Source organism: Castanea sativa, chromosome 8 (genome assembly GCF_040712315.1).
Source record: "Castanea sativa cultivar Marrone di Chiusa Pesio chromosome 8, ASM4071231v1".
Taxonomy (NCBI): Eukaryota; Viridiplantae; Streptophyta; class Magnoliopsida; order Fagales; family Fagaceae; genus Castanea; species Castanea sativa.
Window position 1 is genome coordinate 33,608,930 of NC_134020.1, and position 72,089 is coordinate 33,681,018.

Consider the following 72,089-nt stretch of genomic DNA (forward strand, 5'->3'; position numbering starts at 1 on the left):
ACCCCAGATCTCTTATTCAACCATCAGAGATTTTAACAATTTAGCTAGCTGGAACCCACTGAGAAGTGAATAAGTTAATTTAAGTAGTTCATAAACAAGTTCGAGCTTGTTTGATAAAATAAAAAGTAGAGAACATATAATTTTGGCTCTTATAGTTTAGGATTATTTTCATTTTTGTCTTTTAAGTTTCACAATTTTCTTTTTAACCACTTATGTTTGATTTTGTTTTCATGTTGGACATATTGCTCATTTTCATTAGTTATCTAATCGTCTATAATATGTTTTTTGCTTACAATAATGAAATTCATGTATTCCCACAACATTTTAGAGCTACTATTTCATGAAATAGTTAAACATAGAGGGCACTTAACAATCATATTACTAATGAGAATGAATTGCCAATTATAGGAAAAAAATACTAACGAAAATGAACTGCAAGACAAATAAGAAAACAAAATGAAACATAAAAAGGGAAAAATGAAGATTTTGAAATGTAAAAGGCCGAAATGGAAATTGTAGGGGCGGGTTTTGGATCCTAGGCCCAAAAGATAAATGGATTAAGGCCCAAAGAGCCCAATATAATGAATTTGTAGAGAGTGGGCTAAAAACTAGGCTTCAATGAACTATACAATACTCACAAGGAATTGAAGATGGTAGGAAAGCCAAGGAAAACAGGTTTTATGCAAAGAAAGTTTTCCTCAGCTAAGTTCGAGGAGAGTAGCTCTTGATTATATTATTCTTAGTACGTGTTTGGATTTCGTCTACAAAGGAGCGTCTTGTGTCTGGCGTTTCCTTTTTTTTTTTTTTAAGCGTTTTGTAGTTGTGGTGGCTTTTCTAATGGGTCTCATGCATTGTTTACGGGATCCACAAACTTCTTTTTTTTAACAAAACTTTCATTAAAAATGGTCCCATGACACTATTCACACATTTAAAATTTATTTTGCTACAGTGTTTTCAGTTTTCAGATTTCAGCAAAATAAGCGGTATCCAAACACACTCTTAGACTTGGATACAATTTTAGTTCTCAATGCTACAACGTTTCCTTCACAAATTCTTCGATCCCCTCTACAATGGATTTTTCTTCCTTATATTACCCTTCTTCACTCCATCTTAGTCATCCACGTGTTGATCAGATGTCTAGCTTTTACCCCTTCCTATCAGCACATTCTTGAAGTTTTTAGAGATAGCTGTAAGGCTGAATATCACTGTTCAAGTATCACTTCCACATTAAAGCGGCTAGAGAGTTAGCTACAGAGCATTCAATGCGGTGGTGGCAGTAGCTTTCCCTCAGATATTTCTTCCTTTCCCATTGTCTTATCTCTTCCTGATGCTTATCCTTGCCAGTAGAATTGCCCAGAATGTTGCTCTTAATGGCAGGTCCACCCTTCTGACCTCTGCTCTATGAAGCCGAGGTGGCATTTGTCCTCAGACTTCCTTCTTGGAACCTTATGACCAAACCCTTTTCTTCATTCAATGTGCATTTCCACGATAATGTTTACCCGTCTTCGGACTATTAAGTGTACTTGGATAGGGCCCACAGCCCAATATACATTTTTTGGGTTTGTCATCCCTACAATTATTATTATCATTATTATTATTATTATTATTATTATTAGAACTTTCCAAGTGATTAGTTTAATGTAATTAAGGATCACAATAGAGTAGGATAAGGTTGGATCAAGGTGCCCTACCCATTAAGATGAAATGGGTTTGAGGTATTTTGTCATCCTTGACAAAGTGATTTTGATATTAATGAGGTAAAAAATGAAGGAATGTGCAATCATAAGAGGACTAAAAGTTATAGAAAATATGTTTTAAGGAATGGTAATAGAATATGTCATGTACCCAAAAAAAAGTATAAATAAGATATGTGTAAATATATATATATATATATATATATAGAGAGAGAGAGAGAGAGAGAGAGAGAGAGAGAGAGAGAGAGAGAGAGAGAGAGAGCTCTAGTTAGTTCTAGGATTGCAAACAAGTAAAGTCAAAGGGGACTATTAAAAGTTTAGGATTCTTCATTTAATTTTATTTCAATCATTAGTCGAGTTCAAGTTCAATATTAGATGAGATTACATGTTCAATCTTAGTTCATTTTCTTCTAATTAAAGTAGTTTTTTGACCCTTAAAGTTTAGGAATATTTCAGTAGGGATGACAGACCCAGAAATGTATATTGGGCTGTGGGCCCTATTCAAGTGCACTTAATAGTCTGAAGATGGGTAAACATTATCGTGGAAATGCACATTAGTGAATGAAGAAAGGGGTCTAGTCATAAGGTTCTAGGAAGGAAGTTCAAGGACAAATGCCACCTCAGCTTAACACAACAGAGGTCAAAAGAGTGGAAATGCCATTAAGAGCAACGTTCTGGGTAGTTCTACCGGTAAGGATAAGCATCAAGAAGGGATAAGACAATGGGAAAGCAAGAAATATCTAAGGGAAAGCTGCTGTCACCGCATTGAATGCTCTATAGCTAACTCTTTGGCCACATTAATGTGGAAGTGATACCTGAACAGTGATATTCACCCTTACAGCTACCTCTAAAAATTTCAAGAAGGTGTTGATGGGACAAGGGTAAAAGTTAGACATCTGATCAACACGTGGATGGCTAAGATGGAGTGAAGAAGGGTAATTTAAGGAAGAAAAATCCCATCGTAGAAGGGATCGGAGAATTTGTAAAGGAAACACTATAGCATTGAGAACTGAAATTGTATCTAAGTCTAAGAATAATATAATCAAGAACTACTCTCCTCGGACTTAGCCGAGGAAGACTTTCTTTGCATAAAAATTGTCTTTCTTGGCTTTCCTACCATCTTCAATGCCTTTTGAGTATTGTATAGTTTATTGAAGCCTAGTTTTTAGCACACTCTCTACAAATTCATTGTATTAGGCTCTTTGGGCCTAGGATCCAAAATATGCCCCTACAATTGGTGTCGTTTGTGGGAAGGCTTAAGCTTTGGTGAGTTCAATGTCCGACTATGGTAGGTTCAGGACCAAACCAGGAGGAGTCTGTTGGTTCCCAATGTCAAGATCAGTTTCTCAATCTTAAGCGTAGGAGAGACTGAGAGGTTAGTGTGCATACCATGCATACTAGTAGGAGTCAGTCTCGAAGTAGGAGTCACCTCTCTTATGAAGAGAATGCTAGAAGTATGCAGCTAGAGATTGACCGCTTGTGGAGGAGGCTACGCCACGAGCGACAAAGAAGGATTCCTTTAAATTCTGACCATTCTTCTAATGATGATAGAGATGGTAGTTACAGGTCTAGGTCGAGGACTCCCCTAAGTGAGTCTCATGTGATGAGGATCACCATCATAGGCGCATGAATAAGAGCCCGTCTCACAAAGGTCTAGGAAACAACGCTATGAGTAGGGCGTTGAACCAAATTTCCAAATCACCTTTCACACGTAGAATTGAAGGAGGACAACTTCCTCGGCAGTTTACTTAGCCAACATTCACCATGTACAATGGTCAAAAAGACCGTGTGGAGCATGTGAGCCACTTCAACCAGAGAATGACTGTTCACTCCAAGAATGAGGCCTTGATGTGCAAGGTGTTCCCATCCAGTTTGGGGCATATGGTGATGAGATGGTTTGATGGCCTAGGAGAAGGTTCTATTAATTCCTTTAAAGAGCTTACTCGAGCATTCAGATCTCATTTTGTGACTTATAACAGAGTCCTTCGGCCCTTGGACTCTTTGTTGTCCATGACCATGCGAGAGGGGGAGACCCTGAAAACATACTGTGACATATACTAGGAGATGTTCAATGAGATTGATCGGAATTTTGATGATGTGGCCATAAGGACTTTTAAGGTCGGCCTGCCCGTCGAGCATGATTTGAGAAAGTCTTTGACAAGGAAGCTTGTTAGGAGTGTGCGTTAGCTCATGGATCGTATTGATGAGTATAAATGGGTCGAAGAGGATCAATAACAAGGAAAGGGAAAAACTAGGGTAATCCCCCAAGATTGGAGGGATTTCAGGTCGGTAGGTACAATAATAACTGACCTTGGAAGGATTTTGCTGGGCATTCTAGCTCAATTGCTATTCAAGCGGTTAACACTGTATGCCTAGAACCCGTGCACCAGATTTTAGGAAAAATTAAGAACGAGCCATACTTTAGGTGGCCAAATAAGATGGGGGGAGACCCCACAAAACTCAACCAGAGCCTTCATTGCCAATACTACCAAGAACAAGGGCACACTACCGAGGATTGCAGGAATTTGTGGAGTCGTCTAGAGCAATCGGTTAAGATGGGGAAGCTGAAACAATTCCTGTATTAGCCTAATGGGCAGGGCAGTCAAGCGGGGGCAGGAATGCAGAGAGATGCTTTTTCAAGGCTTCCATTGGGCACAATCAATGTTATTCTTGTTGCCCCAGGGAGAACCGGTTCCTTTCCGTCCTGAGTGATGTCCATAGATTGCCCATCTACTGGGGACTTAACTCCTGATCTGAAGAGGAGCAAAATGGATGTTCGACTAGCTTTAAGCTTTTCTGATGAAGACAAGGTTGGGATCTCACAACCACATGATGATGCCTTGATGGTTACCCTTAGAATAGGGGGTATGATGTGAAGAGGGTGCTAGTCGATCAAGGCAGCGGGGTAGAGATAATGTACCCTGATTTGTATAAGGGGCTTAGGTTGAGGCCCGAAGACCTGACCTACTATGATTCACCTTTGGTGGGTTTTGATGGGAAAACTGTTATCCCAAAAGGCCAAATTAGGCTACCTGTATAGGAATGATTAGAGGTGGTAGAGGTAGATTTCATTGTGGTTGATGCTTACTCCTTTTACATTTCCATGGTAGCCAGATCCTGGCTTTATGCCATGGGGGCTGTTTCTTCCATCCTACACTTGAAGGTGAAGTATCTGTTTGGGGATCAGATTGAGGAGCTGGTTGGGAGCCAATCTATGGCCAGGTAGTGCTTGGTGGCTGCAATTAGACATCAGACTAGAGGTGAGTCCTTGGCCTGTGCTATGAAGGATTTGTAGTAATCAAGGGTGCCAGTGCTGTCTACGGACACAGTAATAAAGGGGGCAAAGTGTAAGGAAATAGAAAAAAAATTTATTGGTGATGATGAGGAGAAGTTTTTCCAGGTCGAAGTTCAGTTGCCTCATTGGGAGAGAGAAGCACCGATAGTTTTTCTTAGAAAAAATATTGATGTGTTTGTATAGAATGCATACAAGGCTCATAGAGTGGATCCAGGTTTCATGTGCCATCATTTAAACGTCAATCCATCTGTCATCCCAAAAAAGCAACCTCCTCGGCACTCATCTAAGGAACACTCTGATGCTGTCAAGGAGGAGGTGCTCAAGCTTAAGCAGGCTGGGGCCATAAAAAAGGTGTTTTATCCCGAGTGGTTGGCTAACACTGTAGTGGTGAAGAAGAAAAATGGGAAGTGGAGAGTATGTGTGGACTTTACGGATCTAAATAAAGCTTGCCCAAAAGATTCTTTCCTCATGCCTCGGATAGACCAATTAGTGGATGCAACTGTAGGCCATCCAAAAATGAGTTTTTTAGACGCATTTCAAGGCTATCATCAGATACCGTTGGCATTGCATGATTAGGAAAAGACTACTTTTGTTACACCTACTAGGAATTACCACTACAAAGTGATGCCATTTGGATTGAAAAATGCAAGGTCTATATACCAGAGGATGATGACCAGGATGTTTGAGCCTCAGCTAGGAAAAAACATGGAGATTTATATAGATGACATGATGGTGAAGAGTAAAGCAAGGTCTCAGCATATAGATGACCTCGGGAGTATTTTTGAGATACTAAGGAAACACAAGTTGTGCCTTAATGCTAAGTGTTCTTTTAGCGTTAGCTCTAGCAAATTTTTGGGTTATATGGTTACCCATCATGGAATTGAAGTTGACCCTAATCAAATTAGAGCAATTAATAATCTATAGCCTCCTCGGAATCCCAAAGAAGTCCAGAGGTTGACAGGAATGACTGCTACTTTGAATCGATTCATCTCTCGGTATGCAAACATATGTAGGCCCTTCTTCTAGTTGTTGCATAAGTGGAAGGGATTTGAATGGACTGAAGAACGCGCCTCGGCCTTCCAGCAGTTGAAGGAATACCTTTCTCAGCCACTAATCATGTCCAAGCCCGAGGAGGAAGGGGTTCTATTTGCTTACATTGTTGTAGCCTCTCATACAGTGAGTTTAGTACTGATACAGGTTGATGATGGGGTGCAGAGACTAGTTTATTACGTAAGCAAATCATTGCATGAGACAGAAGTTTGTTATTTACCATTAGAAGAGGCCATCTTGGCAGTGGTACATGCTACATGAAAGCTCCCTCATTATTTTCAGGCTCACATTGTTGTGGTTTTAACCCAACTCCCTCTTCAATCACTGCTTCGAAAAGCTAATTACACAGGGAGGATTGCAAAATGGGGAATGATCTTGGGAGCTTTCGATATTAAGTACATGCCTCGCACCTCTATAAAAGGCTAGGTCCTTATAGATTTGGTTGTTGAGTTTGCTGAGCCTTTGTTAGAAGAAAATGGTGAAAGGCAAAACATGGATGAAAAATCAGTTGGGATGGTCTCCACATAGGAACCTCTAGCTTGGAAGTTATATGTTGATGGTGCATCAAATCAAAGAGGATTTGGAATGAGGCTAGTTGTAGTGTCCCCTGAGAAAATCATCATTGAAAAATTCTTAAGGTTAGGCTTCTTGGCCATGAACAATAAGGCTGAGTATGAGGCCTTGTTGGTAGGAATGACTATGGTTCAGAAGATGGGAGGAAATACATTGGAGGTATTTTCAGACTCAAGATTGGTTGTAGGCCAAGTAAAGGGAGAACTAGAAGCCAGGGATTTGAGAATGCTAGAATACCTGAACCAGGTTAAGCACCTGCAACCAGGTTTTAACTCTTTTTCGTCACAGCAAATCCCTAGAAGCAGAAATACGCATGTTGATTCTCTTGCCACTCTCGCTACCTCCTCAGCACAGAGTTTGCCTTGGTTTATCTTGGTTGAGGATCAATGTAGACCCACCGAGAAGAAGGAGGAGAAGGTCCATATTCACCAGATTAGGGTGAGACCTAGTTGGATGGATCCTATTGTGTTGTTTCTTAAGGATAACATCTTACTCGAGGAGATCGGAGGGAAATCACTATGGTTCAATTAGCATATTATTAATATAAACTCAAACAGGGGAATAACTCAAGTGTGAAGTTAAGACCATTAGTCCTTGGAGATTTGGTATTAAGGAAGGTTGTGGGTACTGCAAAAAACCTAGCATGGGGAAAGTTAGGGCCCAATTAGGAAGGGCCATACCTTATCACGTCAGTTGGTATAGGGCCTTATTTCCTAGAAGATTTAAATGAAAATGTTATACCACGTCCTTAGAATGTAAATAACATGCGAAGGTATTACTATTAATGAAAAGCAACTCTGCCATGTTCTTATTTATGATGTTATGTGTTGTGTTTATTATTTGTTTAAGTATCAAATAGAACATTGGTCATGCTTGGCTCCTTAGACCACATATCTTGGATGAATTGATATTCCTTATTATTTATTTAAGTATCAAATAGAACATTGGTCATGCTTGGCTCCTTGAACCACATACCTTGGGTAAATTGATATTCCTTATCATTTGTTTAAGTATCAAATAGAACCTTGGTCATGCTAGGCTCTTCGGACCACATACCTTGGGTAAATTGATATTCCTTATTATTCGTTTAAGTATCAAACAGAACCTTGGTCATGCCTAGCTTGGTCATGCTTTGCTCCTCGGACCACATACCTTGGGTAAATTGATATTCCTTATTATTTATTTAAGTATCAAACAGAACCTTGGTCATGCTTGCCTTCTCAGACCACATACCTTGGGTAAATTGATATTCCTTATTATTTGTTTAAGTATCAAATAGAATCTTGGTCATGCCTAGCTCCTTGGACCACATACCTTGAGTAAATTGATATTCCTTATGATTTGTTTAAGTATCAAATAGAACCTTGGTCATGCCTGGTTCCTCAGACCATATACCTTGGGTAAATTGATATTCCTTATTATTCATTTAAGTATCAAACAGAATCTTGGTCATGTCTGACTCCTCAGACCATATACCTTGGGTAAATTAATATTTCTTATTATTTGTTTAAGTATCAAACAGAATCTTGATCATGCCTGGCTCCTTGGATCACATACCTTGGGTAAATTGATATTCCTTATTATTCGTTTAAGTATCAAACAGAACCTTGGTCATGCTTGGCTCCTCGGACCATATACCTTAGGTAAATTGATATTCCTTATTACCTGTTTAAGTTTTAGACAAAACCATAGTCATGTCTGTTTCCTTGGACAACATACCTTTGGTAAATTAATGCTCTCTAAGCAATCATTTAGATGTTAAACAGATCTCAATCATATTTGGGTTCCTCGAACTAGATGCCTTGGGTAAATTAACACTATTCAGTAGCTCCCTAGGTGTTAAATAGAACCATGGGCACGATTGATTCTTTGGACCATATGCTATGGGTAAATTAACATCTATCATCGTTGTGATATTCTATTAAATGGATGAGCAGGGAAAAATGCAAGCAAGTGCATGGTCTACTATTATCCAAGGTTAAAACGAAAGGCCTAAAGCACCTATTGGCAGGTTAATAACTTAGTCCGAGCATATGAAGGTATGTCTTTTAAGTTAAAATCATATTTTATTGAAGATTGTAGCTTTGGAAAGCTTAGCTTGATTTGTGGTTGATTATGTAAATTGAGGCAGTTATACCACCACTTGAACAGATGATTGTTGAAGTCAAGGATATATGCAGATTTGAATTTAGATATGGTTATATCCCATTCTTATGTCAATTAAGTGTAAAACAAAGCATAGGTTATGTTAGGATTTGCACAAGTACCACATGTATAATAGAAAATTCAGTACTGTCATTAAGGTAAAGCCTTGAAGAAGGGGCAAAATAAGTACAACTTTAAAGATAAAAACTACATTTACATAAAAAAAAGGATCTATACACTTTAACTTAAGCCTTATTTGATCTTTAGTAGAGGGTTGTCTTTTCCTAGGGCCTTGGTAGGCTTGGCAGTTTTAGCTACTGTGGAGGCTGGACCTTTGCCCTTGGGGTCCTCATTGGCTGGTATGGGAAGAGTAGCTAGAACAATCTCAAGGTTCTGAAAGGCTTCTTCACCCTTAAAAGGGTCCTTGGGTGCAGCTACGCGCTTGGTAGCTTCAGGGACTACCCCTTTGGTTGTATATTTTTCCTTCTTAGCCACCTTAGCTTGTTCTGCTTCCTTTGGAGGGCTATTGGAAGAGGGGAGGACCTTGGTGAGGCTATCCTTATCATTAACTGCCTTTTTAAGAATATTGTCGGCCTGGGGATCCAAGGAGCTTGAGTCACGGATCGCTGGAGGATAGTACGCATTCTCTGCTTTTCTAAGGCCAGAGGAGGCCTTAACCTCGGCCTGGTTGAGGGCCACATTCCATACTTGGAGGTAGTATGTTTTACACACCCCCGAGACCTTAGTCTTGAGTACTTCCTCAGTCTCTACGACCCCTACTTCATAGCCATCCTGTTCGACCCAGTCCTTGGCCTTCTCAACCTCTTCCAACTTCTTCTTCAGGACCTCAATCTGCTCCCTAGCTATAGACAACTAGTCCTCGGTCTGGCAGAGCTGTTTGTGTTGAGTCTCTGCCTGCCTCTCAACTCTTTTCAGGGGAGCCTCGGCACACTTTTTGTCTCGGTTTGCCTTTGTTAGCTTGTTGTTTAACTCTTGAATCCTTTTTTCATCTACATTGATGGCGTCCACAGTAGCAATACGCTTGCCTTCCTTCTCCTTCATCTGCCTATGGGAGCTGTTCACCAGCTCATGGGCCCTATGCGCAGCTTGGACAGCCTTTCAAGGACAAAATACAATAGTTAGAAAAAGCAATTACAACTTTAAGTAAAAGATAGCCGTGTGAAATACTTACCAAGGCTAGGTCCCTTAAGACTAAGAAACACCTCGTGTTTCTTCATAGACCTAAGGTCAGCCATGTCTTCGAGCAAGAGAAAGGCCTACTCCATAGCATTGGCCATATACCTGGCCTTCTCGTGTTGGAAGTCCCTTATGGAGGCACTCATTGGAAGGGGAGCTCCGTCTAGCACCAGAGGAGGGTTCCAAGCTGGTACCTTGACTTAGTGATCAGGCCCCCTTTCCACCATGGACCCTTCGCTTGAGGATCGGGTATGGGCAGTTTTGGCCACCTTGCTTCCCCTCTGGAGCTCAGCTTCCTTGGAGGGAAGGCCCCTTCCTTCTTCCACCACCTCTTTTCCCCTTTGGTCCCCTTCCTCTTCTTATCAGCTGGATCAGATTGGGAAGCCTGAGTAGAGGGAAGGGTGGGGGGCTTGGTTTGAATGGCCTTTACAAGCACATTACCCCCGGTGTGGGACTCAAGCAGGTCCAGTAAACTTGATCTACTTTAAAGTTGTATCACCATGGCGTCAGGGATGGTGAAATCTTCTTGAGTATGGCTTACTTGAGCTGGAGGGAGATGGCTGAGGTCAGCAATAGGAGGTTCCGAAGGTAGAGGTTGGTTAAAAATCTCGAAATCGTCCTCGGATCCTGAGATTTCAACTACTACTTCTTCTTCTTCCTTGACAGTTGCTTGGGAAGGAGCTGCTTCTTTCTCGGCTGCACATAGAAAAGGCGGCTCTACCAACTGTACGCCTTCTAGAACAAGGCCGGTGACAAGGAAACTAGGGACTACATATTAATTTGGTTCAAGCGCAGGTCTTTCGCCTTGATCATGCACTTGGGCGCCTGGAAACTAGATGAGAGTGGGTTGTAGCCGAGGATGAGGTGGGCTACTCTTAATTGCCCGTCAGTGTGGATGAAGATTTCGGCTTTGAGTATCTTTATCAGATTAGGCTTGTTGACAAGGTTCAGGTTTGGAATAACAACACGTTTATCTGCAAATTCAACAAAAACCAAAAGTGTTGTTAGGAAATGGCAGGGATAAAGTAAAGAGACCACTTGCAAATAAAAATAAAGGAAATAAACATGGAAACATTAGTAATGAAGGGGTTATTGTTAGAACAATGAACCTAAACCTAAGTACCCCACTTGGTGTACCCTCTCGTGTTGGGCAATAAAGTCTATCATGCCATTCTCCTGAGATGATTAAGTAATCATTGTCCATACCCTTGTTGGACTTAGGGAGACATGATATCAGCCTAACCTCAGAGACTCTGGTTTTTCGATAATACCCCTCCTCTGTTAGTTTGTGAAGGTTGTAAATTCAGTTGACATCATGGTGGGATAGGTTTACATTCATTCTCTTGTTAAGGGCGTCTACACTACCTAAAATCATAAATATGTTGGGGGCACACGTGGGGGAAAGCCTATGAGATATTAGATAATCCCTAGTTACTCTACCCATAGGGATTCTCATCCCTCCATCTATAAAAGCAATTATAGGGATTACAACTTCTCCCTCTTGCCTTTGGGCATGCCATTCCCTATGTTTACAGTACCTAATCGAAACCCCTAGTGGGATTCAATATTGAGCTTTAAAGCTCTCTATACCCTCTGGGGTGTCTACTAGGTAAGCAAATCTACCCATGTTTAAGAAAAGTTGAAAGCGGAAGTAAGGCGAGGAGAAATTAAGGGAGCCAAGGAGGGAAGGGTTCTAGATAAAGAAAATAGAAGAGAAAATAAGTGAGAATACTGAAAAGACTTACGGAAGGGGAGAAGGTTTCCTCAGACTGGTTCTTGATATTTAAGAGTGCAAAAAGTGAAGCGAATGAGGTCTTCAAGCAATATATGTATTAGAGGGAAAGGCAGGTGGGAGAATTTTGCCTAAGTTCCAACAAAGTCCTTGGCCATTGGATCTTCATCGTACCGTAAAATGTGGGGGATGTGGAGCTGTAAGAATTTGATATAGACGCAAATGGATGCTGAAGCATCAAGAGCATGCTTTGGACAGTCGAAAAGACACCTGCACAAATAGAGGTAGTGTATGAGAATAGTAGAATAATTATTGTAATATTGAAATCCTCATTTTTTTTGAGGAGCAAAAGAGGAGAATTTAGAGGGGCTATTGTAGGGATGACAGGCCTAGAAATGTATATTGGGCGGTCGGCCCTGTCTGAATATACTTAATAGTCCGAAGAAGGGTAAACATTATCGTGGAAATGCACATTAGTGAATGAAGAAAGGGGTCTGGTCATAAGGATTCAGGAAGGAAGTTCGAGGACAAATGCCACCTCAGCTTAACAAAGCAGAGGCCAGAATGGTGGACCTGCCATTAAGAGCAACATTCTAGGCAGTTCTACTGGTAAGGATAAGCATTAAGAAGGGATAAGACAATGGGAAAACAAGAAATATCTAAGGGAAAGCTACTGTCACCACATTGAATGCTTTGTAGCTAACTTTCTGGCCGCATTAATGTGGAAGTGATACCTAAACAGTGGTATTCAACCTTACAGCTACCTCTAAAAGCTTTAGAAACATGCTAATGAGACAAGGGTAAAAGCTAGACATCTGATCAACACGTGGATGGCTGAGATGGAGTGAATAAGGGTAATATAAGGAAGAAAAATCCCATTGTAGAGGGGATTGGAGAATTTGTAAAGGAAACACTGTAGCATTGAGAATTAAAATTGTATCCAAGTCTAAGAATTATATAATCAAGAACTACTCTCCTCAGACTTAGCTGAGGAAGACTTTATTTGCATAAAACTTATTTTTCTTGGCTTTTATACCATCTTCAATTCCTTGTGAGTATTGTATAGTTCATTGAAGCCTAGTTTTTAGCCCACTCTCTACAAATTCATTGTATTGGGCTCTTGGGACCTTAATCCATTTATCTTTTGGGCCTAGGATCCAAAATCCACCCCTACAATAATAATAATAATAATAATAATAATAATAATAATAATAATAATTGTGAGGATAATTGAGCCGAGCAGGAGTGTTGGGCCTGGGGCCCTGCTCGAGGATATATAGGAGCCCGAGAACAATCAAAAGGATTAAAAAATGTTGGGGTCAATGAGTCGAGGATAAGGAAAGATAATAACGAGTTGGTGGTATCTCCTGAGGATCCGAGCTTCCTCAAGAAATCATTGTGAAAGGCTGGAGCCCAGTCGCCTAAAGAATATTGTGCATGACATAACCATTCTTTAGAGGACAAGCTTTAGGAAAAGAAGCCAACAATAAAGGAAGAAATATATGAGAAGAAGGCTGATACCACTATATTAAATGCTCTGCACCTAACCAACTGGTCGCATTTATGTGGAAATGACACTTGAAATAGTGATATCTCAATTTACAGCCATTCACAAAGCTTCCAGGAGGTTTTGGATGGGACAAGCACCCAATAGATCACCTATAAGATCAACAAGTGTAAGGCTAGGATAAAGGGAGAGGACTATATAAGGAAAGGACCCTCACGAAAAATGGGGCATGTAATTTGAGAGAAATGGAAGAGAAAAGGAAGAACACCTTATACTTAGAAAAACTTGAGTGAATATAAGAGCACTTGATCCTTGGACTTGACCGAGGAGTGTAATTCTTACATTGTATTTTCTTACCGGCTTGCATCCTGTCAATCCAGGCCCATATTTGTTTTGCAAATCGCTCTCTTGTAAAATCTACTCTCTACAAAATATATTGTTGTTGGCTTGTTGGGCCCTCATCCATCGATCGTGGGCTGTGGGTCAGTGTCTAGTCCTTACAACAACAACAACAACAACAACAACAACAACAATAATAATAATTACTTACAAGTAGGGATGGCAAATATGTTTTGCCTTGCTTGACCCACTCTTGCCCCACATCCCCCCACACAAACTTTCCTCTCCTCAAAGAGGTGACAAGGCAGGGACGGGTTTTGCTTGTCTTGTTGTGCCCTTAATGTATATAAACATATTTTATTTAATATATATTTAAATTATTTATACATATAATTAAATCATTTACATACATACATACATACATACGAAGACTTGACTTTTTTGGACTCTTTCATATTATGCCATATAAGTTTTGGTAGCCTCACAATTTTTCACATAATTTTTATTTTTATTTAATTCTTTATTATTTGACATAATTTTTATTTTTTTTCAATTCCTCACTTATTTGAAAAAAAACTAATCAAATGACAACCATTCCTTTTAATACTCCAATATGTAGCTTGTATTTAGAATCCCATTAGGAATTTTTTTCTTAGAGTGGCATGCAAGTCTTTAACTTACTTCTAAAGCATGTTTGTATACAGCGCAAATTTCTTCACATTAAAGGATATGTAGATGACTAACTCTCATAAAAATCATGTAGGATTAAAAGAACTAGGCTAAGCTCAACCCATACATCTATATAAGAAGCAAAAACCCTCATAGAAAAATTAAACAACATAGTAGTTGTAGTTTCAACTTTCAAGCCATGGAAAACTCACTGTGGAAAAATCAGCAAGACATATAGAAGAAGAAATACACCATGACCAAGTACAGGAAGATCATCCAATCTTCACATGTCAAATATGTGTAGAGTCCATGGCTCCATGCAATCAAACCAAAAATTCAACTACAATAACAATTATGTGCACCCTCTTTTATGATGCCAAATACATTGTAATCTAGATTGACAACAATGTGCCAAACATTGAATGTCCTATATTTATTTACGGAGCATGAATATCATGCATGAATATGTATGATATTAAAAATTAATATCATGCATATTCTATACCTCACTTTGAAGGCTCCACAACATCATTATTTTATTTATTTGATTTTTAAATCAAATTTTACCACTACAAACATGTTTCTCTTATATTCTGTTGTGTACTTCGGTCCACTTTGGTCCTTGTAGGCACCTAATTTCACACACATAATTTAACTTTTGGAGATGATGAAATAATCATTTTAAGTACCCAAAAATCATGATTACATTTCATTCATTAAGTCATTCATCACACCTCATAAAAATGATCTTGAGATTCTAGCAATCACGACGATATGTTTGGTTTCCAAATCAGATGGTTGGATCGAAAGATATCACAAGATCAAGTTTTAATGGTTTGCATGCATTTATTTGGGTGAAACTGTTCACACATGATTAATTGAAATTAATTTTGATTGGTTAACAATTCAAAATAATTAATCGAATTTTTGTGATTGGTGGTTTATTTTGTTAAAATAAGATTGGTTGCATGGGTATAAAAGAAATAATCTGATAATGTTAAAATTGAACTGATAATTAAGTTTTTATGGTAATTATCTCTAAAATAATTATTTTAAAGATTTAATTATCAAGTTAAGATGAATTTTATCAGGAATACAAGTCCAGAACACATTTAAGTACAATCCCCAACTTTGAAAAATGCCCAAAAGATCTCCAAAATGTGTAAAAAACGAAAGTTGGGTGAAACTGCTGAAAGTGCCAATTGGTAGTAACCCATCAATAGTCATATTGGTCCACTTTGGTTCTATTTGGTCGACTTTAGTTCAATTCTGTCCACTTTGGTTCTATTTGATCCATTAGGTCTTATTCAATCCACTTCGGTTCTATTCAGTCCACATTAGTCCAATTCGGTCCATTTTGGTCCAATTGGTCATATTCTATCCACTTTGATTCTATTCGGTCCAATTCGGTCTATTCGGTCCACTTTGGTCCTATTTAATCCATTCTATACACTTTTGTTTTATTTGGTCTACTTCCATCCTATTCAGTCCATTAGGTTATATTCGTTTGACTTTGGTCTCCTTTTGTCCTATTCTATCCACTTCAGTCCATTTAATCCACTTTGGTCCAGTGGCGGAGCTAAGATTTGAGTTGAGAAAGGGCAAAATTTATACATGATACATGTACTTACACACATTATGTGAATATATAATATTTGAGACCAATTTGAAAAATTAAAAGCTATTCATTTAAATACTAGGTGATATTTTAATGTAATTATACCAATAAAAAAACTCTACAAAAAAAAAAAACAATGCCTATTCATAATATTGTATTTATCTATTGAGATATTTCTCACAAGAATGATCTATTTTTAATTTTTTTTTAGAGCCAAAATTCAAGTTATGAATGAAAAGTAGTTAGATAAAGACTGAGTGTAATATATAAGAATTTCTATTATTTTGGTTAATGTAGTCCCATAAAAGGTTCAAATTATAACATGGTACAAACAAACTAAAAAATTCAACGAAAGGCATGCTAGTGGAAGACTTAAGTTCCTCAATGGTTCGTTTAGAAGTTCTGCTTTGTTTCAAGACCAAAAAAATAGAGTGACATTTAATAAACCCAAAAACAAAAAATAGGCAGAGGTATTTAATAAGTATTAGCTATAATAACTAGGGGAATGTTTTGGACGGGCCAAGGGGGGCATCTACCCCCCCTCGACCCCTCCTAGCTCCGCCTCTGCTTTGGTCTATTTCGGTCCATTTTCATGCACTTACATAATGGGAAAATACAGGTTTAGGTTACGAGCACCTATTCTAAATCCAACTTAAAAAAATATTGATCTCAAATTCATATTATGTGAAATCTTAAGCATAATATTTATTATTGTTACACTCCTATTAGGCCACATTAATGTAACATTTTGGTTCACTTCAATCCAACTGAATTTAAGTGAAGTCTTTCTAAATATGAAGGCTATGAATATACAAATGTACTTTAGGGCAATTACTCATTTTTTTTAATGTCATTACTTTTAAATAAATTGCATGAGGTTGATTATATCTTCAAGCAATATATATATATATATATATATATAGAGAGAGAGAGAGAGAGAGAGAGAGAGAGAGAGAGAGAAAGTTGAGTTCAAGTTACACCTAGTTAACTTTAAACAATGTTACATCACTCAATATTTTTTAATTGAATGTGAATTTTAACAAATCCACTGTTGGATAACATTATCTTTGTGCATTCTCCATGTTTGCAAAATTTCAAAATGATTATATATCAATAGTCATGTCATCAATCAATTGTTTAAATTCAAGTTTTTGTAGTTTAAAATAATGACTAAAATATGAGTCTATGGGTCAAATAATAAATAACAACTGATTAGTATGAATATTAGTATGTATGTTAAGAACATTTACAACATATAATCCAACGGTTAAATTTTTGAAATATGAATTCAATAACTAGTTATTGAGTGGTGTAACATTGCTTAGAGTTACACTAAGTATGACTTGAACCTAACTCATATATATATATATAACTTGGGCATAGAAAAATATATTTGTGCTTATACCATCAAATTTACTTGATTGCCTTGCTTATAGTAGCCTAAACATATTTCTTCACAGGTATTTGTATATGCTTCATAGTCTAACATATTTTGTCGCATTTATTTATGCTTCATAACCTAAATCATGCTTAAATAATTCATACATGGGAAGACTATTTTTCTTATTAATTTCTTATTTCCATCACAGCATCACTCATTGTATTATCTTTTGCCTAGTAAAAAATGCAATGGTAGAGGACAACAGACAATCCATTGGTGTGAGAACAGAAAGACTACCATTATCCCATCAATAGTCAACACACGACGTATGTCACGGCCTTAAAAACACCCAAATAGACTGTCAATAGAAAAAAGAATTCCTCAGGGGTGGATCTGGATCAGAGAGAACTGCCTGTGCTTTGTAGCTCCCACATGCTGGGACAATATTACAATCATTTTCAATCACGAGATCATATTATTCTATGTAAAATCTTCTTATCACAAAAACATCCATAAATCACAGTCATCCAATAACATAATCTAATAATGACACTCATGCATGGTGGATCACTCCCAAAATACATGAATAAGAAAGAGCCAAAACCTCTTGCCTGACTCCTGATAAGACACGGACTATAATGGACTAGAAAAAAAGAATACACATCAAAATCTACGAGTGTTTATGTCCAATTTTTATATAGTAGTTGCCAAGTCTTGTGCATCAGCCAGTCATCAGTTAACTTTCATAAATTGACTACGATGACAAAAATGTCAAAATGCAGAGTTTGCTTAAACCGGACTGTATAGCTCAAATATGAGTTCACCAATCCAAAAATGGGTAAATTTCATAAATTTGCCCTGAGATTTGTGATAATACTAGTTAGGTCCAGAACATTTTAAAGCCCATTAATTTGGTCTTCAAAAGACAATTTTGTCCCAAACATACTGATGATGCCGAAAATATCACCAGTGAGTTGCAAGCGCTCCTCACACGAAAGCAACACCTGCAAAAAGAAAACGAAGAACCTAGAAGAGAGCACCGGTGTGGTGTCGGCCGAATACCCTCCGAAGGTCAAGTTCTAGACGTAATGATTCAGCATTCTCATTCTCGTCATAGCTTTCCACGCGGTAGCTCGTCAAACCTACTTCTGCCGGTATGAGGGCTTCAGCACCAAACGCCAATCGAAACGGTGTTTCTCCCGTTGGCGTTCTTGCCGTCGTTCTGTACGCCCATAAGACACTTGGTAACTCGTCCGGCCATATGCCCTTTGCCCCCTCGAGCCGAGTCTTGATGATCTTTAATAAGGACCGGTTCGTGACTTCAACTTGTCCGTTAGCCTGTGGATGAGCGGGCGACGAGTAGTGATTCTTGATTCCTAGCTGAGAACAAAAGTCTCGGAACGCATCGTTGTCGAATTGCTTCCCGTTGTCCGACACGAGTACTCTCGGAATCCCATATCGGCAGATAATATTTCTCCATACAAAGTTGCGAATATTTTTCTCCGTGATAGTAGCAAGAGCTTCTGCTTCCACCCACTTGGTGAAGTAGTCGATTCCTACTACCAAGAACTTCAGTTGTCTTGCTGCCATTGGAAATGGGCCCATGATGTCCAATCCCCATTGTGCGAACGGCCATGGGGCCGTCATGGGTGTGAGTTCCTCTGTTGGCTGCCTAATAAGATTTCCGAACCGTTGACACTTATCGCAGGCTCTCACGTAAACATGGGCATCCTTCTGCATTGTCGGCCAATAATACCCAGCTCTGAGTAGCTTGTGTACCAGAGACCTCGATCCTGAGTGGTTTCCACAAATCCCTTCATGAACTTCCCTCATTACATAATCTGCTTCGTCATGGCCTAGGCATCTTAGATACGGTCGGGAGAATCCTCTTTTGTAGAGGGTGCCTTTGATTAGTATGAATCGGGCAGCTCTAACCTTCAGTTTCCTAGCTTCTTCCTTCCCGTCTGGAAGCTTCCCGTCCTTGAGGTATGTCACAATCGGAATCGTCCAATCGTCTTCAGTGGTTAACCCCTGCACCTGAACGTTATCTAGCAACGACGAATATTGGACAAAGGATAATACCTGTTCTGGGATAACCATAGGTTCGGCCGAAGCAGCCTTTGCAAGTCGATCCGCTTCTTGGTTCTCTTCTCTCGGGATTTGAGTTATTGTGAATTGGAGGTCATTTGTTCGACCCTTCACTTCTCCGAGGTACTTTCTCATTCGTTCATTCCTGCAATCGTAACTCCCATTAACCTAGCTAGCTACGATTTGGGAATCGGAGTATACCACTGCCTTCCTGGCCCCAGCCGCTATTGCAAGCTCCAATCCCGCCATCAGGGCCTCATACTCCGCTTCATTATTCGTAGTAGGGAACTCCAGACGGATCATACATTCAATCTTATCTCCTTCTGGGGTATGGAGTACAACTCCGACTCCTCCCGCATGCTTATTGGAGGATCCGTCTGTGTGAATTCTCCATGTGGGCTCCTTTGCTGCCCCCTGCTCCTCATGTGTAGTGAACTCCGCAATAAAGTCCGCCAATATTTGTCCTTTCACAGCTGTTCGTGGCCGGTATTGGATATCGTACTCGCTCAGCTCGATTGCCCACAAGGCCATCCGTCCAGCGGCTTCAGGATTGTTCATTGCTCTCCGCAAAGGTTGATCCGTCAGGACTATTATTGCGTGTGCTTGAAAATACGGTTTCAGTTTTCGGGCCGCAGTTACAAGCGCGAAAGCGAGTTTCTCCATCCGTGGGTACCTTTCCTCTGCGCCTCGTAGCGCCCGGCTTACAAAGTAGACGGGCTTCTATACCTTCCTTTCTTCTCTAATGAGAGCCGCACTTACCGCTGCCGATGAGACAGCAAGATATAGGAATAATTCCTCCCCCGGCGTAGACGGGCTAAGTAATGGCGGGGCAGACAGATATGCCTTCAACTCTTCAAATGCCCTTTGGCATTCGTCCGTCCACTCAAAAGATTTCCTTAGCGTTCTAAAGAAAGGGAGACACTTGTCGGTTGCTCTTGATACGAACCTATTTAAGGCTGCTATCTTTCCCGTCAGGCTTTGCACTTCCTTCACCGTCCTTGGAGGAGATAGATCCATAATTGCTTTCACTTTCTCGGGGTTGACCTCAATGCCCCGCTGGGACACCATGAACCCTAAGAACTTTCCAGCAGTTACTCCGAATGCGCATTTGCTTGGGTTCAGCTTCATTTTGTACGTTCGAAGAGTGTCGAAAGTCTCCTGGAGGTCCCTCAGATGATCCGACGCCTTTACGCTTTTTACCAACATGTCATCTACGTAGACTTGGACGTTCCGGCCAATCTGGTGCTCGAACATCTTGTTCATTAATCGTTGGTACGTGGCGCCTGCATTCTTAAGCCCGAATGGCATCACCTTGTAGCAAAAGAGCCCTTGACTCGTTACAAATGATGTCTTCTCTTGATCTGTCTTCTCCAACTTAATCTGGTTGTACCCCGAGAAGGCGTCCATGAAGCTCAACAACTCATGCTTTGCGGTGGAGTCGACTAAAGCGTCAATCCGTGGGAGCGGGTAGCTGTCTTTAGGGCACGCTTTATTTAGATCCGTGAAATCAACGCACATTCTCCACTTCCCATTTGACTTTTTGACCATTACCACATTTGCCAGCCAGTCTGGATAGTATACCTCTCGTATGAAGTCCGCTTCTCGTAGCTTCTGCACTTCCTCTGCTGCAGCTCGATCCCTTTCGGGGGCGAACACGCGTTTCTTTTGTCGGACTGGAGAAAACGAAGGTGATACGTTTAATTTATGGACTATGACCGTCGGATCTATCCCTGGCATGTCGTCATGGCTCCATGCGAATACATCCTGGTTTTCTTTGAGGAACAGTAGGATCGCATGTCGAATCGTTTGGTCGACCGAGGTTCCTATCCTGGTGGTTCGATCGGGCCTTGAATCATCTAGTTGGACTTCTTCCAATGTCTCCACGGGTTCCGCCACTGTTCTCTGTTCTTCGATGCTCATTGTCTGTACATGGTCATCCATCTCCATCATGGCCACGTAGCATTCCCGTGCAGTTACCTGATTTCCGCGTAGCTCTCCAACCCCATGTTCAGTGGGAAACTTGATCATCAGATGGTAGGTTGAAGTGATGGCTTTCCATGCGTTGAGTGTAGGTCGTCCGAGTATGGCGTTGTATGCTGAGGAACAATCAACCACTAGAAAGGAGATATTTTTAGTTATCTGTTGTGGGTAGTCTCCTACCGTCACCGCCAGCGTGACGGATCCTAAAGGATGGACTCGGGTTCCCCCAAAGCCAACGAGGGGCGCGGACGCCGGGATCAAGCGCTCCTTTGCAATCCCCATTTGCTGGAACGCCGGATAGTAAAGGATATCTGCTGAGCTCCCGTTGTCTACTAGAACTCGGTGGACGTTGAAGTCTCCTACCTGTATGCGACCACAAGTGCGTCGTCATGGGGGTGGTGAAGACGCCGGGCCTCGTCTTCAAAAACTCGATGCGGAGTCGTTCCGCCGTATTCTTTCTAATGAAGGTCCCGTCGACTGGACACTTTGCACCGTCCGTAAATAAGTCTTTCTGGCCTTCTTGGACGATCCTACTGAAGCGTTGCCCCCCATTATCATCCGTATGTCTGCCACCGGTGGTGCAGGACGCTCGTTTTCCCGTCTAGGGTTACGTTCTGGGGCGATCAGCTCTTTCCTTCCTCACGAACCTTTGCAACCTTCCCTGCCTTATAAGGGCTTCGATCTGTTGTTTCAAGTCATAACAGTCCGTCGTATCATGGCCGTGGTCATGGTGAAATCGGCAATATCTATCTCTTGGCCTTTTGTTCGGATCTCCCTTTAACTTACCCGGGAATGTCAAGCTTCCTTCATCTTTGATTTGCATAAGCACTTGGTCAATTGGGGCTATGAGGGGTGAAACTTGTAAACCTCCACGAAGGTGGTTTGGGTCTCGGTCTTCTCGTCGATCTCTGGTTCTAGCCGCTTTTCGTCCGTTATCTGGTTTCATATCTTCCTATCTCTCCCTTTTCTTTGGTTTATAGTCGTCTACGGCCGGTATGGCATCCTCCGCATTCATATACTTCGTCGCCCTGTAATAGACATCGGACATAGTCTTTGGGTCATTCTTACATAGGGAAAATAAGAACTTACCCTCTTGTAACCCGTTTGTGAATGCTGCCACAAGTGTCTTGTCGTCGGCCTCGTCTATCGAGAGGGATTCCTTATTGAAGCGGGCTATATAAGACCTCAATGTCTCACCTTCTCGTTGTTTAATTCCCAGTATGCATGCAATAGACCTCTTGTGTCGATGACTTCCAATGAAGTGTGACACAAACTGCGCTCCTAATTCCTTAAAAGTGCCGATGGAATTAGGCGTCAACTTGCTGTACCAATCCCTCGCAGGCCCTTTCAAAGTGGTGAGGAAAGCTCTGCACATGATTTCGTCCGGTACACCCTGAAGATGCATCAGTGTTCTGAAAGACTCCAGGTGATCCAACGGGTCCTTGGATCCGTCATAGTTTTCCACATGGGGCATTTTAAACTTTGAAGGGACGGGGTATGAATTCACCAACGCTGTGAACGGTGAATCCGTTCTATGGACTAGGTCGTCCAGATTGCTGGATACTCGTCCCCTAAGGGCGTTCATCATTGCATCCATACGCTCCCTCATCTCCTGCATTTCGGTGGCTATGTGAGTCGGCACCGGGTCTAAAGCAAGCGGTTGATTGGTTTCTTGTCGCTCGGGTCTAGTCGGAGCGTTGCTGCCCTCAGGTCTTTCCGCGTTCCTTCCTTCGGGGCTAGCGCCCTCCTGATCTTCCTGTGGTGCACTCTGATTTGCGGTTATTTGCCGCAACTGTTCTTCTAAATCATGATTCTGCTTAGTGAGGCGCTCAACCGCCGCCGCAAGCGTTTGGACCTGCCTTTCCAAAGCGGTGGCACGTGGTTCGTCGCCTTGATTGTTGTTCGTCGCCATCGATCGGGTGAGTGCCATGCAACTCTTTGTCTCAGGGATAGAGCGAGGCTAAAAATAATCAGAAGATTCTCTTCCTCTTCCCACAGACGGCGCCAACTGATGATGCCGAAAATATCACCAGTGAGTTGCAAGCGCTCCTCACACGAAAGCAACACCTGCAAAAAGAAAACGAAGAACCTAGAAGAGAGCACCGGTGTGGTGTCGGCCGAATACCCTCCGAAGGTCAAGTTCTAGACGTAATGATTCAGCATTCTCATTCTCGTCATAGCTTTCCACGCAGTAGCTCGTCAAACCTACTTCTGCCGGTATGAGGGCTTCAGCACCAAACGCCAATCGAAACGGTGTTTCTCCCGTTGGCGTTCTTGCCGTCGTTCTGTACGCCCATAAGACGCGTCCCAGACCACCGGTGGCAGACATACGGATGATAATGGGGGGCAACGCTTCAGTAGGATCGTCCAAGAAGGCCAGAAAGACTTATTTACGGACGGTGCAAAGTGTCCAGTCGACGGGACCTTCATTAGAAAGAATACGGCGGAACGACTCCAGTATCGAGTTTTTTGAAGACGAGGCCCGGCGTCTTCACCACCCCCATGACGACGCACTTGTGGTCAGTATACAGGTAGGAGACTTCAACGTCCACCGAGTTCTAGTAGACAACGGGAGCTCAGCAGATATCCTTTACTATCCGGCGTTCCAGCAAATGGGGATTGCAAAGGAGCGCTTGATCCCGGCGTCCGCGCCCCTCGTTGGCTTTGGGGGAACCCGAGTCCATCCTTTAGGATCCGTCACGCTGGCGGTGACGGTAGGAGACTACCCACAACAGATAACTAAAAATATCTCCTTTCTAGTGGTTGATTGTTCCTCAGCATACAACGCCATACTCGGACGACCTACACTCAACGCATGGAAAGCCATCACTTCAACCTACCATCTGATGATCAAGTTTCCCACTGAACATGGGGTTGGAGAGCTACGCGGAAATCAGGTAACTGCACGGGAATGCTACGTGGCCATGATGGAGATGGATGACCATGTACAGACAATGAGCATCGAAGAACAGAGAACAGTGGCGGAACCCGTGGAGACATTGGAAGAAGTCCAACTAGATGATTCAAGGCCCGATCGAACCACCAGGATAGGAACCTCGGTCGACCAAACGATTCGACATGCGATCCTACTGTTCCTCAAAGAAAACCAGGATGTATTCGCATGGAGCCATGACGACATGCCAGGGATAGATCCGACGGTCATAGTCCATAAATTAAACGTATCACCTTCGTTTTCTCCAGTCCGACAAAAGAAACGCGTGTTCGCCCCCGAAAGGGATCGAGCTGCAGCAGAGGAAGTGCAGAAGCTACGAGAAGCGGACTTCATACGAGAGGTATACTATCCAGACTGGCTGGCAAATGTGGTAATGGTCAAAAAGTCAAATGGGAAGTGGAGAATGTGCGTTGATTTCACGGATAATATTCTTAACTCTGGCACTCTAGGGTTAAAGGAACAAGATTCTAACTTGACCTTCGGAGGGTATTCGGCCGACACCACACCGGTGCTCTCTTCTAGGTTCTTCGTTTTCTTTTTGCAGGTGTTGCTTTCGTGTGAGGAGCGCTTGCAACTCACTGGTGATATTTTCGGCATCATCACATACCAAACGCCGTTAGTGATTCTCTCTTCACTCAACTCCCTCTCTCTCTCTCTCTCACTCTTAGACCTCTCTCTTCTCTCCCTTCGTCCCTCTCTATCTATCTAACCAAACCCTGGTCACTCCTAGAAAAACCTCCATGAATACCCCTTACAAATAATTCCAAAATACTAGAAAAATCAGCACAGTAACCACTCGAAAATACCCAACCCTTTCTGAATCCATAAAAAAATAGTAGCAAAATCTCACTGAGGGTCCCTTGAAAATGCTACAAAAAAAAGGCACAAAAAATATATTTCAAAACCAATAGAAACCCAAAAAACAACAAAAATCCAAGCCAAACAAGGCAAATAAATCCCTTTGTAAATTCCCAATGAAATCTCCCAAAAATACGAACAAAACCCCCCAAAAACTAGCAAAAATCCCAGCCAAACAATACAGAAGATCAACACAACCCCAACTGTCAACCTCATAAGAGAAAAAACACACCATATCACAAGATTGACTTCATCATCTCCTGAAGAAACACTACCCAAATCTGAAATCCAAAGGCCTTTTGCCACAATCCAAGACGTCGTCGCAAAGAGGATGAGAGAGTATGTTGAAGGCGAGATCTAGATTGAAGCTTTGCCACCACCATTGCGTGGGTTTCAATTTGAGAGAGAGAGAGAGAGAGAGAGAGCGAGAGAGGGATGAAAGTCCATTGACAGCACTGATGGCGTCAAACTTGTGGTGGAAATTGGGAAGACCCTTGCATGGTGGTGTTGTTGATACTGATGACCAAGCTCATGGGTTTCGTCATGGATAAGGTTTGGTTAGAGAGTAAGAGAGAGTTTTGAGAGAGAGAACTTAGAGAAGAGAGTTTTCTTTTTTGAGAGAGAGAGAGAGAGAGAGAAGTAATGGGGTTTGGTCCGTTAAGGACAAAGTTGTCTTTTGAAGACCAAGTTGGTGGGTTTTAAAATGTTTTGAACCTAGTTAGTATTATCACAAACCTTACGGTGGGTTTGTGAAATTTACTCAAGAATCGATCAAATACTTGTTTGCCTACAAAAATTCTGGTCGGTGCACTTTTTCATCATGACAAATAAGCCTTGAATATGGAAAATTTAGGTTGTGTTTGATATTAGCTTAAAAAACCAATTTTTTACTATTTAGCTTATTTTTGCTACTATTTATCTTATTTTTCTACTATTTATAGGTCCCATTATACTTTTTGGTACTATTAATGGGTTTCACTGTACTATTTCAGTTATCTTTTAACTTTATCTATAGTACTTTCAACAAAAAAGTTTTTAGTTTCTGCTAAATAAGCTGTTCCTAAATAGACTCTGTGATGGGATATTTAGAGTCCATTTGAGAATAACGTATTTAACTAAAATTAAAAACTTTTTGCTAAAAATACTGTAGATAAAACTAAAAAGTAGTTGAAATATTACAATGGGACTTATGAATAGTAGTAAAAATAAGCTAAATAGTAAAAAAAAACTAGCCTTTTAAACTGATGTCAAACGCAACCTTAATTGACACCTTGTTTCTCAAAATATAAGTGCTTTAACTGTTTTTGGTTTTATTGCCTGTTGCTTTGTTTGATTCAATAATACCGCTTATCCTAGTGAGTTTTACGGGCCTATTGGACTAGAAGCTTTTTAAGTATCCGTTTGGATACAAATTACTGCGTTTACGTTTACCACGTTCACATTTCAGCTCTTTTTTTTTTTTTACTAGGGCAGCTTTTCAGCTTTTAAGGGACAAAAATTATTGTTTACCCACTAACGGTACTGTTCACTCACTGTTCACGACACTAATCACATACTGTTCATGTACTTTTTCATTAAAAATGGGTTCTGCAGTACTATTCACATATTTAAAAATTATTTTACTACAGTATTTTCAGTTTTCAGCAATAAGTTTTATCCAAACGGACCCTAAGCTCAAGCATTTACTTTTCTAGTTAGAGACCAACGCCTTGGGGCTAATGTGGGGTCCGCCCAAAGACCTACCGGTTTAAGCAAATATTTAATGCGTTCTTCGATTGGAGGAGTCATTTTTGGGGGAGAAATTATGCGTTTTTGGGATTTGCGTGGTCCTTGGTTTGATATTTATGACACCCAAAATTTAAAATAAATAACCCTTATTTTATTTTTTTATTTTTAAAGTTAAGGAAGGTAATTTGACTCTTGAATATCTTTATTGGAAACACAAGAATGTGCCAACTAGTTAAGCTACAAGACTTTTAGTAACCCTTATTCATTTTAGTTATGGGTCTTGTAAGGACACAATTTGAGCCTGAACCCACAGTCAGAAAGGGATGGGCTTGAAAGACCTTTTTACAATAAAATTTGTAGAGAGTGTGCTTGAAATCTAGATTCTAATGATATTTAGATAACAAAAATGATGGGCTTTGACTACAATGGTACACATAAGGAACTATTTATATGAGTATGAAAGAAATCCTCTCATCGGACACAAGTCGAGGATGACTTATATTACTTCTTCCCAAGATAGATTACAATTATGGATAGTGAGGTCTACAATGTTTTTTCTCTCCTTTTTCGGACCCCCATTGCTGAAGGTCTCTTCTTTCCTTTATACTCCCACCTTCTTCTCCTCTTCATCCCCCACATCAGGGTTAGATTGCTAGTTTAGATGCTTATCCCATCCACCTCCTCTGAAGTCTTTGGAGATAGGAGCAAAGTTAAACTTTGATGTTTAGGTCTCACTTTCCCATTAATGCGGCCAAAATAGCCGTTGCAGAGCATTCAATGCGGGAGCGGTGGTATCAGCTTTATTTCAGATATTTCACCGCCCTTCTTCTTATCCTCCACGTTTACTGTGTCTACCCTTACCTGTAGGATTTTCGAGAACATAGCCTGTGGATGTTAACCAACCCTTCTCCTACCTCGGCTGCACATGGCCGATGACATAATCTTCATCAGACTAACTTCTTGAACATATTATTTAGTATTGCCTTATGAGTTAACATTCATACATTCTCGGACCATTCAGTGTCCTCGGATTGGGCCACTAACCCGAAGAATACTCTTGGGCCATAGGCTCAATGACCCTGCAGGTTTGAAGTCGAACTTTCAACACGGAAGTGAAAAATAATGAATAGATTTATTTTGAATCTATCAGTCATGAAACGGTTCACCTGGAGGAACTTGAAAAGAACAAGAAGAAAGAATATCATTTCCAACTTAATATCATTTCTACAACAACTTTTGCCGTACACCCTTCTCAATGAGTTAGAAAAAAAATTGGTGCGATAAAAGCATATAGATGCTTGGAATAAGATTCATAGAATTGCCAATAACTTTCAGAAAAAAAAAAAGAGTAGGACTAGTTCAAAGAGTAGCGCCAATTACGTTGGTCAAACCTCCAACAGCCATCACTGTAGCTTATATTATCTTGTTCAACAGCTTTGGTGCTTGAATTCATCTAAAGACTAAACTGAAAAATTCAACATTGGCAACGTGAAGTCAAGTCAGCCACACCGCAAGGTTGTCTCATGTGCAATTATGATTATGAACGCATATAAACTTGATCTATATATCAAGGAAGTCAATACCGTATTGGAGGCTTGTACCGATTTGGCCATCGGTATGATATATTTCGGATACCGGTCAATACCGGTGTACCGTTTCAGATTTATCTCTACGTATTAAATATATATATATATATATATATAATACTAAAATAGGCCTCAAATAAGTAGTCTTAGTCACTGTACTTTTAGTGGTAGTGTTCTGATGTGTGGGCAGAACACGTATAAATGGTTAAAATGTTATATTAAAAATAAAAATAAAAAACATAAAAAAAGAAAAGAAGAAGAAGGTAGAGTTTGAATTTTTGATTGATGTTCACGTCAGTTCAGTGACTTGTCGCTTGTCAAGCACACAAAACAACAAAAACTTAAAGATTAAAATAAAAAGAAACATTAAAGGCAGAAAAGAGAAGAAACTGCATCCAAAAAAAAGGAAAAGAAAGGAGAAGAAACGTATGTACTCTGAGCAGACAAAGAAGAAGCAACAACAGCAGCAGGAGCTGAAGAGAAGATCGCCAAATGAGATGTTACAGGTAACTTGGCTTGGTGTTGGCGGTGGGGACAAGAGTGAAACTGGGTTGTTGTTGCTGGTGTGAGAACGCGTGGGTGTTGCTGTACAAGGTTTTGGCTGAGAGGGTGGCTGTGTTTGAGAGTGTCATTGTGTTGTTTTGTAAAAACCAAAAAAAAGAGTGTTTTTTGTGTTTTCAAAAAACTTGTTTTTGTTTTTGTTTTTTTGGGTTTCTTCTTCATCTCCCTCTTCTTCTTTTTTTTGTTATTTTGGTCCAGTATGAAGTTTCCGGCCGAAATCCGATTTATTTCCCGGTATGACCGGAATGACCCGGTATTGCCAGTATTTAAACCATTACGAAACAAACACATTTCTGTACCGTCTCAGGCGCCGGTACGAAATATTCCGGCCATACTGGCCGGTACGATACGAGATTGACTCCACTGCTATATATCTATATTCTATATATACATAAAAAAATAAAAAATAAAACTATATTCAATATATATCTAAAACTAAAATGTAATATTTATTATTGTTATCCTTTAGTTGAGTCACATTACGTTGTTATCTTTTTCTTTTTCTTTTTTCTAATTTTTCCATTATTATTAATTTTTTAATATTTACACTTCGTCTATCCTTTATCATTCCTTACATTTTCATCTTCCCACTTCCGTTTACTTTAATATTACTATTCATATTTCCTTTCGTCTTCCTTTAGTTTGTCTTTTCTTGTTTACTTCTTCTTTCTATAAGTTTATCATTCTCTCTTCCATTCTTTGCATAGTTTCTCTCTCTCTCTCTCTCTCTCTCTCTCTCTCTCTCTCTCTCTCTCTCTCAATTATTAGGTGGATTTTTTTTTTTTTTTGGCATCTCTGCCTTAGGTTAACAAAATTTTTGTGTTCTACTTTGGGTTGCCTTAGTTTTATGTTTTAAGTTTTTTTTATTATATTTGATTGTTAAATGTTATTTTATTGCATTATAAAGAATTAAAGATAGTATATAAGAATATAATATTATTCAATTTTTTTTTAGAGAGTTACAACCTATGGTGTCCGTTTCTGATGAACGCTCTTTATCATCAGACCAAGACACCAATCAGTTTTTGGTGTAAGCGGGGATTGAACCTCAGATCTTTTATTCAACAATCAGAAATTTTACCAGTTGAGCTAACTGGAACCCAAAATTATTCAATTACATAGCATGATTTGGATAATTCGATATTTATTGTTTTATCTTTTTTGTTTATCTTTTTTTTTTTCTTCTCATCTTAATTTATTCAACATTTAAATTTAGCTACATTCTCCATATCATTCAATTATTCATATTTTCTCTCCTTTTTTATTTAAAAAAAAACTAAACATATAATATTTTACTTAAATTCAAATAAATAAAATTATCTTCATAAAGTTGTGTTCATTTTTTTATCATTTACACTTTCTCTGACCTTTTTCATTCCCTTTATCTTTTTATCTTCTTGCTACCCTTATCTTAATATCACTCTCCATCTTTCCCTTTATCTTAATATCACTCTCCATCTTAGTATAAATTTGTCATTCTCTCTTCCATTTTATGCATAATTTTCCCTCACAAAAAAGTTATTTCTCTTTCTTTCTCTCTCCAATTTTTGGTGTATTTTTTTTTTCTTGTATTTCTGCTTTAGGTTGATAAATTTTTGTAGTCTTTAGAAAATACTCATTCTCACACCCAATGCGTCAAAGAAAACATGGAATACAAAATAAATGCCAATTTAGAAACATTAAATTAAAAAAAAATTAATGATGATATCAAACTAAATATATCATAAAGAAACTAATAATGCATATTTAATGCAATAGAATCATCATCAAATTTTGGAAAATGATAGTTTGCCCATGAAGAAATAGAGCGAGCGTAATAAAGAGTAGATAGAAATTAATGATAATATCAAATCAAATGTCAATTAGTATCCGTTAATTGGAAAACAGAGAGGCTATATATATATATATATATATATATATATATATATATATATATATTTGAGTTTGGCTTACCTCTAGTATTTTTTTTAACTAGACATCTCTTTTTGTTTTAAATATACAATAACAAGTAATAGTAGGTTTAATCTTCACATTTTATTTAGTTATTAGTGGGTGATGTGACAGTTTCTTATTAAAATAAAATGAGATTCCAGTTAAAAAAAATACTAAAGGTAAGCCAAACTCTCTCTCTCTCTCTCTCTCTCTCTCTCTCTCTCTCTCTCTCTCTCTCTCTCTATATATATATATATATATATATATATTTCATACACTATTACTTTTGAAATTCTAATGAATGATGCTTTAAATCCCTGTTATGCAAATTATCAATCAATAAATATACGAGATCATGAAAAAAAATGATAAAACTAATTAACCACTATCATTATAGAGTACTAGTCTATTATTTTACACATCTAAAGAAGTTGAATGTATAGAGTTTACTTTAATGGTACACCTAAAGATTCACTTATGTGACATTTGGTACGGGGGAATCCACATTACTCTTGGCATCCAGATTCCTAGGAATGTGATTCCTATGAATCACATTCCTAAGAATGTAGTTATTCCTATATTTGGTTTCATTGGGAATATCTTAAGATTTCTTGGAATGTGAAATGATAATGTTTAGTTTATTTCCAAGAATTTTAAATCAATTATTTATTTTTCCTATTCTATCTTTAGATTTGAATGTGAATTACCAAGTCCTTAAAAAAAATCTTCCTCTAAATAAATAATGAAAAACTAAATATAAACTATTAATTATAAAAAATTCATTAAAATTATAGTCTAATATTTCAAAATGATAGGTACAATACAAAAATAACTATTTAAATTTCAAATGCTTTTATTCTTAATAATAATTTTAAAAGATTTTAATCCATAATAATTTGTTTTATATTTTATCTTAATTGCTTAAATGATAATGAAAAATGGTTAAAACTGTCAATTTATGAAAAATACAATTTCCTTTAAGCTTGGGAATCTGGATTCCTACCTGTTTTAAATGGAATCCACATTCCTACTGAGAGGGGAATCCACATTCCCTTGGTATCTAATTCCTTAACGTGATTTGCAACCAAACATGAAAATCTTCAAACATTCCTAAGAATCCTAAAACATTATCCAGTACCAAACGCCATCTTAATACATACACACACACACATATATATAAAAGGTTTTTATTAACTTAAAAAATAAAGAAAAGTAAAAACAATAATATTAATATAAAAAAAAAATATGCTTATTGAGATTACCTTAAAAAAAAATTTATTGAGGCTCTACTGGCGGGTCTGCGACTAGTTAAGCTAAGGACAAGGACTGCATCTACTTAAATCAGCAGGAAAGAAGCGGTAAAGAGCTTTCAGCCTTTCACATGCAGTTCACACCACAAACAAACTCATCTCTTTTAGTTTCCTAGAGCTTTTTTGCCCAATTTATTTCCATTGCAAAAACGAAAGACATGGCTGCTGCGAGCCTAGTGGGAGGAGCATTTCTGTCTGCAGCCCTCAAAAAGTGTTGTTTGCCAAGATGGCATCACAGAAGGTCGTTGACTTCATCCGGGGAAGAAAAGTCCCCGATACACTGCTGAAGAAGTTGAAGACAACGTGTCTTGCCCTTCATACAGTGCTCAATGACGCAGAGGAAAAGGAATTCACAATCCTACAGATCAAAGAGTGGCTTGATGAGCTTAAAGATGCTGTCTACGACGCAGAGGACCTTTTGAGATAGCTGCTGATTGCTGAAGCTTTGCAGTGCCAGTTGGAAGCTAAGAGCAAGGTAAGGAATTGCATCACTTGTACATTTACTTGTTCTGAACAAAAACTGAAATCAAAGATAGAAGAATTCCTTGTCAAAGATAGAAGAAGTCCTTGTCAGGCTAGATGATTTAGCAAGGCAAATGGATCTTATAGGTCGGAGAGAAGGTGTTGGACTCGGAGGGAAGCCTTTACCAAGAATAAGATCGCCCACCACTTCTCTGGTAAAAGAAACTAGAATTATTGGTAGGGATGATATTAAAGAGCCCATAGTCAACTTGCTGCTCTCAAATGATGCAAAAGGCAATGAACACCTGTGTGTGATTCCCATTGCGGGCATGGGTGGGATTGGCAAGACTACCCTTGCTCAGCTTATTTACAACGACCAAAGAATCACCGAACATATTAGCATTAGTTTTTGGGTTTGCGTTTCAGAAGAATTTGATGTGGTTAGGATCACAAAATCAATTCTTGAGGCTGTCACTTCACAGAAATGTGACACTACAGACTTTATGATCCAAACTAGATTGAAGAAGGGTTTGATGGGAAAGAAATTTTTACTAGTTCTTGATGATGTATGGAATGAAAATTATGGCGACTGGGAGCTCTTGAAGAATCCCTTTAAACACGGAACATTGGGAAGTAAAATTATTGTGACAACACGCAATGAAGATTGTTGGTGTTTATTCACAAATCATGCCTTTGAAAATGGAAACTATAATGCATATCCAGAATTAGATAAAATTGGTAGAAAAATAATTAAGAAGTGTGATGGCCTACCATTAGCAGCAAAAGCACTTGGTGCTCTGTTGCACCGTAAACTAGATGAAGAGGAATGGTATAAAATTTTGAACAGCAAAATTTGGAGTTTGCCTAATGATGGGGTGATATTCTTCCAGCTATAAGATTAAGTTACAATTACCTACCCTCTCATTATCTTTCTACATTTGACAATCTAGCCTGGGCTTCCAACGCTTTGTGGTAAAACAAATAAAAATGAAACAATAATAGTGTATTCCATTTCCATTTTTATCTAAATTATAAATTTATACAATTTGTATTTTTTATTAAAATAAATAAGTCAAACTCAAACTAGATGAAATAGACTCTTTTTTTTTGTTGAGAAAAGATGAAATAGACTTAATAGTGTGTGGTAGTAGATATAACTGATACCTATTTCTTTATTCTCTCATTCTATGTATTAAATTTGCAGGATTATCTAGATCCGGAGTATTTCTTAACTCATAAACTGACGGACAAGAGTGATGTTTATAGACTTGGTGTTGTATTTCTGGAACTCCTGACGGGGATGCATCCGATCTTACATGGCAAAAACATTGTTAGAGAGGTAAAACATTATAGACTTGTTTGCCTTAGACTCAATAGGAGCCCAATGGTACATTAGGTGATTGGGCATGAAAGAAATTGTTGTTCTGTAATTTATTTTACCCTTGCAGTTTAATCCATAATGAAAATTCTCCTCTGCCATATGTCATTTTATACTAGGTGTAATAGTCAAGAGTGAGATCTTGAGTTACAAGTTTCAGTTTTTAACTTCAAAAAAACATTGAAATCCTTTTTCAATCCTCTGCCAAACAGAATTTTATACAGTGAAGATCACTTTGTCATAATGTTGTTATCATATCATCCTCTAGGCAACAGTGGCTTAAATTTGGTGTAATAAAATGAGCTCTTGTAGTTTTTAACTGTCTTTATCCATTCCAGGTTAATGTCGCATATCAATTTGGTATGATCTTTTCAGTTATTGATGATCGAATGGGATCTTATCCTTCTGAATGTGTGGTGAAATTTTTGACTTTGGCTCTCAAGTGTTGTGAAGATGAGACAGATGCTAGACCTTCAATGGCAGAGGTGGTCCGAGAACTTGAAAATATATGGCTTCTGATGCCTGATTCTGACATTAAAACAACGGATCCAATGCTCTCAGGTTCTGAAAAGGCAATGACTTCACCATCATCATCCTCTAATGTGAATAATCCTTTTGTGTCATCAGATGTATCTGGCAGTGACCTTGTTAGTGGAGTCGTTCCACCCATCACGCCTAGATAGGAAATGTTTGGAAAATTTGGTTGTATCTGAACCTGAGGTTGCTAATGTCTTGAAAATTTGAACTGGGAAATGGTCTTTACGTTCATCTCAGTTGTTGATGTTGTGGAAAGTCTCTCTCTTAAACCTTCATTACAATTTGTTTTGGAAAACTTATGTACTTAGAGCGGTAGATGGTTTAATAATATTGGGGTAAATATCAACCTCGTACTTTACAGCAAAGTAGTAGAAAATTATTTATAAGAAACATAATACTATCATTTATAAGTTTATGGAGTATGCAATGTCTAATTGACACAATGGAAATCTGAGCACTGAGCAGCCCCGAAGTAACGACAAAAATATTTGATTGAAGTTTTTGAGATATGGCTTCAAATATATTACACGCTACTGGTATGACCGCAGATTGGTCTTCTTAACAATGCGCTCTTGTTGTGATTATGGTAAACATGGATGCCTGGATTTCTTCATAAGTTGACGGTGACATGGTGTTGCATGTTATTCATTTGCTTAGGGGAGCCTGTCTCAGGAGACACAATCAAATTAAAACTTTTATCAACCTGGAAATTATAGGAGAGTAAGATAACCAACAAAAAAAAAATTATATCTTTTTTTTTTTAAATCTAAAAAAATTCTGTAATTTGGTGAAACTATTTGACGTAACAACGGTTTTTAAGCCCAACTTTTATTATATAGTATATGTATATGATATGATATCATTTAAGCACTTTTTCCAATAAATTATTACAATTCACATAATATGTTTGAATTATATTTTAAATATCTAAATGCATCACAATTGACAACTAATTCTCAAAAAACTAAAATAAATTGAACAATAAATAAATAAATTAGGGGTAATAAAATACTTATATATATATATATTTTTGATAATCAACCTGCAAATAAAATTAAGTAGCTACAAAAATTAAGTTAATATTCCTATGACAATTTAGTACAACAATTTTAAAGTTCTTTCCATATTTTCTAAATTCAAAGGTCATTTTACTCATTACACAACATGTGATAGCCTTCAAAAGTTCTTTCTTCTTCTTCTTCTTCTTCTTTTTATTTTTTATTTTTTTTTTAATACAAGATAAAAATTTTACTCTAGTCTAATTTAAGTGTCTATATCTGTGAAATTTTCTCCTAAAGACTTGAACTCCAGCCATTGCCTTCCAGACCCCAAAAGACCACAAGCACTTAATACTTTTGTTGTGACTATCGCACTAAGGATGCATGGTGGTCTTCTTTTATTTTTTAATATATATAATATTTAAAGACTTAACTCGTATCATTTGGGTTAGAAGTTTGAACAACAATTTCTTCCCATTGTTAATGAAGTCTTTTAAATACTACCTTCTACAAGTCATTCGATCTCATTTTAAATTTTCGGGAGCATAGTTCTTACAATGACTCAATGGAATCTACAATGTATGGAGTAGTTTATAGGGACTAGGATATAAGATTTTTAAAATTGATGGCAAAAAATTTGATTCATGATTCATCCTTTTGTTACGGACCATGATTGAGATACAATGTAATAGTTAAGATAAGTTATTTTACCATCCAATCGCACTTTTAATAATTAAGATTAAAAGTTAAAAAATTTACTTTTAATCTTAATCTCTTTATCAAATTTATCTCTTTTTTTTTTTTTTTAACCTTTTGAACCATAATGCAACAGTCCTAAATCCAAATTCATGTCACTGATATTACCTTCTTCTTCTTTTTTCTTTCTTCTTTTTTTAATTCCTGTTTCTAGACAATTAAAGTGAAGGAAAAACAAAATGTACTTTGACCTGTTAGTTGGCAGACAGATGGCAAATGGAATATCCAAAGAACTTCTCAAAATGGTAGACATTGGTTGTAGGAAAATGGGCGACCACTTTATTTGTTTATTTATTTATGTACACGGATTTTCTCAAAATAAGTTTGCAGCAACTGCTGCAAACAGGACAGATGTCAATTAAATAAGAAGACACTTCGGCTTGGAGTTGTATGACCCATTTTAAGAGAAGAGCTGTTAACCCTAACATTAACAACATTAGATTAGCGTTTAACCCGCGCAATGTATGGGATTATTTTATGAGTTAGAAAAAAATCAACTTAATATATTATACTTAATGTGATGGAAAAATATGGAAGGGGGTGGATGGTTGCAGGAGAATTTTTAGCAACAATGCAACCAAAAAAAAAAAGCAATCACTTACAAAACAGTTAAACCTCACCATTTATTTTCATTTTCCTACCCAACCAAACACACTACAAAAAAGTTTTTTTTTTCCCATTTTCTCCCTATAATTTTCATCCACCCTATTGCGGCTCCCAACAAACACATTAGGTTCGCACAAGAGTAACAACCCACAGCAAAGGGCTTTAAGCCACATGCCAACGCCTCAATTCTCACATCAGATCTCTTTCCTTCCGATTGAAAAGTGAAATCAAAACGTTTCATAACTACGAAAACAACCCGATGGACTGTCGATTTTACTAAAGCAATAATTTTTTTTTATTTTTTTTTTCTCGCGGCCAAGAAAAAGAAATAAAGAAAGAGCTGATGTTTTTTAACTGAAAATTTTGGTGACACTGATTTTGCCCCCAAAATTTTCACCCATACAATAATTTTTGTATAGTAGCAAGTCTCAGTTAAGTGAGTCTGTGTGAGAAATTATGAATTTTTTAATGAAAAACTCGGTGCCCGTAGTAGTGTTGGTTTATGTCCCCATTCCATAAACCTTCATCTATATAAAAGAGAGGAGCGGACTACATCACTTACACTGATGCAAGTTTATGAGTTTTCTACACGACACATAAATTGTAGCTCTTTCTTCTTCTTCTTCTTCTTCTTTTTTTTTTTTGGAATAAGAAATAATTACTGCTGTTTGTTTGTAACAATGCAAATGGTAGCTAGCTATCTCCGTAATACATATACGTTGTTGACCGTATAACATGAATTTTGAGTCTGTCAAAATGTGAATGTATAATAGATATATGCATTGGTCAAATTTGAAAACTCACATTTCCTAGTGTAATTCACAAATTTTGGGCATGATGTGCGTCTAGGTTTATATGATGGTTGTTATCCAATTGGGGAGTGAGAGAATTCAAATGTATTACCTGCAAAGAAGTTCAGGTATTTAACTCTCTTTCTCCAAAAGACATTATTTCCCCTTTTCCAACATAACACAATACGAGTGTAATTCTCTGTTTCCAATACTTACGCTCTGTTTGTTTCCACATCAACATTTTCTGGAAAATGGTTCATTTTTCAAAGAGCATTTTCTAGAAAACTATATCACTTTCCAGTGTTTGATAACGACCTTGAAAATGAGCTTGAGAATGTTTTCTGGTGTTTGATATACAAATTTTTATTTTTATTTTTTATATTTCTTGTGTAATTTAAAATATGCGCATTATGTAAACTAACTAATGTAATCAATATTAAAAAAAAAAACCAATGATGAATTTGATTTTCATACTAAAATTTTGACAATAGATACAATAAAAATTAGTTGTCAAATTTTCATAATCTCTACCACTCATTTTATTTATATATATGGACAGAAACGTCCACACACACACACACATTTATATATATTTGTCTATATACATAAAATTGACAGGAGAATACATCTTTAATAAGTACAAAATAATAATAACTTTTTATTGTCTACTCTTTTTGCTAGTATACTAATTGTCTACTATGGTTAACCAGAAGTCTTTAATATTACTCAAAATTATGTATTTATATAATGTATCTACATAATATATCATCACTACATAATATCTGCATAATATATCTATCAACAAAAAAGATTATGCTATGTAAAAGTAATTTAGAGCCATATAGGCACTACGTTTAAAATTTTTGTCTTTTACTTCAATCATTCATTTTTCTTCTTTTTTATTTTTTATATATTTTTTTTAGCACTTTTATGAGCAAAAAAAAACTTATACATGAAATCCATCAAACCAAAAGTTTCTTAGAGAAAAAAATAAAATCAAGTTTGAAATTCAAAGTAAAAAATTGAGATTTTGGTAGAAAGGAATGAATAATTACCGCTGCAAATATGTTCTCTTTTGCAAGTTGGTAGAGAAGAATGAAATAATTACTAAGCAATGAGGGAAAAAAAATATACTCAAAGAATTGTGTTAAGGAGAAGAGAAATATGGAGAGAGAGTGAGGGAGAGGGATCTATGAAAGAGGAGAGACCAGAGTGAGTGATAGTGAGGGTGTGAGGAAAGAAAAAGAAAAGGGTAAAGAGAAAGAGTGAGAGTGAGAGAGCTTACTATGAGATAGAGATTATTTTCCAAAAAAAATTTTTGGAAAACAAGCTATAAAAAACAAGCCTTATTTTTATTAGGATTTTCTATTGACTAAAGATAGTTTTCCGTTGACCAGTTTTTTTTTGTGCTACCAAACACTGAAAAATGTGGAAAACTATATTTACAGAAAGTTTTTCAGCAAAACAAACAGAGCGTTAGATTCAACACTTGTATGCTTATGTCTTATTCAACAATAAAAATCTATGCTTATGCATCATTTAAAAAAGGAAAAAGAAAAAAAGCACTTGTACATGATTCATATTAGAGTTGTGCTTCAACCAATATTCAAGTTTGTTTCCCCTGTTTATTTTCACAGTTGACCTGATAATTGCGTACTTTTCTAATAGTCTAGCATTAGAAACTTAATATGAGCAGCTCATTGCTAGGGACTAAATAAAAGAAAAGAATAAATTCAAATTCAATATGAACGCCTTATTCGTGCTTTATAATATACCTACAACATTAACAATGTGGAATCCTCAAATTCAAGATTTAGAACATCGCCCACTGCCAACAAATTTTGAGAAAGAAAATTAAAGTTAATGAAAATGGGTGACTTTGCTCATGAATAAAATGTCATTTCCATAGTGAATAATAGACATTTATAAGTCAACAATAGTAGCGGGGATAACAAAATTCAAAAGGTGAGCTTGTGAGTATTGGTTACTTAGCATCTACTTCAAGTTTACTTTCTCATATATGTAGTTTATATTGTTACTTGACACCCTATTTGGGGTCTATTCTTCTTGTGGCAGCAAAGGAAGACAGCAAAGTACATTTTCTGCATTTATCTACCATTAAAATAAAAGTTTAAATGTATAAAAAACATTACACTTTCAGATTTCATAGGTCAACATTTTCAATCACTCTTCAAAAACAGCAGGTAGGATGGAAAACAGTAACTGAAAATTAAATTGAATTCTGTAGTTGCTATTCTTCCTTCTTATTCTCTCTAACAGTTGTATTACACATTCTCTTTCTATTTCTTTGCTTCAAATTCAGGTCCCCAAAAACAAAGTTATTAGATTATGCTGTTAAAGATGACAGCAAATCAAGTGTCAAAGGGAAATTATAACAAAATTGTACAATAGATATACAACTTCACATTTCGAGATACACTTTTAAAACATTAGCTATGCTCATACATTAGCTAACAGACGTTACAGACCTACACTGACAGATCATATATTAGCTATGCTTTGAGATAACACTCAAAGCTATACCAATCAGCAAAAGTGAGAGTACATATCCTATGTGTGGTAAGTACTAAGTGGCATGCCACAGTGAAAACTTCTGCAGAAATAGTCAAGATTTCAGTTTACTTGCCAAGTAAAAAAGGAAAAAATTGCTTCCTTAATGAATAAAGATTTCAGTTTACTTGCAAAGTACAAATAGAGGCATCTGAATAGTAAAATTAAATATCAAGAAGAAAAACAACAAAGGCGATCAGAGAAAATGCAGTTCAATCTGCAAAAACTCAGTAATTAACATTAAAAACCAATAATTTTATTTACAAAAAATTACAAAATAACTGTACTCCCCAAACATTCAGATTTTAAAACATCCATCTTACAAATATATTAACAAAACATAGAATACAAAACATAGGTGATTAGAGATGGCACCACAAAATTGGCTCTAACAGCCATATATGAAAGAAAAGCCAATAGGAAATAACAAAGCACTGTTTTAAAAGAGAACCAAATAAAAGCATTTTTAAATATTATGTACTATGTCACCATAAAAGTGTTTTTTAGAGCATCAAATTCTATAGTTGGGGATGTCTAAGCCCACCAAATTCCGAAATTGAAGCAGAAAATATATATTGATAATTAAAATATATATATATAGGCCAAGATTCCCTTAGGAAAAATCATTACAGGCCAACACAAAAAATCTTAAAAGAGAGCTACAATCTATTAAGAAAATCAACCCTTAAGCTACAACCTATTACCTCCAAATCATGTCACTCTGCACTCTATAGGCACTTATGTAAAAATGAAAGCAGAATTTGACCTTTCAAATTAATTCAGTAACTCTTATTGAAGTATAATAAATGGTCTTATCAGTGAGAGGACCATTTGTAGCATTAAGTAATTGGGAATGAGAAGTTAAAGACTTTAGATAAACTGATGAAAAAAAAAAAAAAAACCTTTGATTTAGTAATCTCTTACAGCATGTAGTCATCAACAAAAGGAAATTAGGGAAAAAGTTAGTCAAACCTTAATCCTTGATTGAGTAATGCAGCAAAACAGTATTTAAGAACGTCTTAAAAGAAAGCTACAACCTATTGAGGAAATCAACACTTAATGGACACATATAATAAATATAACCACTAATAGTAGAGAAAGTAAAACCTAATATTTTACTCCTTTTGATTCAAAATGTTGTATTGTTAAAGCACATCCCTAAGATTCCATTACTCATCAATAGAAAATCAGCCCACTACCTTCTTGTTATCTCTTCATTGGGTTGCGAAGCAAAATTTTCAATAAAAACTCAAGAACTAAAACCTACAAACACCAATAAAATACTTTAGGAATCATATACTTATTCGAGCAGCCCAAAACACCAAAACCTACAAACATTGGAAAAAAAAAATGCTAAGAAATCAAACATTATTGAACGACAAACATGTTTTTTTCTACACATATTCAAGGGCTAAATCCCATGATGCCACCCCCATTAAAAATGGATTATGATAAATCAAGAAGGCAGTAAATAATCAAAGAATATAATAATTCCAATTTGGAAAAGATTATAATGTTAGTAAAGCAGGAAAAACAAAGATTATAATTTGAGGCCAAAACATTGAAAGAGAGAAAATAAACATCCGGATTTTAATTCAAATTCAAATAACAAAAAGTAGCGCTGAGGATGTGAAATAATTAGAAGGGAGAATTGAGCTACACTGAATAGTAATAAAAATTGACACCAACCAACTAATAAAACAAATAAAACAGCTATATAAAGATTCTTGAATCCCAAACACACTAAATTGAAAAAAAAAATTTTAAAAACCAAAGCAATGACACAAAAACAGAGAGATGGGCATCAAGGAATTTAGGATTTTGAACATAATGTTGTAAGTTGTAACAACGTACATAAAAGAGAAATCACGAAAATGAAGATAACCTCATCCTGCCCAATTAGCTAACATTACAGCAACCTATTTAGCTTGGCTGGAATGAAATTGAATTTCAACTAATGCAATCCTGGCAACAAAGCATAAAATATTAAAATAGGAGCAACTAAAAGTCCACAGCTTTAAAATTTCGAGTTAGAAAGAGCATAAAATATTAAGACCAAATTAGGACACAACTAACAGTTCTAATATTTTTAGAAGAACCTGCAATTATTTGCACAAAGCTACCCTTTATAAATTTTTCTGAAATCAACAACGTCAGTATTTTGCAGAAAATGAACAGCCCAATATACTTTAATAAACTATATAACAGTTGGTGTATTCCATCTACTCATGCCTAGCTCGGTGATAAATTAGTTTCGTAATCTAGCTGTGAACATCCTAAAAAAAATCAAGTAGGAAAAAAAGGCAACATAACAATTTACCACACCACAGCACTACATGAAGAAATCAGAGTCAAACATAGTCATTGAAATCACAGAGGATAACATTCACTCCAAATACTAAAAATAAACCCACAACACAAAAGAGATAGTAATAAAATTTAAAAAGGAAAAAAAAAACAGCAATCTAAAGAAACAAATCAGCACTGCCATTGTTGGCACACTGTAAGTGTGCTTATTTAATAGTACTCTTCTTATTCTTCATAACTTCTAGTCGGGTATTTAGAACTTGAATTCTTTTGAATCATTCACTATACTAACAAAAACTCTCTCTTGTTAATGCTTAAAAGAGGTTACATGGCCCCTGAATACCTTGCTTAAGGAAGACTAACTGAAAAAGTAGATGTTTATAGCTTTGGGGTTCTAGTGCTTGAAATAGTCAGCGATGTGAAGAACAGTATATATATATACACACACATACACACACACACATACACTGTCTAGTGTTCGGATTATTTATTATATATTGCATGTTAGGTTGTTCTCTTGTTCATTGATCATTGATTTTTTTTTTTTTTTTTTAGGGGGGATCATTGATGTTTAGGGGAAAAAAATATTGTTCATTGATGATTAGGGGTGAAAAAAAAAACTGAAAAGAAATTAAAAGCTGTTGAAAGTTTTTTTTTTTTGAGAAGAAAAAGAAAAAAAAAAACTGTTGAAAGTTGAAACAGACTGCTGCTGTGTTAGTCTCCAGATTGTGACCATGACCAAACAGTAATAAAAATTGACACCAACCAACTAATAAAACAAATAAAACAGCTATGTAAAGATTCTTGAATCCCAAACACACTAAATTAAACCCCAAAATTATTCATTATTTGATTCCTACAATTTCTCAGTAACCAAAAAAAAATCATGATTATTATGAAAAAAATTTAAAAAAACCAAAGCAATGACACGAAAACAGAGAGATGGACATCAAGGAATTTAGGATTTTGAACACAATGTTGTAAGTTGTAACAATGTACATAAAAGAGAAATCATGAAAATGAAGATAACCTCATCCTGCCCAATTAGCTAACATTACAGCAACCTATTTAGCTTGGCTGGTATGAAATTGAATTTCAACTAATGCAATCCTGGCAACAGAACATAAAATATTAAAATAGGAGGCAACTACAAGTCCATAGCTTTAAAATTTGGAGTTAGAAAGAGCATAAAATATTAAAATAGCAGCAGCTAAAAGTCCATAGCTTAAAAATTTGGAATTAGAAGATTGCATAACAGAGATCACTTGCTGAACATCTGTTTTGAAAATAACAGAAAAATGCCAACATTAAGACCAAATTAGAACACAACTAACAGTTCTAACATTTTTAGAAGAACCTGCAATTATTTGCACAAAGCTACCCTTTATAAATTTTTCTGAAATCAACAACGTCAATATTTTGTAGAAAATGAACAGTCCAATATACTTTAACAAACTATATAACAGTTGGTGTATTCCATCTACTCATGCCCAGCACGGTGATAAATTAGTTTCGTAATCTAGTTGTGAACATCCTAAAAAAAATCAAGTAGGAAAAAAAAGGCAACATAACAATTTACCACACCACAGCACTACACGAAGAAATCAGAGTCAAACATAGTCGTTGAAATCACAGAGGATAAGATTCACTCCAAATACTAAAAACAAACCCACAACACAAAAGAGATAGTAATAAAATTTAAAAAGGAAAAAAAAAACAGCAATCCAAAGAAACAAATCAGCACTGCCATTGTTGGCACACTGTAAGTGTGCTTATTTAATAGTACTCTTCTTATTCTTTATAACCTCTAGTCGGGTATTTAGAACTAACAAAAAATCTCTCTTGTTAATGCTTCAAAGAGGTTACATGGCTCCTGAATACCTTGCTCAAGGAAGACTAACTGAAAAAGTAGATGTCTATAGCTTTGGGGTTCTAGTGCTTGATTTTTTTTTTTTTTTTTTAGGGGGGATCATTGATGTTTAGGGGAAAAAAATATTGTTCATTGATGATTAGGGGTGAAAAAAAAAACTGAAAAGAAATTAAAAGCTGTTGAAAGTTTTTTTTTTTTGGTGAAAAGAAAAAGAAAAAAAAAAACTGTTGAAAGTTGAAACAAACAGCTGCTGTGTCAGTCTCCAGATTGTGACCATGACCAAACAGAGCAAACATAATAATAAAGATCCATGGATTAATCAAAAACATAATAGAAGACAATTAGAGAATTAGTGGATCAATAGAAGTATGTAGAATATTGTTGTTCTTTGGTCATTCGGGTGGAACCAAGAATTAAAGACATTTGCATAATATTTTATTGGGTTTTAAAGTAAAAAGCTTTTTCTAAAGATTAACAAACTAATTGAAACATTAATGTGTACACAACACAACAATATTTAGTAAATAGTCCCTAAATATTCAACGACATAATTTTAAGCAATATGCTGGCGATTTAATCAAATTCAATAAATGAAAAAGAAACATAATTTTCTGCCAAAAAAGATTCATCCATTCTTTGAAACAATTATACATTCCTTTAAACAAATATACAATCAAACGAAAAACATGACTTTTCAACCATTATTGAATGGCATACATGTTCTTTCCTAAACATACTCAAGGGCTAAACCCCATGATGCCACCCACAACCCACAAAAAAACTGGATTATGATAAATCAAGAGGAAAGCATCAAAATAAAGAGTATAACACATCAAGTAACAAAATGCTGACCTTGGTGTGAAACAGTTTTTATATCAAGTTAGTCCAATACGTGAATATGGTGGAGGTACCAAATGCAGGCCCTTAAAAGCATAGCAAACAAAAAAAATCATAACGGTTTTACAGTTCAGTAGAATACAAAATAAGAATTCATTGAATTAAAAAAAATGAAGATCAAAGCAGATTAAAATATGCAATTCAGAGCCAAATCAAAACCAAACAGATTAACGGAGAAAATTTAATTCAAATTATGAGATATATAGAGGGAAAATCAGGCTATCCAAACCTCTTAGTTTGATACAGCAACTCTTCTTGCAAAATACCCATGTTGTACCTGGCAAAGAACTCAGTATTCAACAAAATGACAGGTTAAGAAGTTTTTTTAAAATCACAGCAAAGATAGATGAAAGAGAGACTACAAAAGAAGTGGAAGCAAACATTGTAATATAGTTTGAGTTGCAAAAATATGAAAGATTGTTTTAGTTTTTAACAATCTGTTAGCTATTTCTCATATGATGATGGCTAAGGATTTGGCTTCCATTAGAAAAGGATATATAAAATAAATACTTAAAGCAAGATTAACATCAAAGAGTAACACTTTTTGGCACAAACTTGAACTGGAAAGTTTGTTTTCGTCTTATATATAAAGGTTTTAAACAATCCAAGGTGAAATTTTACTTTTGACTATAATAAATCAAAGGATAAGTCCTTAATGTTACCAACATAAAAAAACCAAACCAAAGCATCCAAAGAAAGAGAATCAACCAATCTATTTTTTAAAAAGGGTAAAAGAAGAACCCTAGACAATTAAGCAGGGGAAAAAAAATTTAATATAGATATTTTGAAGAAGACAAATTGTAATTCATACCATGATAAACCTGAATGATTTAGTTATTTATGAACAATGAATATGAACAAAAAATTTCAAGGATGACAAATGTGAGGCAATTGGTAGTATTACATAACAGGTTTTTTTTTTTTTTTCTTGGACATGCAATTGGCTGAGAGGCTCTTCAATACCACCCCCACAGCCCCACCACCAAATACACATCTATATCCTGGTATCCACGGGCCCTGACTTTGATAATAATCCATGAAAAAAAAAAAAATTCTGTTTATCTCATCTTTATTTGTATTAAATTAAAATTTTATTTTGGATTAAATTGATATGTATAATTATTATGTCCCAATTAATTTATTCTCTTTTTTCAAGTGGATGCAAATCAAATTCGAATAAAAGGTCGGTCTAATTTATAGAAGGTCTCTCATGATTCTAGGGTTCGGCATTCTTGTCCATGCCGTAAAAATCAATATTCACAACAAAGCATCTAAAGAAAGAGAATGAACATCCAAATTTCAATTCAAGTTCGAACACAGAGAGTTGATGCGTACCTTTCGTCGGAGTAGCGTCGATCTCTATCTCCGTATCTCAATACTCCCGGGACGTACGAACTCCACTGGATCGCAAAGCAGAGTCTGATGTGAAGAGATCGCTAGGGTTTTTTCTCTCCTTCCCTTTCTCTCTATCGCAGTATCGGTAGGGGTTTTTTTTAGAGAGAGAAAATGTGAAGAGGAGTGATGACAAGAGATCGCTAGGGTTTTTTTTTTTTTTTAGTTGTAACGTTTTTGTTATTTTATTTTAACCGTTTTAAAAAAAAAAATGCAAAAAACACTGCCTAATGGGCTAAACTTGCAAAACAATATAATTTATCATTTTTTAAAGTTGAACGTGTCTAAATTTTAGATAGACAATTAACCTATTTGTCCTTAATTGTAAGAATTAATTTTCTCTCAGCTTTTTCTATATAATAGTATATGATATGATGATTAGCCAAACAGTCTTTCTCCTCAAACACAACTCTAACTCACAGCAACAGCTTCACGCCTCTCTCTCATCTCCTCCACATCGGTTTTCTTAGCAAACTCAAACCGGCAAGAGCTTGGGCGGTAGAATCGACGGCAGCCAAACCCTAACGTTATCAAAGCAAGCAAAAACTAGAATTAAATGGTAATTTTTACAAAATTAAAAACAATAAATCTAATTATCACAGCAAGAAAAAACTAGAATTAAATCATCCATATATATCACACAAAGCGTACCAAAATAATCTCAAATACAGAGGGATTTGGTAACAAACCTAGAAAAAATTAGAGTCTTGAAAAGATGGGTGGTAGGATCGGTGGTCCTTGGCAACGAAGAGATGGGTGGAGGATGGGAATGGCAAAGAGACAGAAGGCTGTTAACGAATTGAGAGAAGGGGGTGGAATGGAGGAATGGCGGGTTTGAATAGAAAGAGAGAGGCTGGCTACCACTTACTTAATTATAGGTGGGCAGAGGCTTTTAATTTGACCTTAAATCATTGGTATCCACGGGCCCTGACTTTGATTGATAATAATCCATGTAAAATTTGTTTTTTTTTTTTTTTCCTGTTTATCTCATCTTTATTTGTATTAAATTAAGATTTTATTTTGGATTAAATTGATATGTATAATTATTATGTCCCAATTAATTTATTCTCCTTTTTTCAAGTGGCCAAATAGATTGCCACAGAATGTTAACATGCAAATCAAATTCGAATAAGAGGTCGGTCTAATTTATAGAAGGTCTCTCATTATTCTAGGGTTCGGCATTCTTGTCCATGCCATAAGAATTAATATTCACAACAAAGCATCTAAAGAAAGAGAATGAACATCCAAATTTCAATTCAAGTTTAAGTTCGAACACAGAGAGTTGATGCGTACCTTTCGTCGGAGTAGCGTCGATCTCTATCTCTATATCTCAATACTCCCGGGACGTACGAACTCCACTGGATCATAAAGCAGAGTCTGATGTGAAGAGATCACTAGGGTTTTTTCTCTCCTTCCCTTTCTCTCTATCACAGTATCGGTGGGGTTTTTTTTTTTTAAAGAGAGAAAATGTTAAAGAGGAGTGATGAGAAGAGATGGCTAGGGTTTTTTTTAGTTGTAGCGTTTTTGTTATTTTATTTTAACCGTTTTTTTTAAAAAAAATATGCAAAAAATACTGCCAAAGGTGCTAAACTTGCAAAACAATATAATTTTTCGCTTTTTTAAGTTGAATGTGTCTAAATTTTAGATAGACAGTTAACCTATTTGTCCTTAATTGTAGGAATCAACTTTCTCTCAGCTTTTTCTATATAATAGTATATGATATGATTATTAGCCAAACAGTCTTTCTCCTTAAACACACCTCTAACCCACAGTAACAGCTTCACGCCTCTCTCTCATCTCCTCCACATTGGTTTTCTTAGCAAACTCAGACCGGCAAGAGCTTGGGAGGCAGAATCGATGGCGGCCAAACCCTAACGTTATCACAGCAAGCAAAAACTAGAATTAAATCATCCATATTGTTTGTGAGAATACAAACTATCTTGAAAAATAAGTACTTGGAAGACAAAACTTCACACCAAAATGATGGGCTCTGCCACTGCCTAAATTAATAGGACTTCAAAAGTACAAAATATTCAACTAAGAAAAACAAAGGAACAAGCAGTGTAATCACAATATGTAGATATTTTATCTCACAATTCAAGTTCATACAAATAAGAAAGATTCAAATCACACAAACTCCTAAGTTAAATAACAAAAACTATCCTTAGATAATTCATGTGAGGCAAACACACTTACAAACATGAAGTTATCCTTCCGTTAATCGGGTATGTGAATCTAGTTTGTCAGATTTTTTGTTGTGTCCTTCTAATAAGATCTTTAATCTTTCTTTATAGTAGACAAAAACAGTTACTGCTCTTTCCTCATATTTTGGTAACTTCTATTGTATTCTAACTTAGTGGATAACTGACTCATATGCTCACTTTACAAAAGCCTTCAGTTACATGGACCTCCAAAACTTCTGCTGTGAGTGTACTGTGTTATTTTCTTTTATAACGGGCCTTGCAAGTTTGCTTATTTGGGCCATGTAAAATCAAGATCCAACCCCTCAAGTCATACTTCCTCAAGTCATACTTTGGTGGACAATTTGACTCACATGCTCACACATGTGAACATATTTATTTTTTGTCCTAACACATATATATCACACAAAGCATACCAAAATAATCTCAAATACAGAGGCATTCGGTAACAAACCTGGAAAAATTCGGAGCCTTGAAAAGATGGGTGGTAGAATCGGTGGTCCTTGGCGGCGAAGAGATGGGTGGGGGATGGGAATGGCAAAGAGACAGAAGGCTGTTAACGGATTGAGAGAAGGGATGGGGCGGAATGGAGGAAGGCGTGTGCAGTGGGTGGCTGGATTCTCTTGTTGGTTTGGGAAGAGGGATAAGAGAGAAAGAGAGAAGAGAGAGGCGGGTTTGAATAGAAAGAGAGAGGCTGGCTACCACTTACTTAATTATAGGTGGGCAGAGGCTTTTAATTTTGACCCTAAATCATTGGTTTCATAAATAAATACTAGCTAACACCAATAAAAAATAAAGAAAGAAAGAAAAATACTAGCTAACAAACTTAAACTAACGCGGTTTCTCAAAGGAATGCAGTGTTATCTTCGTTTGGAAACATTGCGGATGATATTCGATGTTTGGTTCCTTCCGTACTGGTAATTCTGTGACTGATGCTTTAGCTAAAAATGCTAAGAACATTATTGCTTGTCAGGTCTGGTTGCAGCCTGAAGACATTGCTCCTCTGGCAGACTTTGATGTCATTAATTTCGGTCTGGTTTCTCAAAAAAAAACTTCACAGCCATGACTTGAAGGATGTAAACATATCGCTTAAGTTTACTAATAGGTTTTGATTTCCAAATACTCTTTTGGTAATCACTGAAAACCTTCTTCTGCTTTTATTTATTTATTTATTTTTTTTAATTATATTTTATTTTTAGCTTGGACGTGGCTTTCTTATCTATAATTACGTGATTGAATGGGAGATGTATTTCTGCCAAGTGGGAACTGGGCAATGTATGTGATCTAGCATGTGATTGGATCCACGTCCATGTTTACTCTGTTTGCGTTTTTTTTTTTTTAGCCGTAAAATTTGACTTTTCCACCTATGCACTGTTCACGTGTTTTAAATTTTCTCCGACAGAGTGCATTGTTCAGCACTTACACACTGTTCATGGGACCCACAAGTACTTTATTTAGAAAAAAAATTAAAAATGGGTCTTATGATACTATTCACACATTTAAAAATTATTTTGCTACATTATTTTCAATTTTCAGCAAAATAAGTTATATCCAAACGGACATCTAAAACTGAAAACGAGGTTTTTGTTTCTATTTTCAATTTTATTTTATTTCCTAAATTTGAAAGATAGCAAGCAGTGGCGGCACCATGTGCAGCTCAAGGTGTTCCTAGGAACACCCTGACCTGAAATTTTTTATTTTATTATATATATATATATAATTAAAAAAAATTTATTTGTTTACTCTTAAAAAAAATTAGGAACACCCTCAATCAAAATTAGGAATGATGAAGTCTAAATCGTCAGTCGAGTGGGTTCGTCCAGATGATTCTGGGACCTCGTCACTGCTCCTGCAAAATAGGACTAAGGCTTTCCTGAGATTGACACTAGTGTGACACTTGCCACAACGTCTCCGATACCTAAATTAGTATGTAGAATTCTTTTGAGAGAAAATGAGAAGCATAAAAGTATTTCTTTTGGTCGGAATTATGTACCTTATGTGTTCCTAATGCGTGTGTATATATAGTTTTGTGGTTTCTAGTCATTGGGGCCTTTGATTGTGGTTTTAATGCTATTCTTGTAATGCCTTAGGGCTTATTACTGTAGGTCTTGATGGGACTCCAATGGTTTGACAGCTGGTTTGTAATTGTCTATGGCATTGAATCCTCTTATTAATGACTTGCATGTCCTCGTCCTCGTCCATGCCGCTTTGTGGGTGGACGAAGGTGTTTCATGAGCTTGTCCAAGGGAAGATATCTCATTAGTCCCATCAGCTGCCCCCTTAGGTGTCGTGGTCATCGTGGTGTGTCAGGACAACCATTAGAACATGAAAGGTTTTCTGACTAGATGTAGCTTTTGGGGTTTTGCTCCACATTTAATGCGGAGTGGTGGCGCCACACACATCATGGCCACGTGGCGCGTTTTGGTCAGTGTAGTTAATGTGCCAATCAAGTGACTCTTGGTTTTCCGCTGGGTTTCAGTTTTTTTGTGCCTAGTTTTTAAACATCTCTTCTTTTCACTTTCCCCTTCACTTTCTCCAACTCCCAATCATTGCTTTGAGCTTTTTTCTCTCCAACTTTTCTCTGTGATTTTCTCCGAGCCGGTGCGTTCTATGGCTAAGCTTTCTGCATTTTCCTTTGGAGGTATGCTTTTCTTCTCTTCCCTCTTATAGCATGGACATAGATTATGACAAATTTCTGATTTTCCTTTTTCTCTCTTTTTCGTGTGTTTATTTTTGGTTTTCAGGGGTTTTTAGGATTCATCTCTTTCCTTCCATTTTCTGGTTTTCATGGTCAATAGTGTTGAGGTTAGGGTAGTTTGCCCCTCAGTTTCCTTCTTTTTTGCACGCTTGGGGGCTTCTTTAGGTACTTCCTGTGCTTTTCTCCCTTTGGTTGGGAATTTTGTTTTTGAGGGTAGTGGTTTAAGCATTGTATTGGGTGAGTTATCCCCAGTGCTTTGTCAATTGATCAACTAGTTTGAGAGTTTGGTGAGTGAAAGAGGGGCAATGTCTGAGGTGAGATCGAGCGAACTTGAGACTGAACTGTCATCTAGTGATGACCCCGTTGAGGGGAATACCACCGTGTCCATCCTTCAAGTAGTTAGGGCTTTTCACGCCCTTGAGGAGGTGTGTGGTTTGGACAGGGAGACGCTCTCAAGATTTAAGGATAGATTGCAATTCCCAAATAGGGTTAGGGTTTGTCTACCTCATGAGGAGGAACAAGCTTGCCACTTCTCGCTTAGGGAGGTGTGCTTCTATGAAGCTGCCTTCTTGAGTGGGCTTAGATTACCCGACCACCCTTTTATTATGGAGCTTCTAAGACATTTTGGTATTGCTCCTGGGCAACTTATGCCTAATTCGTGGAGGATAGTGGTCAGTTGTATGGAGATATGGCTGGCTGCTATAGATGGGGACATGATTAGGGTGGATGAGCTTGTTTACCTGTACCATTTAAAGCCATCTAAAAAGCATGGGTACTACAAACTAGTACCTTGGGAGAGGAGGACTAGGATCGTCTGGGAACTGCCTTCGTCATTTAGATACTGAAAGTCCTAGTTCTTTTTTGTGTTCGGGGATGATTGGGAGACTCCCTTGGACGAAGTTTGGGGTGATCTCCCTAGGTTGCTCTGTTAGTGGAGAACCCCAATTTTAGGTGCGCCGTTATTTCTTCCAACCTCTTGACCTTTAATCTTCGTATTCATTTTATCATCATTAACTCTTCTATTCATTGTCTCGTGTAGTTAAAAGACGGCCCAAGCTTAAGAGCAGGTATAAGAAGCGGCTTGAGAAAGCCATTGAGTACGCAAGGACGATCGAAGATTTTGACAATCTGGCTAATCCAAGGACCCTAGCTTTTTACTGCCTCAATCCAGAGCGGTCTGCTTTTGTCCTACGAAACATAGAAATCGAGCAGAAAAATAGTATGTGTTTGTTTGAGTTCATCTATGTTGACCTTTTTTCATCCTTCTTCTTCCATTTTTTTTACAAGTGTTTTACTTCTGCAGGGATAACAACGAAGTCTAATTAAGGGATGTATGCACGAATGAGGGCCAAGAAAAACGAGCCCCTTTCTAACATCAGGACCAGGGCTGTGCGTGTGACGGATAAGGGGGCCTCCATCACTTTAGGTACCCTAGTCACTCTCGGGATTGAGATGATGAGGACAACCTCCCCAGCTACCTCGATCGAGGAGATCATCCCCCAATGAAAAAGGCCGTGAACTGATGACAAGGGAAAGGAGAAAGCAGACTCTTGTTCGTCCAGTGTCTAAGATGATGTTGGAGTCGTGCTGGCGAAGGCACAAGAGACCTTTACTACTGAGGATATGAAAGTATTCTCAAGCTCGTCTCCCAACGAGGTTGTGAGCTGTCACCTCCACAAGCTCGTCTAGGTAGTGTACTTGTGCAAATTCATCCTCTCTTTTTTTTTCTTTTTCTTTTTACATTATCTTGAAATCTGGCTCCTCTTTTGTAGGTTTTGGGGGAGAGCCTTCACATTACCTAGGAGTTTCTTACCCAGAAGGCGATGGTGTCATTAGCGGTGTCACGGGTGAAGGCTTTGGAGGTAGAAAATTCCAAACTAAAGAAGGATCTGATCACTGTTATGGGAGAGGCTAACACCGTCAAGGAGCAGGTTAAGGGACTTTCCGACGAGCTGAGGGTGGAAAATCAACTAGTCTCGGAGAAGGATGAGCAGCTCTTGGCAGCGAAGGAAAAACTCAAGACAATTGCTGCGAAGTTCGTGGAAGCCTTCCAGACGATAGAGGAGTACAACACTATCCTCTTCAGCTAGTAATTCAAAGGCTTCGAGCTCCTGAGGCGGTATCTCGTCAAGCATCCAGCTAGAATGGACTTAGAGAACTTGGATCTTGAAGAGGTGGACAAAGAGATGGCAACTGAGGAAGCTTCTTAGTCCACTGCTCCTGAAGGTGATGCTCCTGGGGACGCCACTCTGCCTCCTCCAGATGTCTAAACCTGCTTTTTCTTTATGGCTTCTTTCATATATATTTTTTTTTATTTTTGCTTTTTAGGTGCCTAGTGTGTTTTAGGCTTTTTTATTATATTTTCAAAACAATATTTCTAATTTCAGAACAATGTTTTTAGCCTAGTGTTTATGGGCTTTTAATTTTAGTATGAAAACAATGGTAGTTGCTCGTTGTTTTTGGGCCTTTATTTACATCTATAATTGTATACTTACCTGTCTGTACTCTTGTTTTTGCGTGATCTCTGTTTGTCTCATTCCTTTAGTTACTCTTTTTGTGTTGGTACCTTATGCCTTGCACTCTTATTGAAGGGGTTTTGATCCATTAGTATCTTATCTCTGTCCAGGCGGAAACGGGTTATTTGGTCATTCTTCGTGATTTACCCTTTTTTAAGGGATTTTGTCGTTCATTTTCCTTCACCAGTAACTTACATCCGTCTAGGCATAATCTTATTACTTAGCCATTTTTCTTTTTGTGACTTACACCCATTTAAGGGATTCTGTCATTCTTGGCTTCGTCAATAACTTACATCTATCTATGCGGAATCTTGTTACTTAGCCATTTTTCTTCTTGTGACTTACACCCATTTAAGAGATTTTTTCATTCTTGGCTTTGTCAGTAACTTACATCCGTCTATGCGGAATCTTGTTACTTAGCCAATTTTTTGGGCTTTTAAGCTGCTAGGTTTGCTCGTATTAGGTCATTGGCTGAATAATCCTTTTATTACTTCTCAAAAATGAATACAGTTGTTTATTACATCTATTGATGGTACTTCTTCAAGTGCTCAATGTTCCATGGTCGTGGAAGTCTCTATTCTTCTAAAGTCTCCAGGTGGTAACTGCCTTGTCTTAAATAATGGACGACCCGGTAGGGTCCTTCCCAAGTTAGACTAAGCTTCCCTTGGGTTAGGTCCTTGGTTGCCGGGGTGACTTTGCGTAAGACGAGGTCCCCTATATCAAGTCGTCTGAGTTTCACTCTTTTGTTATAGTACTCAGCCATCTTCTGCTGATACTTCGTTAATCTGTCGGAGGCTTCATCTCTGGCCTCGTCCAAGCAATCTAGGTTATCCTTTAATTGATCATCATTACTTTCTTCGTGGAATGTCTCTCGTTTGATGCTTGTTATTCCCACCTCAACCGGGATCACCGCCTCAGTGCCATAAGTGAGTCTGAAGGGGGTCTTTCCTGTCAGGGTTCTTGCTGTAGTCCTATAAGCCCACAAGGCATTGGGCAACTCCTTCGGCCAGGCCCCCTTAGCGTCGTCCAGCCTAGCTTTGATGATCTTGAGTAGTGTTTGGTTGGTCACCTTCACCTGTCCATTCACCTGTGGGTGTCCTGGGGACGAGTATTGGTTCTTGATCCCTAAGCCTGAGCAAAAATCCCTAAAGCCTTGACTATCGAACTTCCGCCCGTTGTCTGATATGATCGTCCGTGGAATCCCAAATTTGTAGATTATGTTCTTCCATACAAAGCTCCAAATTTTTGCTTCAGTGATGGTTAACAATGCTTCTACTTCAACCCATTTTGTGAAGTAGTCAATAGCGACTTGTAGAAACTTTACCTGTTCCTTACCTCATGGCAGTGGACCGACAATGTCAATTCCCCATTGTGCAAATGGCCACGAAGAGGATATCGTCATCAGTCTCTCGGCTGGAAGGCGTTGGACATTCCCGAATCTCTGGTAGTTGTCACACTTCATGGCGAGCTCCCTTGCGTCTACCTGCATAGTAGGCCAGAAATAACCTGTTCAGATAACTTTGCTTACCAAGGACTTGGGACCTACATGATCTCTGCAAACCCCTTCATGGATCTCTTCCAGAATATACTTAGCTTCTTCTTCATCGGCACACTTCAAGTAGGGCATGGACAAGCCTTTCTTGTACAAGGTATCATTTAGGATCGTGCATATGGCTGCTCTCTTCCTGACCTTCCTGGCTCCTCGACCTCTTGAGGGAGGTGTCCGTCTTGGAGAAAGGATATGATCGGGGTCATCCAGCTATTTGTACTCTAAATTGCAAATGTAAAGACTTCTTCAATGTTGGGGTGTTTCTGGACTTCCATCTCAAAGTCCATGCTTGTTGATCCTTCTTCCGACGATGCCAGCTTCGCGGTCTCATTTGCTATCATGTTCTAGCTTCTTGGGATCTGCGCGAATTCCGCCCTATCAAACTCTTGTGTTAAGTGCTTCGTAAGCCTAAGGTATTTTTGCATCCTCTCCTCCTTTGCTTTATATTCCTCCTTCATTTGCCCTATTACCAGCCTAGAATCACTCTGGAGGAGTAGTTTTTTGCTCCTAGTGCTTTCCCGACCCTTAGCCCCATCAATATTCTTTCGTACTCTACTTCATTATTGGTGGCCGGGAATTTTAGCTGGATTCCATATTTAAGCATTTCTCCGCCTAGGGTAATGATGACGACCCTTACTCCTCCCCTCTTTTGGGCTGATGAACCATCGATCTGTATTGTCCAACGTTCTATCTCGTCGGGGTGGTTGTCCTCATCTAGGAAGGTAAACTCGGTAATGAAGTTCGCCAAAGCCTACGCTTTAATTGCTGTCCTAGGGTGGTACTCAACGTCAAACTAGCTAAGCTCAATCGCCCACTAGACCATTCTCCTTGCTGCCTCGGACTTGTTCATGGACTTTTTAATGGGTTGGTTCATCATTACCAAGATAGGGTTCGCCTAGAAATACGATCGCAGCTTACACGAAGCTATTATCAATGCGAATGCAATCTTCTCAATTCTTGGGTATTTGGCTTCTGGCCCTTGGAAGGCTTGGCTGATGTAGTAAAATAGGAGCTATTTTTTGTCCTCTTCTCAAATTAAGGCTGCACTTACAACTATAGTTGATACTGCCAGATACAAATACAGGTTTTCCACTTGCTTGGACGGGGTTAGGAGGGGTGGATTGCTTAGGTAACGCTTAAGTTCTTGAAATGTATTTGTCAGTCCAGGCAAAGGCTTGCTTTAATGTCTTGAAGAAGGGTAAGCATTTGTCCGTCACTTTAGAGATGAACCTGTTAAGTGTCGTTATCCACCCAATCAGCTTTTGGACTTCTTTGGTGGTCTTTGGCGATGTCATGTCGAGTATGGCTCACACCTTCTCTGGGTTTGCTTCTATCCTCCTTTGGGACACCATGAACCCCAAGAACTTTCCCGAGGCTACTCCAAAGGCACACTTACTGGGGTTCAACTTCATCTAGTATTGTCTAAGTGTGGCAAATGTTTCTTTAAGATCGTCTAGATGAGCAAGTTCTTCCTTGCTCTTGACGAGCATGTCATCCACATATATTTCCATATTTCTCCCGATCTGCTTGTTGAACATTTTATTCACTAGCCTCTGGTAAGTTGCTCCTGCGTTTTTCAGTCCAAAAGGCATTACTTTATAGCAATAGAGCCCTTGGCTCGTGATTAAAGCAGTTTTCTCTTGGTCTTCCTCGGCCATCTTTATTTGGTTGTACTCCGAGAATTCATTTTGAACGTCAGTAGTTTATGCCTTGCTGTAGAATCCACTAGCTGGTCAATCCTGGGCAGAGGAAAACTGTCTCTTAGGTAAGCTTTGTTTAGGTTCGTAAAGTCCCGCACATTCTCCATTTTCCATTCGCTTTCTTCACTAGGACGATGTTGGTGAGCCAATCTAGGTAGTAGACCTCTCGAATAAAGTCTACTGACAACAACTTGTTGACTTCGTCTCTAATTGGTTAGTTCCGTTCTAGAGCGAAGACCCATCTTCTTTGTTGGACGGGCTTCTTCTCGGGGTCCACATTGAGCCTATGATGGATGACCTTTGGGGATGTGCTTGCCATGTCCTCATGACTCCATGCGAAGACGTCCATGTTCTCTTTAAGGAACCGGACAAGTCTCGTCTTCATCTCGGGACTCAAAGCCGTCCCTATTCTGGTCATCTTTATTGTTTCTCCTTCGACCAACTCCACTGTCTCCAGGGCTTCCACTTTATCTTCCTCCCTCTTCTTGATCATCCATGTATGGTTTTCTTTTGCAGCTAACACGGCCTGGTAGCATTCCCTGGCTAGTACTTGATCTCCCTTCACTTCGCCTACACCATTTTCCATTGAAAATTTCACCTTCAAGCAATACGTGGAAGTGGCAGCCTTCCAGCAGTTGAGTGTGGGCCTCCCAATGATCACATTGTATGAAGAGGGACAATCTACCACTAGGAAATCCATCTGAAGGGTCAGCTGTCGTGGATAATACCCCACTGTGATTGTTAGCGTCACTATGCCTTTAGGATACACTCTATCTCCGCTGAAGCTAACGAGAGGTGACTCAAAAGGGTGCAGTCTTTTCGGATCTAGCTTCAATTGTTGAAAAGCGGGGAGGTAAATGATGTCTACAAAGTTGCCATTGTCCATGAGGATTCTTCTGGTGTTGAACCCTTCTATCGTGAGCATTATGACCAAGGGGTCATCATGAGGTCGCTTTACTCCTCTAGCGTCTTCTTTAGAGAAAAACATGTCCCTGTCTATTCGTCTCTATTTCAAGGGGTGTATCCTATGGACACTATTCACCTGTCTTTGATATGACTTTTTGAGGGATCTGAATGATCGTCCTGTAGACGGCCCACTTGTGATCTTCTTTATCTCCCCGATCACGCTTGGTAGACGCTGGGATGCGCAATCCTCGTCCTTTAGTAGGGCTTCGCGATTGCCCTTGTCATCATCCCTAGACCTACTGGGCTTTCCCTTCTTTACAAACCTCTACAATTTCCCCTTTCGTATGAGCTCCTTTATCTGCTCCTTTAGATCTCTACAATCTTCTGTGTAATGACCATGATCCTTGTGGAAATGACAGTACTTCTTCCTGTCACACACGATGGGCGACGAATGCAATGGCCTGGGCCATTTGAGGTAGTGCTCATCTTTAATCTACGCTAGAATTTTGTCAACAAGTATAATTAAAGGAGTAAATTTTGTCGTCCGAGGACCTTTCTCGTCTTTCCTTTTACCCCCGTCGTTAGTTTGACGATCTGAGCTTCCCCTTTTTCGTCCTCTCTGGTTGTCCTCTTTCCCTCCCTTGTCACTAGTTTTCCCTTCATCTTTTATCGCGGCTAAAGTGTCTTCGGCGTTCATGTACTTCTGTGCCTTCAGGAGCATCTCGGCCATCGTTTTTGGGGGATTCTTTGTGAGTGACACCACGAATTTCCTGGATTTCAATCCAGCTTTAAAGGTTGTTAGTTGTACCTTGTCATCAGCTTTGTCCACCTCCAAAGTCTCGCGGGTGAAGTGTTTCACGTACGACCTCAGGGTCTCATTTTCCTCCTGTTTGATGGTGAGTAAATGGTCTGCTGGTCTCCTTGGGCGCTGACCTCCGACGAAATGACGCAAGAAGGAGCTGCTCAATTGTTTGAAGCCGTCGATGGACGATATGGGTAGCTTGGTGAACCATTCCCTTACAGCCCCTTTGAGAGTAGTAGGGAAAGAGCGGCACAGTATTTTGTCGGGAGGCTGCTGGAGACCTAGTGTTGTCTTGAAAGTATTGAGATGATCCAAGGGATCCTTCAGTTCGTCAAACTGTTCGAGTTGAGGCAGGCAGAACTTTGACTGGACTGGGCACTCAAGAACTGTTGCTGTGAAAGGGGAGTCTGTCGTCCTGACCATCCTGTCCACGCTCCGTCATTTTCTCTTTTATGGCATTTCTTAACTCGTCCATCTCTTTCTTCATCTCCCAAAGAAGCTCTGGGCTCGGTTCGTCTAGAGTAGTTGGCCTTTGATGGTCGCTCTGTCTTTGGCTATTACCCTCATCTTCTTGATTGTCTCTAGACCCGTTGGCCTCTTGCTGGAGCTATTGCCTCATCTCTTGGTTTTGTCTAGTGAATTCTTCCACGCTAGCTATTAATGCTTGGATTTGCACGGCCAGTTGTAGCAGGGTCTTGATTGGACAACATCTGAACTTTGAGAATGACTTGAACTATATTCTCGAACCGTAGTATGAAAATGTCATTCCCACAAATGGCACCAAACTGATGAAGTCTAAATCATCAGTCGAGTGGGTTCATCCAGATGATGCCGGGACCTCGTCACTGCTCCTGCAAAATGGGACTAAGGCTTTCCTGAGATGGACACCGGTGTGGCACCTGCCACAACATCTCCGATGCCTAAGTTAGTATGTAGAAATCTTTTGAGAGAAAATGAGAAGTGTAAATGTATTTCTTTTGGTGGAAATTATGTACCTTCTATGTTCCTAATGAGTGTGTGTATATATAGTTTTGTGATTTCTAGCCATTAGGGCCTTTGATTGTGGTTTTAATGCTATTCTTGTAAAGCCTTAGGGCTTATTACTGCAGGTCTTGATAGGGCTCCAACAGTCTGACAGTTGGTTTGTAATTGTCCGTGGCTTTGAATCCTCTTATTAATGACTTACCTATCCTCGTCCATGCCGCTTTATGGGTGGACGAAGGTGTTTCATGAGCTCGTCCAAGGGAAGATATCTCATTAGTCCCATCAGGAAGACCCTTAAATTAAAAAGAAAAAAAAAAAAATATATATATATATATATATATATTTGTTCTACTTTCAAGCCAAAAAAAATTGAACTAAAATCTAAAGAAGAAAAAAATTTTGTAATAGAGCAAGCAGCAAGCCCACGAATTCTCAAAAAAAAAAAAAAAACAAACAAAGGACGGCAAGCCGAACATTAAGCTCACGGCAAGCCTAACAAATTACAAAGGTAGCAAACGAATTCTCAAAAAAAAAAAAAAAAACCCCAATACAGAGCAAATCACTAAATCAGAAATCACTAAAGCAAACCTAAAGACAAAAATGTCAACAAAGCAACGCCTTACGCCTCAGGCTCAAGCCAACAGACAGAGATCGGTCACGTCGCTCACTCCTCGTCGTCGCTCGCTCGTCGATTGGAGATCGCTCGTCACTCGCCCCTCATCGGAGATCGCTCATCACTGCCTCAGCCTCAGCCTTCAGGCCTCCCTGCTTAGGTGCTCCCTCAAGGTATTTCATTTTAATAACTTCTCTCTCTTTTTCTCTCTGACTCTCTCTCTCTCTTTATCTGAAATCATTGAAATGAAATGAATGAGACCATCTCTCTCTTTATTCTTTAAGACTAACTTTATCTGATTCTTTTGAACTATGATTGGCTGAAGCTTTAACTTTATTAATATTTTGCCTATTTTTTGACTTTTTGGCTTTATCTTATCCGTTGGTGTTGGTGTTGGTGTTGGTGTGTGTTGGTATTGGTGTTGGTGAGATATTAATTGTCTTTTAGTATAATGTGCATTGTGATTTGTGATTGTAAAATTTTCTGATTGACAGCTGGCTCTTGTGATTGGGGGCATCAGGCATGAGGCTTGTCTGTTGAGTGGGATGGGAGGTGGATGGGCACATGGGGCCGGGTAAACAATAATTAAAGCAGTGTAATGTGCACATGGGATGTGTAAATTGCAATGTGCACATGGCTAGTTCTTTTAGTGTAATGTGCACATGGGACGTGTGTTAGTGCAACTAATAAACAATAATTTAATTGACACTTATTTTGAAAGAGAATAAGTCAATATTTTAATTTTGAAATGGTTTAGTAATATGCAAAGTAATATCAATGGTCTCAAAAGTTTAATTTTGAAAGAGAATAAATCAGCATTTTATGTTCATTGTTTTGCTCATCAACTTCAATTGACACTTGTTGCCATTGCTAAAAATCACATAAAAATTGCTTAATTTTTTTTATGTGATTAGTAATTTAGTAACTGTTGTTAGAGGCTCTTGTAAGAGATAAGATGCTCTTCGAGATGCATAATTTGCTAAACTTAAAAAAGGTTTAGAGAATGGTGTATGTAGAAGTGGGCAAGGTTTGAATAATGAGACAAATCTTAAACGTCCTGGTGATACACGTTGTAGATCATATTATGAGACTATTCTCAACTTGATTTTGATGTTCTCTGTTGTTGTTGATGTACTTGAGATTATTGAAGAAGATGACATTTCCAACCAAAAAGTTGAAGTTCGATCTATTATGAGGTCAATTCTATCTTTTGAATTTGTCTTTACTCTACACTTGATGAAAAACATTTTAGGGATCACAAATGAGTTGTCAATAGCATTGCAAAAAAAAAAATCAAGATATAGTAAATGCTATAGATCTTGATAAAGTGTCTAAGCAACGATTGCAAGTGATGAGAGATAATGAATAGATATTTTTATTAACTGAAGTGTCTTCATTTTGTACCACACATGATATTCCTATCTTGAACATGGATGAAATATTTGTAGTTTGTGGGAGGCTGCGACGCAACACCCAACAAAATACAAATTTACATCATTATCGTGTTGAGCTATTCTACACAATCATAGATATGCAACTTCAAGAGCTTAACAACCGTTTTTCAGAGGCGAATACCGAATTGCTACTTTGTATGGCTTGCTTGAATCAAAGTGATTAATTTGTGGCTTTTCATAAGGAAAAGTTAGTGAACTTGCTAAAAAGTCAGTGAACACAGGGAAACATGAGACTTATCCATTAGTCTATTTGCTTGTGAAGTTAGTTTTGACCCTTCTGGTAGCTATTGCAACAATAGAAAGAAGTTTTTCAGTAATGAAATATATAAAGAATGAACTGCACAATTGAATAGGAGATCAGTGGATGAATGATTGCTTGATTGTGTATATTGAAAGAGATGTAGCTTGTAGCATTGATAATGAGACTATCATGCAACGATTTCAAAATATGAAAATTCGTAGAAGGCAATTGTAAACTTTATGTATTTGCATTTTTTTTTTATTGTTATTGTTGTCAATATATGAATTTCTCTTTTTATTAGATTGTGTAATTTATGCTTCTTAAAGAATATTCTAGGAAAAATTTCTGGAACTGCCACTCATAGCAAACCAAGCTTTGATTGGCTTATGAGCTCATTGCCTCATTCAATGTTCAGGAAAAAAGAAAAAGAAGAAGACTTATGGGCTCTTTATCTATTAGAATGTAAATAAAATTTATAGTTAATAAGCTAAAGTTCATTGATTGAGTAATTTGTTTTTTTGGAAAAGAAACTGAAAGATTTCATCAAAGAAAAAATTTAGTCATAATCGGTTAAAAGTACATTATTTAAGTGTGGAGTAGTATCTTTCATCCACACAAATAAATCGCTAATATATTTTATATTCTTTATAAAGTTGTGAGCCACAGAGTTACCTTGTCTACGGATATGAGAAAAACTGAAGTTGCTAAAATTACTTACATACAAAAGACATATTGTTTGAAATAAAGTGTCTAAAGGAAGCAAAAGGCTCTTACTCATTTCTAAGGCAGTGCTGACTCAATGCTAAAAGCAATTGGTGTGGTCACCTAAGGCCCCAAGTAAAAAAAAGGCCTCCAAATTTCAACCAATAAGGTTATTTCTATCAATGTAATAGTAATAATTAAGCCCAAATATTAGCCAACAAATAAAATAATATTTTTTTATCAAATGAAATACAAACAAAAAAAAGAGAGAAATGTTATGTCCACAATATTTTTCGTAACACTTTTACAACAAATCTTAAATAGCAAATTGTTATTAATGGCAAAAAAATAATTTTAGTGTTGAGTTCAAATTAGAACTAGTAACAACTTAATACCTAGGATTTGTTGTGAAAATTATTGCAAATGTAACTCTTCTAAAAAAAAAAAAAGAGCAATACACAAAAAAATTCACAACATTTTTCACAATAGTTGAGTTGGCAAATTTTTACTACTTCTTATCTAGATCCACCATTAACATCACTCTTATACTTTCTACTATCAATCTGCAACATCAACAGGAGTGAAAAATTTTGTCAAATTTTTTGTGTCTATAGTCTTTCAAAAAAAAAAAAATTAGGTGGTTCATGTTAGTTAGTAGTAATTTTGCATCTAAAACAAGATAATTAATTTTTTGTTTTAGGCCCCCAAATGCATTAAGTCGCCTCTATTCTAAGGGCATCGTGAATGATCACCTCAGAGTCTCCCTCAAGAATAATTGAGGAGAGACCAAGTTTCCTGGCAAAAGCAACAGCTCTTCTCAGCCAAAGCTTCAACATCTACTATGATGATTGAGTTGAGTGCATTACCTAACCATTGAACCGCTTGCCTAGGTTCTCACCTAATATCTTCTCTCTTTATTCTAAACTAGTCACTAACCCGTGCGATGCATGAGAAAAATGATCAAGAACTTATTTATTTAATTATAAAATTAATTCCTAATATTCATATATTCCATTCTAGTCTTGTGAAAGCAAAAAAATTATAAATCATTGCTCCTCTAACAGGCACATTTATTTCCCAGTTAAGTTCCCTTTCAAAATAGAGCTTCTCATTATTGGTACACTTTGTGGTTGAAAGAGAGATATGCAAGTGAAATGTTTAGTTCATATTGCAAAGTTACATGCAACTTATAATTTGTTTCTAAATATTTGATGATTTATCTATTTATTAAGGCTAATAAGTAGGCTAATTTTCAAAATGTTTCCTCTTTCCTTCAAATCTAAAGAACCAAAAAGCCAAACCCCTCCCCTCTTATAATATCAATGAATTTAATGAAGCCTTGAATTATTGAATTTTTTCAAGTGATTGCATGGTAGGTTGATCCAGCTGCTGGTCACAGAGCGATAAAATTTTGGCACAACATGTATTGATGTTCTTCTGCATTATATCAATATCAATTCCTTTCTGACAAATAAAACAGCATCGCCAACAATTTTTTTTTTCTTTGAGATTCAACAGCATTGCCAACATTAATCATTTCAATAATTACAAATTAACTTGTAGATAATTTCAGAACTCAAACAACTAAAAATCATTATAATGCAGCCATTATATATGGGTTTAAAAGCATCCTATCAATCATTCAGACCAATTGCATTATCTAATAGCAGGAAAAATTTATAAAACTTAAGCAATAATAGATCTTGATGATCCTGAAAAACCACCTAAAATGTTAGATCTTGATTAGCTTATATTAAGTAGTAATGATCCCAACTCTTGTAACCTGCATTTAGTAGGTAAAATTTTCTGAGTTGTTCTCCATAGTATTTTCAAATTCCATTGCTTCTTCCAGATTGATCTCTATTCTTGACATCACCCCATGTTGCAAAAAATATGCTAACCTCACAGTAAACCTCCCTTGAGAATTTGTTATCCACATAATCTTATCTGGTGTATTTCTTATTTACAGCAATTTTAACAATGGCACAAATTGAAACTACATCAAACAAGTCATGTAACTTTGCCAAGTCCCACTCTCCTCTCATTGCATTAATTAGCAAACTAACCACCACTTGCTGTTGAACCACTAAGCTATCTTAGCAATCTGTTTGAAATTATGACCATGATCCAGAAGTCTTCCCATATTCTAACTTCCTGCCATATATATTAAAAGACAGTTTTACTTGTAATCCCAATTAAGCTCTTTTAAGAGACACGATGCACAAATTATTAAGAACAAAGGTCGTAACAAATTACTTTAAATTGATGTTTTCTTTGAAAATTTTATGAAATATGGGATGAAAGTAATTGCTGACCTGCATGTAGTTAGAGGATCACATAATGGAATTGATCACAGTGGGACAAGAGATGGATTTCAAGAATGTGTAGATTCCAATATAAAGGATACTGTGGCAGTCATAGACTTCCTAGCAAAAAGGTTCAATAAACTTAACTTTTATTCTTACTATAAAGTACCATATCTTTGATTAACTGCTAATGTTTTTTTTTTTTTTTTCGATAAAATGGTTTGAGAATGTTGTCTAAGAGTGACAGACCACATATGCATTATAGACCACTCCAATAAGAGAAACTGATGAATTTTGAATGTTCCCTACATCCTAAATTAGACCTTGTTTTTGTGCAGGTATGCCAACAATCCAAGTCTTGTAGCAATTGAGTTAATGAATGAACCTCATGCATCAGGAGTCACTCCAGACAACCTTAAAAACTATTATAAATCTAGGTATGATGCTGTGAGAAAGTACACATTATGTGATCCTCTCAAACCAGTTAGGAAATGCTCATCCAAAGGAGCAACTCTCATTTGCTGGAAACTTCAATCATGTAGTCATTGACATGCATTACTACAATCTCTATTCGGATGAGTTTAGCAACATGAATGTACAATCTTATGCACTAAAAACCATGACAACTTCCAATGGCCACCTCAGTTTTGTAAACCAATCTTATGCAGTAGTGGTAGCCATTGCTGCGGTCTGGTATAAATCTTTTTTACTTGGACAGAACCTAAGACCAAGACTACTTTTAAAGTAGACCCAAATTCACTGAACCCACAATTTATTCTCAATGATAAATTTCAAATTTGCAGAGAATATCCCAAACTCTAATCTCAATGCACAAACCCACCATGAAATAAATCATTAAAAAATCAAATCTTCTTCTTAGTGTCCCTTAAACTTTCAAATACGTAATCTCAAAGACCATTGTGATTCAATTCATCTTCTTTCTACTATATAAACCTATCCTATTTGCAAAACCTAAAATTGTCTTCATGAGTTAAATACCAAAAGGTTAAGACCAAGTCCAAGTTCAATACCAATCCCACCACCAATAGTCTACTAAATCAGTAAAAATATCTAACATATGACCTCATATTCACAGATCCACCTCTAAATCATACCCAAACCCACAATTCAAAAGAAACCAATACCAAACTCTAATCTCAATGCACAAACCCACCACAAAATGAATCATAAAAATCCAAACCCAAAGATTAATTTCCCCTAAAAGTTCAAATACACAATCTCAAAGTCTATTGTGGTTCCATCTTGATTCAAATTAGAACCTATAAATCCCAAATGGAAACCAAAATGAATTAGAATTTAAAATTCCTTATGAATTTCAAATTTATATCTAGAAGAGAAACTATATCCTAAAATCAAGTTTCTAAGTGGTAGACACATGAATTCAGATAAGAATTCACAAAATTAAATCCAAGACCTTTTCATCTTGAACAACAAGACTTTTTTTTTTTTTATGAATGAACACAAACACTCACGTGCAAATACACATACACTTAAAAAGATGTAATGTTTTATGTTTTGGGGAGTATTGTTTTTTTTACTACCTCTGTTTTTGCTTTTAATACACATACATTCACTTTGTGTTAGAAGCTTCCACTGCCCATTTTAGCATTGCTCGAATTCTCGCCTACATACTCTATATGCCTTCTTCTTTTTTCTTTTTGCTATTGCTTTTTTATATTTTACCGTTCAAAATTTATGAACCCAAGAAAGACAACTTGAGGTCCCTAATCTTTTGCACTATTTTATTTCCCTTAACTTGTATTCTCTTTGAAGCTATCCATTTCACTAATCAACGACATATATTCAACCTCATAGAAATTCAAGCTCTTATTGGTGTCTTTGCAATTTAATAGATAATCCGTAATGAATTGGTAGTAAGACCGAACAGCCTACACAACCAAACGATAATATGAATATATTCTAGCATACCAAAAGATATAACCAAAATAGTTTAGCTTAGCCTCTTCTTTTTATTTCTAATTGAAGAAACAATCCAGCTTTATTTACAATGTAATTTTCCAGCAAAGCAACTCATTGCTACCAATTCATATAAATCAAAAGATAATCTATTGGCGGTTTTTCCTCAGCATCTGTCAGTATTGAATCCATTCATTTATATGACATTGTAATTTTCTTCAGCTTCTTTCAGTATTGAACCAAAAGACAGAGCTCCAATTAAAAAGTCCAGCAATCAAAACAATCGTCCACACCACACCACACCACACCACACCACACCACAGCAATGCAATTCATTTTTATTTATAATTGAACAAACAATCCAGCTTTATTTACAATGGAATTTCCCAGCAAAGCAATTCAATTTTATTTCTAATTAAAGAAACAATCCAGCTTTATTTACAATGGCATTTCCCAACAAAGCAACTCATTACTGCCAATTCATATAAATCAAAAGATAATCTATTGCCAGTTTTTCTGTAGCATCTGTCAATATTGAATCTATTGATTTAGATGACAATAATTTTCTTCAGTTTCTGTCGGTATTGAACCAAAAGACAGAACTCCAATTAAAAACCCCAGCAATCAAAACAATCATCCACACCATAGCAAAGCAATTCATTTTTATTTTCCAGCAAAGCAACTCACTGAACAATGTCGTATTTCTTTTGTTTAATTATTTTGGTTACATAAACTGAAGAAACAATCCAGCTTGAGGGATACTATGGAACGTGATGATGTGCCTTCTGCATCATAGCTTGTGGCATGAAAGTTGACCCACAATGTTTCGGATGAAAGTTGACAGGTATAAATGTTGTGTTGGGAATTTTTCTTTCGGTTTTGTTAGTATTGAATCTATTATAAATAAGACAATGTCTTTTACATTATATTTTGGTAGTAAAACCAAAGAGCCTACACAATTCATATAATTCAAAACCGAGCAGCAATTCATTACGGATATTCTATTGGCGGTTTTGCTATCAAATCATTACTATGGAAGGTCTTTTGGATGAAAATTGACCCACAATGTTTCGGACGAAAGTTGACAGGTATAAACGCCGTGTTGGGAATTTTTAGTATTGAATCTATTAGAAATAAGACAATCCAAACAGCCTACATAATTCATATAATTCAAAACTAAGTAGCAATTCATTACGGATAATCTATTGGTGGTTTTGCTACCAAACCATTACTACCAATTCATATAAATCAAAAGATAATCTATTGGTGGTATTTCTGCCGCTTCTGTCAGTATTGAATTTATTGATTTATATGACATTCTAATTTTCTTCAGCTTCTGTCAGTATTGATAATCTACCATGTGGATCGTCTCTCTCCTAAGTTTCTCTCTATCAAAATTGTTCTCTTTCATCTCTATGGGTCTCAGGTGATTGAATTGGGTGATTTTTATGCTCACATGCGTGTCACGTGAGTATTCTATTAGTTTTTTTTTTTTTTTTTGAGAAACATTATATTAGTTTATTAAGAGCTGACTGATTGAAGTACTAATTTGGAACATGGATAAATTGGATAAAATTAAAGTTTAGGATGTAATAGTTACTGTATCAAAGTTTAAGGGGTGTCAGAATATTTTTTTTGAAAAAATTTTAAAAAGTGAGAAAAGGCAAAAAATAAAAAAAAAATAAAAAACATACCTAACAACTAAAAACTAAAAGTTAAGCTTATAAATTGATAAAAAACAAATACTAGAATTAATATTTAAAAAAAGTGTACACTCATTAAAAACAAATATTATTTTATAAAATTTTGAACCTTTAACAGAAGAACGAGAGAGAAGCCTTTTACAAGTGATTTTTTATTTTTTATTTTCTGTGGTAGGACCTTAGGCCTAAGTAGCCACAAGAGCTTTGTAATTTTTTTTTTTTTTTTAAAGAATGAGCTTTGTAGCTCGATTACTGTTTTCAAGAAGGCATTTGAGATACTGACTTAAAAATTTTAAAATACTAAATAAATTCATTGGTTATTATCTTAATGGTCACCTCAGAATCTAACGTGGCACCTGTGCATTTGATGTGCGGCATAAATAATTTTCCTTGGTAAGATGACATCATGATAGCAAAGACTAGATTGATAATAAACTTTTATTTTTGATTTTTAGGGACACAAATGTATTTTTCCCCTCTCGTTTAAACTTAAAATCTTCTTTTAAAAAAAAAGCACTTTCCCTCTCGTTTTTTTCTGTTGTTTTCTGGGAAAGAAAAAAAATCCTGAAAATCACAATAACTAAACAAATACTTACTTTACTAATCGATCTTGAATGGGTTTAAGTGGCTAAACCCATTCATGATCGAGCTTAAAAATCTCGGTTTATGAAAGAGATGGGTGTGATCACCAACATCACCAACAACTTGGGTGTTCCTTATCATGGCGACCTGGTCAGGAAGAAGCGACCGCTACTAATGTCAAAGTTTCCTTTTTCAAACATGTGTATTCTCTGGTTATTATTTAGTTGCAGCTTTTCTCTCTTGTCTACTTGCCATGTATATTTTTATTAATGAAATAGCTTTCATTAAAAAAATTGTACTAGTTGTAGGGCAAATTAGTAAAAAATAGAATTTTGCAGGGCGGGGCGAGGCTTTGCAGGGCCCCAAGGGGTGGAGATGGGGCAAGAAAATTTTCTTCGTCATGCAAAGCGGGACGGGGATGGGGCAAGACAAAATCTTGCAGGGCGGGGGCGAAAACCTCATCCTTTAGACCCGCCCCGCCCCATTGCCATCCCTACAGTCCTCAACTGGTTTTAGATGTTTGTCTATACCTATAAAAAAAATAAAAAAAAAACTGCATTGATTAGGAGAAAGAGTCATTATAATTTAGGCTAAAATACAAAACTCACTCCCTATGTTTCACCATAATTTATTTCAGTACTCTAACTCTGCTTTTGTTCAATTTAGTTCTCTAAGTTTTAAAAGTATTCAATTAAGACCTTAGTTAGTATTCCATTAAACTGTTTGTTAACTATCATTAAAATTGCATTTGTTTTGGTCTTTCACAATATTTAATTAATAACATTATTATTTTATTATTTCTTTTGAAAAAGAAGATAGAATTTTATATATAAAAGTAAGAAAATACTGAACAAAGATGCCTGGACCCAACAACTACGAATTGATAGATGATATCATAGGGTCACACTATGAATTCTCAATCCATTCCCCTAGTGCCAATAAGAGTTTGGAGCTATTATTTGAAGATACTAGTCAATAATTCAAGAACTTGAAAGTGATCTTGTTTGAAAATTGAATAGTAAAGAAATATACTTTCAAATTAGTGAATCTAATTTCTGCAATGATAGAGACAAAGTAGGCTTACATCCTTGTTGTTTCCTTCAACTTGCTAACAACTACCTAAACATTGTTTTATTTAGTGATAGGCAATTTTGAAGTGATCGGAAATTTTGTCTTAACGAAAGGACTTTCTTTAATAGATGATGAGTGAAAGAGACTCTGTTTGCAAATTAAAACTTGGAGAAATATACATTTTTTTTTCCTTCAACTTGCAAAATACATCGTAAATAATATGGGTCGGTCATTGCATGCCTTATATTTCCACATTGAGGTGATCGTTGAAGAACACCGATCCACGTTCATATTTTGAAAAGATATTTTCCGAAATGGGCTCCACCTTTCCCAAAATGCCGATCCCATGTTACTCTCCAAAAGCTGATAATTGTCCTTCTACGCATCTCTCTCACTCTCTACTTACAATTCAAAAATACAAGATAATGAAAATTACTAAAAAGACACTCCATCCATCCCCCACAGGCACAGTACCTTGTCATTTCATTTCTATTCCTATCTTTAGCTATAGCTTATAGCTTCAAGCTCATTTTGTATATTTAGGGTTTCTATCTTTCAACAACCGGAGAGAGAGAAATGGTGAGTCCTGGATCGCGACGAATCGGAGAGACCGTGCCCTGCGATTTCTGCAGTGAGCAAATCGGGGTTCTCTACTGTAGAGCCGACTCATCCAAGCTCTGCTTGTTCTGTGACCAGCACGTTCACTCGGCGAATCTTCTTTCGCGGAAGCATCTCCGGTCACAGATCTGCGATAACTGTAGCTCCGAACCGGTTTCGGTTTGGTGCTCCACGGACAACCTCGTGCTTTGCCAGGAGTGTGATTTGGACGCTCACGGGAGTTGCTCTGTGTCCGCCTCACACGATCGGAGCCCAATCGAAGGCTTCTCTGGCTGCCCCTCAGCTCTCGACCTCGCTTCCTTTTGGGGCTTAGATCTCGATGATAAGAAGGCGAATCAATCCGCGCCGACAATCCAGGACTGGTGCGGCGGCGGCGCTGCTCCAGATTTGTTCATGCCTTCGTCGGCGTGGATGTTCAACAACGATTATAACAACAACAGCAAATCGAGCGCGGCGTTGTGTTATCAGGACTTGATTGTTCCCAACGACAGCAGCAACGGCGGCGCGATTCTCGGCGCGAATTGCGGGGGGATCGTAACCGCTTCGAAGAGCTGCGGGAAGCAGAGGCACGTGATTTATAAGCAGATATATATATATATATATATATATATATATATATATATATATATATTTTTTTTTTTTTTTTTTTGGTGATTTTAAACTAGCTATGACTATCAAAGGGGAAATTGAATTTTTTTATTATTTAAAAAAAGGGGTTCTAAGTGAAAACTTTAAAACTTTGTA

General features: G+C 37.2%; 3 protein-coding genes across 3 annotated transcripts; 2 read left to right on the forward strand and 1 right to left on the reverse strand.

Annotated features, from left to right (window-relative positions):
• The first annotated feature begins 32,792 nt into the window (after positions 1 to 32,792).
• LOC142606230 (putative disease resistance RPP13-like protein 1) lies at positions 32,793 to 33,554 on the forward strand. The gene has a single exon (XM_075777614.1). It carries the CDS (start codon positions 32,793 to 32,795, stop codon positions 33,552 to 33,554), a length of 762 nt encoding a protein of 253 aa, XP_075633729.1.
• Positions 33,555 to 33,868: 314 nt separating this feature from the next.
• LOC142607528 (putative LRR receptor-like serine/threonine-protein kinase At1g06840) lies at positions 33,869 to 34,992 on the forward strand. Its single transcript, XM_075779067.1, has 2 exons — positions 33,869 to 33,997; positions 34,375 to 34,992. Exons 1-2 carry the CDS (start codon positions 33,959 to 33,961, stop codon positions 34,717 to 34,719), a joined length of 384 nt encoding a protein of 127 aa, XP_075635182.1. The 5' UTR covers positions 33,869 to 33,958; the 3' UTR covers positions 34,720 to 34,992.
• A 23,832-nt stretch (positions 34,993 to 58,824) lies between these two features.
• Positions 58,825 to 59,556, reverse strand: LOC142606232 (uncharacterized). Its single transcript, XM_075777615.1, has one exon. The coding sequence runs from the start codon at positions 59,554 to 59,556 to the stop codon at positions 58,825 to 58,827; it is 732 nt and encodes a 243-aa protein (XP_075633730.1).
• Positions 59,557 to 72,089: the final 12,533 nt, after the last annotated feature.

Excerpts from the sequence above, each read along its gene's own strand:
- LOC142607528 (XM_075779067.1), top strand. The coding sequence starts at position 33,959 with ATGCATCCGATCTTACATGGCAAAAACATTGTTAGAGAG. Across the intron at positions 33,998-34,374 it reads GCAAAAACATTGTTAGAGAG|GTTAATGTCGCATATCAATT; the intron begins GTAAAACATTAT and ends TATCCATTCCAG.
- LOC142606232 (XM_075777615.1), bottom strand. The coding sequence starts at position 59,556 with ATGGTCAGGACGACAGACTCCCCTTTCACAGCAACAGTTCTTGAGTGC.
- LOC142606230 (XM_075777614.1), top strand. The coding sequence starts at position 32,793 with ATGGATCTTATAGGTCGGAGAGAAGGTGTTGGACTCGGAGGGAAGCCT.